This window comes from Ptychodera flava, chromosome 9, assembly GCF_041260155.1.
Source record: "Ptychodera flava strain L36383 chromosome 9, AS_Pfla_20210202, whole genome shotgun sequence".
NCBI lineage: Eukaryota > Metazoa > Hemichordata > Enteropneusta > Ptychoderidae > Ptychodera > Ptychodera flava.
Window position 1 is genome coordinate 13,854,136 of NC_091936.1, and position 72,089 is coordinate 13,926,224.

The following is a 72,089-nucleotide window of genomic DNA, read 5'->3' on the forward strand; positions in this document are numbered from 1 at the left end:
TCTCTCTCTCTTTATCTCTCTGTCTGTCTGTCTGTCTCTCTCATTTGCCACAAAGTCTACAAAAGTTTGAAACTAGCTTCCATGTTCGCCAGAGACTCTAGTACCAATGACCTCACGTGCATCTGGAATAACTAAGCAAAATAAATGATCACACAAGCCTTTCTGCTCATAAAGCCTGTTCCAAAAGTGTAAAAAATAATTATGAGTTTATGGTCGGAATGAATGACCCTTAAAAGTGTCTTCCGACTTGTTTTATGTGTATAGACATTTCCCGATGTTAACTCCCGCATCTTGGCATCATCAACCAATGAACGTTGGTATTTTAGGTAACCTGACTAGTCAGATGACGACTGCAGTCCATCTGTTTCTTGAACTCTTTCTGTTTTAAAGCTCCCATGGACTCCTTGTTGTGTCTGTCGACCCAAGGCTGTGTCTGTCGACAGTTGTTAGTGATATATTCTGGTTTAAATGTACTACCCTACGTGAAAACTATTAAACAGCTTACATTCACATTAGATATTGGTGAACAAAAGTGAAAAAATGCATGTGACTAGGCCTGTTCTTTCTCAAATCTTGGAAAGTTGAAATATCTACATATCATTAAAATTCCAAGATCCCAGGCCTAATGGTATAAAATACAGTTCTCACAGATTCGCTGTCACTATACCGGGAGATATTATAACATTTACCGACGCACTGTGACATGAATTGGTGACGCAGTATGGCTGGACAAAGTTCGGCATAGTAATCAGTTAGTGTTTGATTTAGTGCACACTAAAATTGGTCATTGGCTGAAATAATAGCAGGTCACTTCCCTTAATTGTGTTCCTTGCACGTACGGTGACAGATAAACGCTGCTTTAGTCGCTATTATCAACAGGGCAAAGTCCGCCATTTTCTAAAACGCTCACATCGAATCCACAGAGGAAGCCTGGTGTTATATCGGGTAGGTAAAATTCAATCAAATTCAGTAACATCATTCAATCGAACCTTTTTTGATGTAGTATAATCTAAAACTGCATGCGCTTACAAACCTTCTTATGGCTATATTACACTCTAGCTCTGCTCATGTCGCATCTACCGAACTTCACATTTCGACGTCATGAAATCATTGATTTTCTAATGAATCTACATCAATTCATGTGACTAACCAACATTTCTTGAACAGCATGACACCACTGTTACAAACTCGCGCAAAGTGAACTGGCGATTTTCTTTCAGCCACCTTTACATTTGGCGTATGGAGAACTATGGCGGTGCGCAGTGATTTACAAAGAAATATGGCAGTGCGCAGTGAGTTGCAAAGAAAGACATTCTATGAAATGACAAAGGTGTTAGGTGCACGATCATCGAATTGGCCTAAGTTTTGTTTGGCTTTAGGTCCTTAAAGGGACATAAGCTGTAACTTGTGACAAGTTTTTCAGTATTCTGCTTCTGTATATCAACTACCGTGTCTGACCCTAATCCGTTTGTCATGCTGAAATTTCGAGTATTCTTTTTGTCAACACAGCTTGTATGTGTGTAGTGATCATTGTTTATTGTTTACAAATGAATTCTAGTCCGGACTTGAATACAATTTTCAACAATAACAATGGAGATTATACTCATATCAGTTGTGTTAATATGCAAAATACTTGGCATTAAATTACACTTTTGGGATTCAATGCAAAAACAGCGAACGACACCACAAAACAAAAGTTCTGAAAAAATAGCCAAAAGATACAGCTTATGGAGCTTTAAATGTTAAGCGACTCTCTACTATTGACTTGTCTCGGCCGTCTACTATTGACTTACCTAGGCCGTCACTCTTGCATCAGGGCATTGTTAATGACATGAAAATAAGACGGTTGAGCAAACTGGCAGGCTCAGTTATAGTTACATCCCTAGTGAACAGGTGTGCTAAGTAACAATGACGGGCATTCTTACTCCTTATAGCAAAGGAAGCATCTGCTTTATTACATATGTGGGATTACACTCGAAATTTTATTGAGTACTATTTGTTACACTTGAAAATGAAAATTAATTTGAAAATAAACAAAAACACCGCTTCTTATTGACAAAGAAACATGACAGAAATACGACTCTTTATTGATTCTTTATTGCGTATATTGAACAAATTATATGTAACGAATACAGGTAACCCAAATACATCGCTATTATACAAAAAACAGTCGCGATTACCCTACTACATCACAGTCACTAAATAAGGTTTTACACACAGAATTGGACAAGGCTTACGTCTAATCGTAACCAAATGTGAACTGAATGTGCTCATGTAGTTTACAACAGGTTCATTACAGATCACTACGCTTCACACTCACAGAACAGATATTTGTCAAATCATTATGTGTAGCAGGTTTTATCAACTTTCGCACAGTACTTTCGGAGTTAAATCACTAATTACAAAAAAAACTTAGGCCTAATCTAATATGCAAATGAATTGTTTATTAACTTGACACTGCTCAATGCTTCATGGGACAATTAAACACCTATCAGATCAACAAGTGTAGCACGTTTCATAAAATAAAATGCTGTAATTTCGGAGTAATATCACTAATTACAAAATTTATTAAATATGGAATGAACCCTTAATTAACAGATATCTGCCGGATCAGCATCTGCAGCAGATTTCATCAGATTAGGTACAGCTATTTCGGAGTTATACGACTAATTACAAAACTTCGTTGAATATGCAAATGAGCTATTTAGTAACTTGATACTGCCCAAAGCTTCTAAGTACAATTAGATATCTATCAGATCAATATTTGTAGCAGGTATCATCAAATTTGATGTAGGAATTCCTCAGTTATATCACTAATTACAAAAAGTTTATTAAATATGCAATGAGCAGATAATTGACCTGGATAGCCACACTAAGCAAAATCTAATGAGTTATTGCCATGAGCATATGTTACCTGTCTATCAAATCTGTCTTGATTCCCTTCGGGCGTTCTTGAGTTATCGAGTAAACAGACAGACAAACACATACACAGACACACACACTGACAGAGAAGACATCGGTACGACATTAGCTAACGTGTATGAACACGTGAGCTAAAATCGTCGTGTAGCCTATACCTGCCAGACCTACGTGTGGAAGCATCGTGGATTGTGAGTCCGAGACTCGCACATGACGCTGTGCCTTTAAGCAAGGCACTTAATTCCTCTTTGCTTCACTGGTAGTGGTATCTCAGCCTGTAAAGAGGCCTTAGCCTTCTGAAAGCTAGAAATAAACGGGAATTCATATATAACAAATACATGTAAACATTCAGAGCTGTCACAGCGAGGGACATTAGTGGTATGTATTACACTTGTAATGACAACTTGGGGACTTAAAAAATTACAGATAATATCATATTTGCCAGGTTTTGTGCCATGTTAACCATGTTTCGGTACCAGTTATTTACAACAATGTATCTATGTTTAAAAAACATAGTTGTTTCAGAGTACTTAACCTGAGAACAAAAGAGCGACGAGTAAAACACTCGCTCTAGCCCATGGAACAATTTCACTTGTGTCTCGTTGCTGTTGATCAACCAAAGAAACCGTTTTTGGCTACCCCAGCCAACCAGGTAAGCCCTTTCAGAGTTAGAGTATTTTCGTTGCCGACAAACAATGTTTACTTAGCGTCTGGTCTCATAAAACAAGAATATAACCATCCGGTCTTAAAACCCCTTGGAGTGTCAATTCATGTAACAAACAAGTACAAAGGTCATCTCATTCCGCTATTGGCAATAACAGGTGCAAATGCATCAAAGTATAGGCGACTTGGAATGCGAGCTACATTTATAGAATCAGAAGTCAGTGCATCTCCAGAATGGGAACATTAGATTGACCCTAGTTAGACTTGGACTGTGTCCAATTTGTCTTTTATAATTCATTATTTTGTCAGGGATTGAACCATAGGAATCAAAACTCGGGGAGGACCACAGGCGCTTGGAGTGTTCATTGTCACGTTACATTGGGCACTCCTAACATCCGCTGGTTAACGACATGGTCTATTTTGATTGAATTGGACAAATCGCCGTTTCTTTAATTTATCTGAAACATTCTTTTCATTGTCAAACTACCTCGGATTCAGTGATTTATCCTCTGTCTAGTCACTTGAAACTGAGCACAAAAGAAATATGGCCACCACTTTTTGCAAGCGTTTTCAGAATTTTGTGTAGAAATAACTATAAGATATAAAGACACAACTTTTTCACCCTATTCTTATTTGTTTTCATGTAAAATATGGCCGATTATGTATATCATCACAACAATAGAGCTTTTCCTTTGTTGGATAGAAGTCGTACACGGATTGGAAATATTTTTATGACAAAGTCATTGAAAACCACAATCAAAGACAGAAAAGCTCCAGTAGTGATAATTAAAATCGATATAAAATTATGTAGTCCAAGAGCAAAGTCCGTGCAAGTGCACTCACTGAAGTCTTCCGTGAAAGATATGAGCAAACAAAAACATGACAAAAATAGTATAGGATAAAACTATTCTCGGCCAGATGGTCTTTTTTACATCTGGTTTAAATTTAATAGATAAAAACACTAAAACCATCATAAGCAATAAACCAATTCGTAGGTGAAAACTAAGTAAAGCCCTACACAACTTCAGTCATGTCGCGTATGTGGCCTTTGTAAAATGTTTCCTCGACACACAACAGAGACACAAACAGAAACATTTTTGCCATCGCTGAATACGGTAACATGCCTTGACTAGTCTTAATCGCAAAGAATTTTCATTCCTTCACGTTTTGTATCATTTGCACGGCGTTTTCTCCCTATTCTAAATGTTACCTAGGGGGCTTTATAGTTCTACATGCTCTATTAAAAAATAAGAAATGAGTTCCTATCTTATTCTCTAGACAACGTCAGCTCTTGAAAAGCCACCTCTTCACCAAAATCACTTTTAATTTTCAATTTCTTTTTTTGAATTAATTCTTTCTCATATAACATCTGATTCTACTTGTATTACCCTGTATCATTCGTGTTTCTCGTTTTATATCAGACTCTTATTTAACTATGGTATTTTTGAAGTTTACAAGTTTTTACCAGTAATTTTCTTCTAACGTATTGCATCCAATATCCTTTCCTTATCGCTTTACCTATTCTGTTGTTTTCATTTGTGTCATCCATTGTGGTAACCCTGAAGAAGGTAGTTTGTGCACAGCCGAAATGTACCATTTGACAACATAAGACCTTCCATTTTGCATGTTACATCACTTCGCGTTCGACAAGAAAAGAAACTTTAATTTCAAACTAGAGGTCGCATTTGACAACTTTCCTACCTACATATAAAAATTCGCATTTGACAACTGCAGCAGCCTCACATTTTTAAACATTCATATGCTCACGTGACTAGCCATTGAACATATACCTAAAATGAGAACAGGGCAAACCAGTTATGTGCACTCAAATACAGAGCTGCTTAATTTTCAGACTGGCTACGCATAGTCTGAAACAAATTTAAATAAAAACCCTTGAGCGTGTACGCTTTTTAACATCTTCGCTGTTCACGCGTTTCCAACAACACTTCATCTGCCTTTGACGACCCTTCCGCTTTTGAATGCTTGGGTGTACTGCATGGTAGGTATACTGTTACGCCTGCAGACAAATCTTCAAATTACATCATTTATATTACCGTGACGTCATCACCGTATTGTCTGCAAGCAGATTTAATTCAGATTTGAGTAACACAAAATACTCTTTTTCGACCTTATCTAGGGAGCAAACATTTAATAATGCTTATCACTTTTTAATGTTTTGGACATCCAATACCAGATATTATCCCAACTACACTCAATTCCTAACATCCATGCGAGTAAGTATACAACCAAACGCTTGTCAAAGCTATTTGGTCATAATTTTATCAAAGTTTCGATCTGAACTGGTTCGCTATTGAGACAAAGTTTATTTTTGCAAACGAACAAAGGCTTTGGCATTTCAATCTGCAAATTCGATTTTTCGACATTATATACAACCGTCCCACATCACAAATGCAAAGGCAAACTCTCATCTCTTTTGAAGCAAGCCTCCTTTAGTGAGGATGATAGTTGTAGGTATAGTCACCAAGGGCATTTCAGGATATTTTGTGCACAACTTTAGGATGATATAAATGTCAGATTACGGGAATTTTTTTAGAGTAACTACATAATGGTGCAATCAGCGATTGAAGGGGGTCGTTTATGACATCAGTAGATTTTCTTTATGGTAGAGAGGTCGACCATAAGCTACAGATGAACTTTGAAAAAAATTCAAAAATCAAGTAGAATATTTTTACAACCAGATTTGAACCGAATGTGCTCACCAGGTTTGCAACAGGTTCATTACATAGTATAGTATGCTTAACAGAACAATCAGATATCTGTTATATCATTATATGTAGCAGGTTTCATCAACTTTAGCACAGTACCTTCGGAGTTAAATCACTAATTACAAAACTTCATTTAAAATGAAAACGAGCTGTCTACTAACTTGACTCTGCTCAATCCTTCATTGTACAATTAGATATCTATCAGATAAATACCTGTACCGCGTTTCATCAAATTTAATGCTGCAATTTCGGAAGAATATCACCAATTACAAAGTTCATTAAATATGCAAATGAACTCTTAAGTAACTTCAGACTACTTAGTGCTTCACAACACAGTCAGATAGTATCTGCAGCAGATATCATCAAATATGGTGCAGATATTTTGGAGTTATATGACTAATAACAAAAATTCATTAAATATGCAAATGATATATTTATTAACTTGACACTGCCCAACGCTTCTCAGCACAATGAGATATACAAGATAAATATTTGTTGCAGGTATCATAATATTTGGCATAGGAATCTTCACAGTTATATCACTAATTACAAAAGTTCATTAAATATGAAAATGAGCAGATAATTGACATGACACCCACAGTATCATCATAATGTTCTGAGATTGTCATCTGTGTGTGAAAAGTTTTATGAAATTTTGTGCCATATTTCTTGATATATGTCGACACTCTCAATGATGTCTCCATAGGAAACCATTATATGAACACAAATAATGTTTCATAACTTTATTAATATGCAAGCCACAGTAATCAGTTCTTGCAATTAGTATACTACCTGTCTACCAAATCTGACTTGAATCCGTTCACGCGATTTTGAGTTATCGTGTTAACAGACAGACAGATAGACAGACACGGACAGACAGACATTAGCTCACGTGCGTAAACACGTGAGCTAATAATTTGTAGAAATGTTTAAAGTATCCTCAGCGTCAAAAACGTACCAGAGTACATTATTTTACGCATCACTTTGTATCATCGCAGATAACTACAATGTAAGTTTCACTGTGAGAATCCATCGATTATACCTATTGTTCTAAAAGCATGTCATCCCGATACTCGGGAGAGCAGTAGTATGAAATCGTTTTCTTCTTCTTGCCCTACACTGCTACAGGTAAAAATCACTTCATTGGTCTTCCTAATCTAGCTACCTTCATCAAATGAAGATTTTGCTGGTTGTTGGCAACCGAATTTGTAAACTTGTTGAAAGTAGATGTTAAAGCAATTTATTCAAGGAAGTTAAATTTACCTTTTGAGATCTCGCAACATATATATTCAAAGGTAATTTGTAATCCTTCTCTCACAGAATTCGAGTTCCAATTGGGTGCAAGAAGTTCCCCTACTGTCGTTTTCGCAAATCCACGACAATGCCAAAAAAGGTAGGTCGCCTGAAAACATTTTGCAATTGTACTAAAAGGCATTGCTTCCATTGGAATAAGCCCACATTTGTATAACGATATCAAACCAAAAATTTAATCCTTGACTTGATTCTTGAACAGAAACGGTTACACTATTTCACTTCTGATTTCGTGGCATTTTTATGTGCTACATGCATTCTTTTCATGTGTTCGTACAGTATCCAGCGGGCTTTACCTCTGTAAACACTATTGGAACTAATTAGGGATAATTTGATAGTGTATTTATTTGGTTAATTAGCAAATGTATGGTCATCTACTTTTCTGATTTTTGCAATGCACTTGTTTTTATGGATAATTTGAAATATTGCAACTTTTAGCTATAGGGCACCTGGACGTTTTTAAAAAGTTTGAACTATTACAATCATCCCAAATTAGTTCCAATCGTGTCCATGATACTTGATGTTCCATTGTAAGGGGATATCCATTTCTATTAGTACTTCATTGTTAAGTTTGGAAGATCAACATAACATCATATACAATGAGGAAGTAAGAATTCTAATTACTCATATTTTTACGAGTAGATTAGTGAAAAGAGAAAAACAACGCCATAGTCTTTGATGACCCTGTTTTTTCCAAAACGTTTGAAGTGATCACCAAACTCCTCTCCAGTGCCGAAAGGCGAAAGGATCTCAGCAAATATCGAAATTGTTCCTTCTCAACCCATGACGCTTATTATAATTTTATTACATTTATGGTTGACAAGTATTACAATTGTATGAAACATGGACACACATACAGACAGACTGACATACACAGAGTGGCACAGAGTGATGACATTAGCCCCCTTGTGTGTCTTGGCCCAAGGAGAGTGATAAAGATATAACAAAGAGCTGAATGTGATGATAAAATAGTTAAGTATACTGTAGACTAGGTCTACAGGCACTGAGGGTGAATATGTTACAGCAATTTGATTAGTTTCTTTTCCTTTTCTACTTCTGTGATAATTTTTAAGACAATCAATCTGCATGTCAGTTTATGTATTGACAAACATGTTACCTTTTACAAGCACACAGCAAACTGTTCTTGATTTTTCATTTACAATATTTGACATAGACTGAAATATATAACATGCAACCAATGTTTACATTCTGCCCATACACCAGATACATGGCGAGATTTCAACATACAATCATTACACTCAGAAACCCTACAGGGAAAAGTAAACATTGTTTTCTTCCGGAACAGCTGGTGCATCTTACAAACTTAACCAATTACACAAGGATGATGACACAAGAGATAAAGTTAAGAAATTTAACCTGTGGTGACCTTGACTTTTCCTTTCAAATCCTAACTTGACATCTTAAACTAAAATACACTGCATGGTCAATTGCGAGCACAAATACATAGGGGGACCATTTGATAAAGAATAGGTGTCTGGAAGATTGATGAGGTACATTATCTTTTTTATCCGATCCATTGTACATTCTTTTTTTCCCCACTCTCCAACCTTTTCTTTTTGTCAAACCTTCTCTGACTGATTTTTTTATTGACATTTGTTTGGAATTTTTTTCAAAATCTGCCAGGAACCCCCACCTCTCCCTCACTCTTAAACATCGAAAAAATTTTTGAATATATTTGTTGGAAACCAAACTTGCTAATATCACCTCAGCTATGTTTTAACACCAAATAAAATACAAGAAACACAGTTTACCATATCAAATGCTTACTAAATCACCACATTATATACTCTTAGTTCCAGTAGGTATAAAATTACCCCAAAAAATCTTAAAAATACAAAATGAAAGATATCCCAGTAAAATTGACAGTTTCGCAAAGTTGCCCCAAAAATTCTGAATTCCGGATTTCAACCTAATTTCAATATATCAAAAACCCTAAGAAACAGTTTACTAAATATCAAAGCAATAAGACTGGTAAATTTTGAGAAACAAATTTTTTGACCAAAAATGAGAAATATTGCCCCCAAAATAAAAAATTGCATATTTCATCCTACTTCCAATATATCTTATTGACATAAACCCTAGGAACCTGTACACTAGACATAAAAGCTACCAGATCAGTAGTTTCAGGAGAAAAATTTTTTGACCAAAAAAAGGCAAATATTGCCCCCAAAATAAAAAAATTCCAGTTTCAACATAACTTCACTACATTATATCGTCATTAATCTTAGATACCTGTTTACCAAATATTAAAGCTATCAAATCAGTAGTTTTTGGATACATTTTTTCTTCATCAGAAATTGGAAAAATTGTCCCAGAATTACAAATATGACAATATCAATACAATTTGTACAAGCATGACTGAGGTCATCCAGAGGAACATGAATATTAACTTTCAGAGCAATCAGACGAGTGATTTCAGAGAACAAGATTTTTTTACTAACAACGGAAAAATACCCTAAAATACAAACATGCAAATTTCACCCCAATTTTTGCACACATAATTAAGAATACCTAAAAAAATCTGCATACTAAGTTTCAGCTAGATCTGACCAATGCTTACTGAGTTTTAGCCATTTACAGGATTTTTTCCTTTTCCTCCTCATTTCCATATTTTTGGCACTGACATGTTCATTTGAATAAATTCATATCTCCACCCCTAGGTGCACCTGTACACCAAATACGAAGACAGTAGGTGCTACGGTTTAGGAGTTTTTGATGTGGACGGACATACCTACATACATACATACATACATACATACATACATACATACATACATACATACATACATACATACATACATACATACATACATACATACATACATACATACATACATACATACATACATACATACATACATACATACATACATACATACATACATACATACATACATACATACATACATACATACAGACAACGATTTTCCTATCTTATACGAATACCTCCCATTTGCATATATACATTATGCATATATGGGACCAAAAAACCAATGTCACTGATGCCATCAACGATCATTTGTCGAAGAGAGACGTTATACTTAGCTACCAACTTGTGATACCTGCCAAAAAAGCGTTTGAATGTAAACTTAGAGACAAGTGTTTCTCTGGTGTAACCTTGATTTAAAGTTTATGTCTCTCTACAAAATCAATCATATTGAACTGCATGCTCTTGCATATCGGATAAGCTGGGAAATGTATACCCCATAAGCTGGTTAGAATGGAATATTACTGATGAGGTGTGGGAAATTTATGATAGTAAAGTTGAAATCATCTCTCTTGTCATATGGCCATGGAACCATTGGAGTCAAATTCAAGGAAAATATCGAGATATAAAGCAGAAGAGACCGTTTCTGTAGTTTCTTTAATCATAGACAGTCGAAAAAACTTTCTCGAATTCTGCAGGATAAATCATAGCGAGATAGTTACTGAACCTTGAGTTATTCATTAAAATCACATCCTCTATTTATCTGAACGTAAGGTTAAACGTTCTAGCTGCAGAGACCTTCTGCTATGTATAAGTTCTGCCGTTCGTAAGAGTACAGAAACAAGTCAGGAAGCAAGGGAGCACAGTTAGCACCCATAGGAATTCCTATACACTGTTGGAAAATGTGTCCTCCAAATTTAACAAAGTATGTTGTCGATGAGGAAATCAAGCATACTGATAATGTCTTCCTCTGTATAATGAAACCCTTTAGGCTGCCTGAGACAAACATACTTGCAGTTCCTCCTGGTCGCATTCAATTTAGAAAAGAATAATTGAATTTTGGTAAAATGCGGTTGTTTGTTGGGTGGATGGCCACAATGTGCCATCGTCACAGCGATGGTCACCAATTGTCCATTTTGTATAAGTGACCAACAATTTCCCCATTTAAAAATTGGCCCACATACGTATTAACAAGACCATCTCAACAATGCAAACTCAAAAAATAGCCTGATTTCAATTGTCTTCATTCAAAATTCAATTTGGTTTGTTCGTTGACTGAAGCGTGACATGAGTTTGGTAATCATGCAATGTTTCCGGCGTGTTCCCATGCAGGTCGGCTAATATCGTTTACTGCATCAAATACAACCTCTGCAGCATGTTATATATTAGCGAAACAAAGCGTCACTTAGGCGATCGCTTTGCTGAACACCTTCGCACCTAGCTCTGCGTGGCAGGGCTGTGTGTTACCGGCGTTATACGGCCTTCCACTGGTGGGAGACCGTGTAATGTTATCATACAACAGAACGATCAAACGCAATAAACACAGATTTAAATAATAACACATGAGAGCGAGGGCAATATCACGATTTATTGCCTGCCCAAGGGATGGTGGTCATGATCGAAATATTGATTATGCCCGAGCCCACAGAGTAACATTGAACATGCCTTTTGTTCCGTGGTCGTCTCGTTAGAGTATTGGCTTTTCATATTAAAATGAGCTCCAAAGGTGTTAAACTTTTGGAGGCTTTGTTTGTGGTTGATGACTACACGAGATTATGCGAAAAATACGACGAGATGGCATCGTACTGCCAGTCGCGTAGCAACCATAGTTACTTTGTGAGCTCTCAGGCCAGAAACACTGCTTCACGCCAATCAAAACATAACACGCCAGCAGTTTCATAAACATGTCCTTCCTTTACGCACGTGTCAAAAAGGGTACGACTGACCGTAAACCATTGAGTAAAACCAGACAGTATCGATAAAAGACTTTCAAATTTGGTTTAAACACACTCATTATCTATTCATAAATATATTAGAGGAATTTTTAAAACGGTAAAACTCATTTTCCTGAAGCTCAAAACACTCCCGTTTTCGCCAGCATGTCAATTCTGCTCAGCACCACACGACAACAACAACACAAACTTTGCCGAACATACTTTCGCTTAACAATTGGCGAAAATCCGAAAACTACCGAAGGATTCATGGTCGCATGAAGGCGCGACATAGGCTTTTTCTTTATTATCGGATAATATCGTCTAAATTTTCTAAGTCAGAGAGTTCCAGGAATATGAGACCAAAGTGATCTAACAGGGATAATATTATCGATTTTATCCGATACAACAGCATTTTTAGAATTTTCAACCCATCTGCTTCTAATATTAGACTCTAACTTAGATTTTAGACGATATTATCGATTTTATCGGATATTATCCGATAAAACAGCATGTCGGGCATCTGCCCCTTTGTCTAATATTAGACTCTAACTTAGATTTTAGACGATATTATCGATTTTATCGGATATTATCCGATAAAACAGCATGTCGGGCATCTGCCCCTTCGTCTAATATAGACTTTAACTTAGATTTTAGACGATACTATCGATTTTATCGGATATTATCCGATAAAACAGCATCTGGGGCACCTGCTCCTTCCCCACTAGTCTATTATTAGACTCTAACTTAGATTTTAGACGATATTATCGATTTTATCGGATATTATCCGATAAAACAGCATGTCGGGCATCTGCCCCTTCCCCACTAGTCTAATATTAGACTCTAACTTAGATTTTAGACGATATTATCGATTTTATCGGATATTATCGGATAAAATCGATAATATCGTCTAAAATCTAAGTTAGAGTCTAATGTTAGACAGGTAGTGAAGTGGCCAATATATTATCCAATAAAAGAGCATGTCTGGCATCTGCCCCTTCCCCACTCGTCTAATATTAGACTCTAACTTAGATTTTAGACGATATTATCGATTTTATCGGATATTATCCGATAAAACAGCATGTCGGGCATCTGCCTCTTCCTCACTCGTCTAATATTAGACTCTAACTTAGATTTTAGACGATATTATCGATTTTATCGGATATTATCCGATAAAACAGCATGTCGGGCATCTGCCCCTTCCCCACTCGTCTAATATTAGACTCTAACTTAGATAACTTAGATAATATTATCCGATAATGCCTATAGTGCCAATGTCGCGGTATCCTCCATGGTCGGCACTCTTCGGAAAAGAGAGGCGAGAGCAACCTGAGCGAGGCGAACATGGATGGGTTACGTAACCGCTTCACGCCTTAAACAATACCCGTTGCGACTCTATCTATGTTTCTCTATGCCGAGCCGTAGGCGAGGGCATCATCAGTATTTCGATCATGACCACCAGCCCGAGGCAGGCAAAAAATCGTGATATTGCCCTAGCTCTCATGTGTTATTATTTTTATTACACCGAACAAGCAAACATGCAAAGACACAAAAAAACAATACAAAGACTTCTTCGAGTACAGTTCACATCATCGGCATCATCACGGACGCAGAGGGCATCATCACGTTCTTTTACATGTCACGTGAGTCGTGTTTAACCAATAATAGTGCGCGCTGAATGAGTGAGGTGTAATAAATTTTTATTTCACCGAACAAGCAACATGCAAAGACACAAAAACACAAAGACTTCTTCGAGTACAGTTCGCCTTTCTCTTTCTAAGTCCGGACCTCAGCGTAACTTGTCAGTGCCGAGTCCACAGGTGCAGCCAACGAACAATGCACTTTAAAGGGGTCCTTACTATGATAAGATATATTGTACATGACAAGTAATATGAACTGACTAATTTTAGTCAAGAGGGTAATTAATTAGCTGTTCATAATTTGCCCTCCCACTGAAAATTTTTCGACTTACCCTGCCGCACTCAAACTTCATTTTTCCCCGCTCCCCACATATTTTTGCCTGTTTCCCCTCCCCACTGTGAATGTTTGGAGCTCCCCTGCCCTGTGGCGAAAAAAACTTGCTGATTTCCCCTGCCGTGGAAATAATTCCCCTCAAAATTTTGTAATTCCATTTCCCCTGCAGACATGAAGCTACCCTACCCTGTGATGAAAAAAAAACTGTCGATTTTCCCCTGCCCTGAGAAAAAATTTCCCCTGAAAATTAACATTCCCATGCAGACACATACTGCAGTGGCCTTGTATTTGGTTTCCATCTCGCAGTACATAGAGTGATATGTGGGATCAATCGATAGTCTAAGTAGTCTGGGTAACCTTTAAAAGGTATAAGTACTTGCACTGTGTCCCCATCCCCGGAAACACCATGGCTGAAATTCCCCTGTCCCCGTTTTAAAAGTAGCTTCCCCTCTCCTCGTTTTTCGCTAAGCCCTGTCCCCAAGACAATCAACCAATATCTGCCCTGCCCGACAAAAAAACTAAAATTTGCTCCCCTGCCACCTAAAAATATGTCCCCTGCCCTAGCAAAATTAAAATTTCCCCTTCCCTAAAAAATTGCTTCCGGAATAGCTTTTTCGATGAATAGCTCTGTTGGCTGCACCTGAGTCCAGGGTTGCCGCTGAAAGTTTGCCGATCTCCTCGGAGGCGTATCCAAATTTGTTGCTTGCATAGTCGCTGAACACAGAAATTGCATTCCTTGTTGCCATTTTCGTTCGTTTGCTGTTTACTTGCATCAAAATATCGTCAAACTGTGCCGGTGACAGCTCTGCATGACGTTTCGCAGCGATAGTAGCAAGTACAAGCGAACGACAATTTGTTAAGCGCGGGAAGGATGCGCAGTAAGTAAAATGACGTCATCCATGTAATATCGAATGCAGAGGGCATCATCAAGTTCGCAGAGGGCATAATCCCGTTCTTTTTACATGTCACGTGAGTCGTGTTTAAACCAATGGCAGTGCACGCTGAATGAGTGAGGTGTAATTAAACGATATACGGCCTCCCACTTGTGGGAGGTCGTATACTACAACCCCGGTAACACACAGCCCTGTCAGGCAGAGCTACTTCCACACCGTGACCGACAACAAGCTTGCACACCCTGTGGCTAAACATTTCTGTACACCACCCAACCGCGGTCGGTTTGACATGGTAGTGGCTGCTATTATTTCCACCACCGACTTTACCCGCCATAAACTCGAACAGGCCACACATTTTAAACTTGGCACTCTGGCACCAGCGGGAATGGATACATATTTTAATGCGTTTGATCGTTCTTTTGTATGATTAGCTGTTTTAATTTCTTGTGTCTCCACGTTTCTCTAGCGAGTTTTCGTACTGACGAAGGGTTGCACCCGAAACGTCTGTGTGTTTTTAGTCTCTGCGATTTGCAAGTGTTTCATTTCCCGCTGGTCGGTCAGTATTTTACTGTATTTGTTTTAAATTGTTGCAGTTTTTATCTTCTGCCTTTTAACAAGTATTGTATCTCCCGCTGGTCGGCGAATATTTTACTCTACGGTAGATATGGAGATCTATATCAAAATATGACAAAATCTGTCATTCAGATGATGAGAGTCGGTATTCCTGGCTATGACTTACAACAGTAATTTGGCAACTAGCTGAATTATCGCTCAATTACTTTGCATCTTTAGTTCAACCTTGACGTGTGTAGTATCCTAGCAGTGGACGCTTTATACCAATTCTGGACACCTGGTACCAACACTTAACTAGTAGTTAGATATAGAACTATTGATTTTGTCAGTCTTATTTGTTTTGTTTCGGGTTTTGTTCGTATTGTTTCTTGGACCTGGTGATTGACTTGCCTTGAATGATAATGATTGCTGGAATTGATTTGATGTCATATTTCCCTCTAGTCTCCTATTTATAGCGAAGTGACACCGTTGGGTAAAATTCAAAGATCAAATATCTTGTACTCATGTGCACTTTAAATCATTAAATCACCTTACTCTTTTCAAGAATATATATATTGAAAATTAGTGACTAATGCCACACACACACTTATATATATGTTAGCTAGCTAGCCAGATAGATAGATAGATAGATAGATAGATAGATAGATAGATAGATAGATAGATAGATAGATAGATAGATAGATAGATAGATAGATAGATAGATAGATAGATAGATAGATAGATAGATAGACACACATACACTATGCCAGAAGGGGCTCATGTGATAGGTTGTGCCTGTCATCTCTTGGACTCCAACTTGCCAGCAGAGGAGCTCTGAATATCTCAGCTGATGTTGTTTGGGCGGCAACGAAAACTGACCAACTGCTTTCTCTTCCGCTCCCGCTCCCAATTAATTATGCTCCTTACCTCACACAGAATTTACCGATGATTACAAATCAAAATGGCCGCTATCCTTATTCTTTGGGGGAAATTTAATTTTTGATTTACACGAAAAAAACTTCAAATACTTCACATGTTAATTGCTTAAAAAACAAACGACTTGCCAGCGAAGTATTGTACAAAGTAGAAGGTTCGTAAATCTGTGCCCTAGGTGCATTCTACCATGTCTAGAGATTTATATTTTATCAGGTGCAGCCTTTGCATGCAGCAAACGACCGATGTCCGTCGGTTCTGATTGTCAACGATAAGTGGAGATACCCTCTCCAAGGCAATGCTTCTGCAATTATTCGACTGCTGCTGTTTCTGACAGAGGGTATCAGGAAGAATGTTTATAGCACGGTTTTATATGCCGACGATCGAGCATATGAGGAAGCTGGAAGGCTTGGCGTTGAATTAATATTACCCACTCCACCGGGAGTATTGCAATTTGACAAACCTACTATAGGATGGTTGATGGGCCATAAGGCGTACTACGAAAGCTTATCAGATCTTCATGATGTTAAGATCGTAATAGGTTTTGAAATGACAACTTCGGATGCTGCTTTGGACATACGAAATAAAATTTTCCGTCAAGCAGCGTTCTACCTTATTAATACCGTGGACCCAGAGATGGTTGACTGCCGTTTAATGCAGACCGATGAAAATGTAGTCTCCCATCGTCGAACGCAATTGAAAGAGGAAGTAAAGCAGGCGGAAGTTATCGTTTCAGCCGAACCGACCACTTATTGCTGTGTTGATGCTCATGCAACCACTCAAATCCAGTTCCACTTACCGCCGTTACCAAAAGGAGTTGTGAAACATTCAGGGGTACGTAAACCATATAAAGACAACAAGGGAGAGTTTCGTATAGTATCCCCAGTTGAACCGCATCAACTGGCAGATAACTTTCATCTTCTGAAAGACATTGCCGCTGCGATGGAAACGGCAGCAGAGGAACTCTGTAAAGTATTCCACAACCCACCGAGGTGGATTATCTTTGGTGTGTCTTCAGATAATAATGAATCATTTAAGGCGAAATTTGCTCCAAATTGCAGTCATTTTAAAATCGTCACGTACGACTATGATTACGGGTTAGAGGATGCACTTCGGGAATCAAACCTCGTACTCTTTCCTTCTCATTCGCTCGATTCTCTCGGAGTGTCACGTACTGCAATGGCATTGGCCATTCCAGTGCTCTTTGTAGGCAAAAGCCAACGTCAATTTATCAAAGAAGAAGACAACCTTGAATTCACGCCCGACATTAACTGCAAACTGACAGAATTGCCCGAAAAACTAATATATGCCATAAAGAAACACACTAAATGCATAAACAAGGCGAAGAAAGTCAGAAAAACCCTGTTGAAAGAAGTTGAAGTCCAGAAAAAGACGAATGACGATTTTATATCAATGGTAAAGGCGGACATTGTGGCACTCAATCCACGAACTCGCACACGAACACTCTCAGACAAACCCCACATGGAGGAAGGTAAGGTACCTTTGCTTCTCCCGCTTTCGCCGCCTGCTTGCTAGGAGATAATACAGCCTTTCGATTTGTGGCCTTTCAGCTAGGCGACTGATGCCGTATGTTGTGGGTTCGAATCCGATTGAAAACTAGCCGTATCTGTTAGGCCACTTTACCTAGAGAAAGAAAAAAACTAAATCAGGTGGCTTTCGATCGTGTCAAAACTGGCAGTACTGTCAATTGGAGATGAAGGTCATTTGATTTAACTTTCATCCAATCGTTTTCATGGCCGTCGATTGCTCACATATATATCCTACTAGTTCCTTCGTTTACATACGGCATTCAGCTAAAATATACAGCTGTTTAACATGTTAAAATATCGAGTTATATGACATGCAGAATGGACGGGAGGAGAGGTCCACCTTATAAAACTTTGCTTTGTACGGTATAATCCAATAATTGTAAATTTTTCATTCTTTGTCCTAGTCGAAGATGGGACGTTGAGCGTTGAAGAACGACATACGCAGTGTCCGAGTGTTTTTTCGTCATCATTTAAAAGCCTCGATGATTGGTTGTTCTTGAAAGACCCCTCGGATGTTCGACGGGAATCAGGTATCGACCATGTTAACTGACGCACGTTAAATAAGGCATGCTGTGCAAGCAAAGGTCAACCCGTTCAGAAAAATGATGCAGAAACCAAATTAAATAGTGAGGTGTAGCATCTTGCCCGCCTTCTAGATAATTTCACTACTGTAACAGCAGAATGCCAAGATGCAATGTCACGCCCTACGTGTCCACTTAAAAAAATCGAGTCGATGATACTGTAAATCCCATATAGTTTACAAGCTTAAACATCAGACGAATAGTTTGAAGATGTGATATCTGGGCTGAAAATCACAAAAAATTCGTAAAATATTACATGACAGATTTCACCATAATTTGCACACATCTCAAGTAGGTTATGGAACCAGTGTACCAAATTTCGAAGCTGTTAAAGGGGGCGCTGCATGAAAACACGACGTAGATTGTCCAAAATCACTTTTTTTGCAAATATTGTTTCAATGTTAAGTAATTCATTAACCCAAGATCAAAATATTGGTTTAGTTCACCTTTTAGTTGATTGAGCAGTCATTAGTTACGTGACAAATAAGTTTTTAAATTTATGCAAATTTATGCACCCCTGCAATTTTAGAATGAGGATAGATTATGCAAAATAAAATATTCGTTTTTGTTTAACGTATACTCTTGTTTTAAGTGAAATATTACATTTCAGAAAATAGTATCAAGTTTTTTTGGGTTAAATTAATTTTAATTATAAATACCAAAATCGAGGTTTTTTACCCCAAATACATACCCCTTCATTCTTCGAGTAAACTATTGCTACCATTCTAAACTTTAGATTCTCTGCCTTTTGAAAATATCTTGTAGAGAGGGGGAACGTTCGTTGTCTTCTTTGATGAGAATATTCCTTTAAAAAAACTGTGTTAGTACCGTTAGCTCCACCTTAAGTGAGTTGTTTTGAAGCACATTTTTTGATCAAAAATCATAAAAAGTAGAGTGTAAAACATGATCTGTTGCAGTCATTTTGTTGCCTACTTATCTCTTTGTATTTAAAATTATATGTACAATTAGTTGATCAACATTTTATTCCTCCTTTTATAACTCTCCCATGAACTAGTTGCAAGTCAACAATGTTTGTTCCAGTGTATGCATATTTACTGCTGAGTTTCGTGAATTCCTTATCATCAGTTTTCAGACATTAAAACAGACTCTTGTTGAGGTGAACGCCAAGGCATACAGCAAACTGCTCAGTGTACATGAATACCAAAGTTGGTGCGCCAAATATATCCACTTCAGCTGCAACACGATGGCAGATAATATCACAGACACACAGGAGACACATTTTATCTTATATCACCTCAGAACACTTGTATATTTTAGCTTGTCTTTTTGTTCATATCACAGATGAATCGTTGAGTGTTGAAGAACGGAGTTCGCAGTATCTGGCAGATGGCTCTTTGTCGCCTTGCATAAATCTCGAAGATTGGGTGTTTGTGAAAGAGTTCCCAGATGTTCAACGCGAACAAGGTATTCCAATTTTACTCCCATATCCTAGATGTAACTTTCAATCGAAGCCTGAGCTCGAAAATATCTCGGAAATGTATCATTTTGTATTCAAGAACATTTCTAAAACCAATTTGTTTGTCATAATACCATAACCTCACTGCACAGTACATACACCGACGACTATTCTCTCATCTGGACACATTTTCATCACATCACATTGCTCAGATGCTATATAATTAGGTAATTAATGCAGTAATACAATCACACGTTAAGTTTTGCAGAGGTGACGCATACCTTGCACTTGTATTTCTCATAATTATTTGACAGTTGTTTGCTAGGTACATATTTTTGAAATGAAGAATTGGGGAATTGCATTGACTCAGTGATTGTGAACGGTGAACAGTCCTCTACAGCATATGAGAAGCTGCCGCTTATAGTGCCTTTCCCATATGCCGCCGATAGCATGGAATAATAAATTTACTGATATTAGCCGCATTTATGATGCATACCCAAGCATCATTTATAATCGTTTGTAGTAGGCGAACGGCCCAAAATCTGCTGTTGTGCGATGATGTTCGTGTGACTTTTTGACCTTTGAATCAGAAGCAATGGCATTAATATAACCAGGTATGAGATAAAATCTATTGAGTGTGGCAAAACACCAGGCTTGCCCGGCCTTCGACCATTTTGAGTTAGAAACATAATCTCCTAGCTGTCCGACTAATCTAACTCCAGTTTATAAGTTGTGTGATATTTTTGGCATTTTTCAGGTTCATTGGAAGTCAAAGTGTTGATCGGCAATTGCATTCCCGCGGCTGGCAGAACGTTGACTCGCGTTGCACTTGCATTCTACAATTTGCCTTCATGGAAGACAACTCTCCTGGAAAAGCTGCTTGGAAGTCTTCCGGGTATATACATATTGACAATACGGCCAGGTTCTATCACTTACATCATGGCCTTCAGGACACTCAAAGCATTGGAGCATCTTTGGTCAGAATATCAAAGCAAACGCCTCGGACAATTGGTGGAAAGGAGCATCCTGACAGATGACGTGCTAGCCGAAGTCGGTGCTCGATACTTGACAGTGAAAACCATCATTGACCCAGAAGAGTATCTTCAGTGCAAAGAAGAGTTACGCTTGAAAGAAGGTATATCGGCTAATCTATTTGTTGATCATTTCGTAAACATGAAGGCTTCGATTATCTAAGTTTGTTTTCCTATTGTTATGGCCTACCAGTCCAAAGTGACCCATGTAATTTTTTTCTACTAAATAATAAAAATTCTTTGTCTTTGACAACATGAATTAGGATATATTGATTTTCTTGCAATTTGCCCTCCAAGGAAACAGATTTGATGATCACCACCGTCGACATAGCATGCATGATGAGCTGACAGACACTCTATTCGATGGGGTCGACGAAACAATGTCACGTGATCCAGTTGACGACCTTGCAGTCATACGACCACCATACAAGAAGAAGAAAGCAGCCATGCCGAGAGTAGGAGTCTGTGCAACATTAATAGGGGCAGAATGTGTCGAAACAGCATCACCAAACACGATAGGGGAGACATATGTACTCAGAACAGAAAACAGGATCCTGAAATCACGAATTAACACCCTTGAAAGGAAACTTGTCATCCTCGAAAGAGAAAAGCAAGCGGCGACAGCAGCTCCCCGGTTGACATTACGATATGACACCTATGCTTTCAATGAACCTCAAGCTGTTCCCCAGTCTTCATCCTCAGGTAACAGTTAACTATGAAAACGTAATATGTAGTGTTTTGCATGTTGTTGTCCATTAAAGGCACAAAGTCGGCCATTTTTCATGAATTTCTTTTGATACGAGATACTAATATTGTTTGACATGAATGGGTGACCATGCATATATTCCACCTCAGTTTTAGACACGATAAATGAAACCATCGCAAATATGAATTAATGGTCATGACCATTAATTCATTTTGGCGATGGTTTCATATAATTTGTCTGAAACCAGAGTCGAATGTATGCATGGTCACCCATTCATTCAGTAACTTGCAACATGTCAAACAATATTAGTATCTCATATCAAACATAATTCATGAAAAATGGCCGACTTTGTCCCTTTAAGACTTAGCATAATACAATACCACAAACTTAAAAATATGACCCAGATTTGATAAATAACAAAGCAACCTACGCCGTGACGTTTGATTTCTGTAGCTAATGAATGACCTGTAATAAAATGAAACGACCGAAATTGAAAAGTCAACACGTTTTTCAGAAAATATCCCTGACGATCTTTTTCTGATTTCCATAGAAGTTAATGACACACGTTTTACATATACAGCAGCAACATCATTAGGAGCTGTGCCAAACATCACCGAATCCTCTGAGAATGTGAAGGATGCAGAGGAAGAGATAACACCTGTCCCCAATCGTAAGTAACAAATTCAATTACAGTTTAGACTGGTTTAATAATCCAAAAACATGTGTGACAATAGTACCATCGAGCGATAATTTGAAAATTTATATTTATATAACTCCTCTAAAATATTTCCTTTCCAAACTTTGTAAAATCAACATTCGACGTGCTGCATATGAAAAAGTTTTTGTCTTTCTTTATTCAATGCTCAGATCTTTGTGAATAAAAAGGCGATTAGTTGAAGTTTTTACTGGATAATGTTTAACGAAAGAATTGGCGTGGCTCAAACGATAGCTCTGTAATATGGTAGATACAGATGCTGCTTTCTCTTCGAAAGAGGTTATGTTTGAAAAAACTGCTGACAACGAACTGAGCGATACGTACTGAGTTAGCTTTAAAGAGAAGTATTTTTATACCAGAAAGAAATATGAGAACCTTTTTTCTATAATTTTGTCACTGCATTGTACATGTACATGAAAACACAAAAACTAAATGTCGAAAAAGCAAATCCACAAAATGACCCCTTTGAAATAATTTCAAATGCAAAGTCAGGCGTACACCATTACCATTTGTCACTTATAACACGATTGGAACTAATTTGGGATAATAGGATGCTGATGTAATGTGTTTAAAATCTGCAAATGTAAATTATCTTCTTTTCTTTTTGCGTTAAACACTTTTTTTATAAGTAATTTGTGATATTGAGACATTCAGCTATAGGGCACCCGACATTTTGAGAAATTTGAAAAAGATGAAGATCCAATTATCCCAAAATAGTTCCAATCGTGTCACATTTCTTTGATTGTTACTTTGTATATATGCCTTGCCAACTTCTCTCTTTAATGTTTTATCTCTGTAATTTCAAAAATATCAGACAGTTGCTTAGTTTGTGTCACACAAATGGAGATCACGTAGAAGCACGAAACCACTATGGTAAATGCTCATGAAATAATTAAGTAGAAGTTTAAAAAACAAATACATTTTATGATTCTGTAAATTTAACAACCTTGACAGAAGGAGATGCTCCAATCGAAGCAAGTGGAGACACGAAAGTAACTCATCAAGAAGATTATGAACCACAGGGGTATCTAGTAGAGGAAGGTGAGTTGAAATAGTTGATTGGTATTCTTAAAATTCTTCTTCACTCAAAGTTTGTGACTATAGGAGATAGATTTTTCAATCAAAGTTGTTCTTATCTGTCATTGAACCAGTATTGGGTTATTTAAAGGACGATGCACTGTTTCATACAAGTTAAGCATACGGAAATTAGCTGAGTGAGTCTTTGGCTTCTAACGCAACACTGTCAGCTTTTAACTGTCAGTTGAGAATGACACCTTCAAATTTATTTTCTCAGTGAAAATCCAAAAGCCCTATTGACTATACAATAAGTGCTGCAGAGTTTAATTACATATTACTTTCTCCGTTTTGATTTTATTTCTTAAAGATGGCATTAATTTCTGGAATGTAAGCTGGTCAAAACCATGGATTCTTAAATTCTCTCCCGGCCTCTCTCTCAACCACGAGAATTCACTGATAATTGTCCATCGAGACGAAAACACATTGGTAATAGACCCATGGGACGAGCGTGAAGGACTTGGAATTTTCACATTCGATGAATTTCCGAGACCAACCATACCATGGGATGTCGCGGTGTCTCCTGGTGGTAATTATTACGTCACAGATATTGCAAACAGACGAGTAGTAGTTTGCGATAAAGAAAACAAAGTCATCAACACATTTGGTCAAAATGAAGAAATCAATCCGCGAGGCATAGCCTTCACCTTAGATGGCAATGTAGTTCTTACAGATTTTAACGGAGATTTTCTCAGGAAATATTCATTAAATGGAGAACACAAGGCAGTCTTTGGAGGGACCGGGTCTGAGCCAGGACAGTTCTCAAAACCATACTCCTTGGCCGTAAACAGCAGAAATGAAATGATTGTGTCAGACAATCAAAATCACCGAATCCAAGTCCTAAATTCAGACGGTGACTTTGTCACACAATTTGGAAATGAAAAGGCTAGGCCTGGCGAGCTCTGGTTTCCAAAGGGTGTCAGCGTAGACGTAGAAGATAATGTCTACGTATGTGATTTTGGCAATAATCGGGTTGCTAAGTACAATTCAGATTATGAATATCTGTACAACATAGCGAGAATCCTGTGCCCCATAGATATTGCAGTGAATTCGACTGATGAATTTGTCTTCGTTACTGATTTGCCAAATCAGTGTATTAAACGCTGTGGTATGGGTGAGGCAGGGGATTTAATTGGCTTATTTCTTGAATTCTTGTTACGTCGATTTGGACTCCAACCTTAGGTAAAACACAAATGCACTCTGGACACACTTCACGAAAATACCCTTAAGTTTCAAAGAATCCTGACCACTTAAGTTACTAAACGTCGGTAGGATAGCATTTTTCTACACTTTTACTGTTCGTTGAGAATTTAGCAGGAATGCTTAAGTCCCTGTTTTAATCACGATATTGTTGCTGCCTTGTCATTGTTTACACTAATCATTTCTTACAATTGTAAGATAAGATGTGTCACTTTCTAGTGCCTGACTGTAGAGATTAACAAACCTGTCCAAAGGGCCTTGTTTTGACCTAACCCTCAAAGATGATGAGTCTACAAATGGATAGAACAGTGATGTTGACGATTGCGTTATAATAAAAAGTGCGAGTCACCGGTTATACTTTCGTCACGTCACATTACGTCACATTTATTCACATTATGTGTTCGTATATTATTCAACTTCTGAACATTTACCCCTAACTATCGCTTTTTTAAAGAATATGTCTTGTAGAATTTCATTTAGCTAGATGACACGATTCCCAAAATAGTTAAATTTAAGAAAGTTATTTTCGATATTTACACATTAATATATATATTTGTAGTGATTTTAAGGTGTAGTGTTTGTGTTTTAGAGTTAAGTATTCTTTGCTCTTTGTGTCCCCTTGGCTTATTTTTGTCTGTGAGCCTTGACAATTCACACCAGATTAGCAAGAACAGTCCATCTGTGATCCCGACTTTAGGAGGCATGAAATATTGAGGCTTTGTATTCTTTCGTCATGCCCACGAGCAGTCAGTCAAGACACACGTAGCAATAATTAAGTGATTTATTGACTAATGCACGTTATTATTTCTAACTTTTTTAGAGTGCATTAAAAGATTATTCATTTAATCGTCACGGATCTCACTTTTCAATTTCTTGTCAAATATCCACTCAAGTGTCTAAAAGAATATTTGTGCACTGATTCATTCAACATATAGGCTAAAGTTTTCTTAATTTTGGAACTTCCTTTGTGTTTTCCATGTATTCCCAAATGAATTAAATACACTTTTCGTCATTGAGTTACATACCGAATCGGATTTCATTACATGTTGAAAATAAAGCCACGATACTTCTCTTTTCAAAAGATAGAATAGTGTACAATGTTGTATTTAATATGATTTCAGTGTTTCTTCGTTTGTCTTTTTAAAGTCATTACATAGCATTGCAAGTAAATTTTTCGCGGAGAATTTATCAAAGTCGTTTGCGACAACATTCATAAATGTACGGCTTTCTTGCTGGTCATAACGTATCTCGTCGACGTAAGGTTTTGCTTGTCACTTTTACTTATTTGATTTCACTCCTTCCCTTTTTTGTCTTTTATGTGTAAAGGATGACTGATTACTATCTATGCAGAATCCGTAAAATATTCTTTGCAATTGCAACAATTAGGAATCCATAGCTGAACTTGCTCGCTCGGCTTTACACAATTTCTAAAATTGTAAGGTTTTGAGAGTCTGTTACCTTGCACATGATAAAACGTCAGTTAATATTTGAAGGATAACCTTTATACCTTTCAACTTGTATTTGAAATTCTACAAAACAATTGGTTTTACATTGTTTAGCAAAGAAGGTGTAAAGATTTTACTTTAGATTTAGATTTGATGTACATTATATATTAAGATTTCGAACTTTGTGTGGGTCAGTTAACTAATGATGAGAAGACTCCTGCGTTGAGTCAAACTGCATCGAAACAGAAGCGAGTGAATCAGTTCTATGTCAAAACCGCAAGTTGGTACATTACGATACGAATCCTGATAATGAACGGTTGAGATAACATCAGACTCAAGTAGTGAAGTAATTTGAGTTGGAAACATGCAGAACGCTGATTGAATAAAATCAAATGATTTTGATTGGCTAAAAGGACCCCAGTGTCTGTAATGAGTAAATTTTGAATTGCATTCTAACTTCTCCAAACTTTGCAAATTGTTGAAGTTGAATATTTTGATTTAATGAAAGACTTTATCTAAACCATTTAAATCCTACTATGACAAGGAACGAAACGTTATGCCTTAATATTGTTAGTTATGTAGTTTTTAATGCAGATTATGTACAAAATGTGCTGGAATCAACATCTAGCTAGTTTTGTCAATATTACCATATGGCATCACTACAAAAGCCTCTGAATTTTACGTAACTAAAACCCTTGATTTGCAGTCTTTCTGCATTCTGTTGGCTGTTTGAGAGTACTTTATCAATTCACAATACTTACGCTGTTTAATATGCAAGACATGTAGTTCTTGAAATACTAATGCGTTTTAAACGTTTATACCATTCTTTTTGAAACTTGTTTTGCGCATTCATCGTCAGCGCATCTTCATTGGTAGCCCAATGATGATCAATGTCAGTTCCAAATTGATATCTGGTTTTGCGTGTTGGTACAAGTGCAGCTCTGTCCAAGCAAATATCACGACCGTAACAAGTTCAGTGGTACTGATGACAGTGTTACTGTTCCACTTTTATGTGGCAATCATTTATTTGATTCTGATTACATTAACATTACCTTTGTAAACGTTTTCATCTAATTATAGCCTTGAAAAACTCTGCGTCTCTGTCTCTCCCTGTCTCTTCCACCATAGTTATCGCTTTAAGATGGTGTACATAATCGATATCTTGGATTTAACCACAATCAACATGTACGCAAAACAAAAGTCTTGTCGCTTTATATACACTAATAGATGAACCAAGTTTGCACGTTTTCACAATTGTATCCAATAATAGGAATCAGGTCTGTAAGTTGTGTTGACTTCGAATTCGTTGATTCAGAAAAAGGGACACAAAACGTCTTCTACTTTTTGCGTTTTTTTGATAGAATATTGTATTGTATGGAGAACACGTTTTGAGCTAATTTGGTAAAGTAGGATATTGTAGTAATATTCATTTAGTCAATTTAAGCTCATCTACTGTTCGTATTTGCAATTCGCTTGTTTTATGGGTAATGCTGAAAATACGGCTAGTTTTCAATCGGGTTCGAACCCACAACATACGGCATCAGTGTGGACTCGGCATCATACCTAGACGTATTGTTTGAAATTAGACATAATGCACTATATACTTAGCTGTAACAAAAGAGACAATTTCAATTTTGAAATCATAAACTTTCCCTTTTTGTCAAGCAATATACCATCATCTCCAGCTTATAGTGCGTATATTTCACAACTCCTTAGATACAGTAGAGCATGCAATTCATATGAAGACTTTCGAGTTAGACACAGCCTATTAGCTCAAAAGTTAGTGAGGCAAGAATTCTCAGAAAGTAGATTAGTGAAATCATTTAAGAAGTTCTATGGTAGATACGGAGATGTTGTATCAAAATATGACCTGTCTGTTTCTCGAATGATGAGTGACAGCATACCAAATATTGATTCACAAAAGTAATTTGGTGAATTCACCAAATAACAATGGATTTGTCGCTTTGAGTCAATCTTGACGGGTGCAGCTAGCTGGCAGGGTACCCTTACCCATTCCGGACACCTGGCACCACCACTATTTCGTGGTTCAAGATGACCCTATTGCCTTTGTCATCATCTATATGTTCCTTGACCTGGTAAATTTCATAGTTACCCTTGAATGATAACGATTATTGGACCTGATTTGATGTCTATTGTAACTTTCAGCTATCAGGCACCAAACACTTTTGATAAATTTGAACGATATAAAAGATACTATTCTCCCAAATTAGTTCCAGTCGTGTTGAAGTTTCACTCTGCCTGTAAGCTTGCTCCGTGTAATTTAATTTGTATGTATGTATGTATGTATGCCACATTTTAGGGCTTTGTACCTTCACAAAGAATAATACAATGTTTCGTGTTTTGGTCTCATTCTTTCCACTTCGATATTTTTTTCAATAATAGCTTGATAGAACACATCTATGGGTAATTCGTAATATTGCATCTTTCAGCTATAAGCCACCTATCTCTTTTGACATGTTTTAAAGATTAAAAACTCCTACTCTCCCTAATTTGCTTCAGTGGTGTTTACATTTTTTCAGAAACATTTAAAAAGTTACTGCGATATCTCAAGGCGACTATCACAATTGTGGTAGTCGCCTGAGATGATATGGAGAAACAACAGTATACAAACTCGTACCCGTATGCTCGGTCTGAGACTCACTCCCTGTAACTTGATGTGTGTAATTTAATTTGAAACACACACACACACACACACACACACACACACACACACACACACACATACACACACAACCACACACACATATATATATATATATATATATATATATATATATATATATAATAATAAATAAAAAGATTACTTCAAGTACAAAGTAATGAAATCTATTACTTAAGTTTCATGCATCTTGCAATCCTCAGATAGAGTGAAAGGATTACAAGCTCGACACTCTTACATAATATGATTGGGACGAACCATTCTATTTGTAGGTAGTGTTAAAATGCGATAAATAATTTTGTTTTGATGGCGACATTTTGAAACCAACTCAGAGCGTTTGTTTAACAGTGTAGATTTGTCAGCATTGATAATGTGCACTTTTCTGATATACAAAGATTACATCGCTTGTTCATGTTACAGTAGTCCAATGCTTTATCAATAGAGTGTTCTAAAAAGAGTCAGTCCAACTACAACCATAGAAGCAACACGCAGAGTGCGGGAACACACCAGGATCATGGCATAGATAATTTTATAAAGGAGGCAGTTCAACCAGTACTCCTTGTCTTCTAATGATCTTTATTTAAAAAGTACCGACGTTTCGGCAACACACAAGTTGCCTTCTTCAGGGCAAAAGCTGACAAATAAAAATGAGCACAAACAGAAGTAAAAATCGGGCTGATAAAAAGTAAACTGAGAGTAAAAACGAAATAAATTGAGAATTACAATACTTGTGAAAACTGGGATTACAGTGAGTGAAAACAGCACAACTACAGTTGTAAGGAACGAAATTAAAATCAGTAGCGATAAAAAAACAGTGAAAAGCGCTATGACTAAAAATTAAAGATCAATAAGCCTTTTGAAACAAGAATGGTGGTTGAAACAAAGGTACAATGGAATGAAACTGACCTGGGTGCGGAGAGTGGAACTGTACCAGCTGAAGTGGAGGGTCGAAATGAGCAAGTTCATGGTGAAGGGACTCCTAAGACGGAAAAAAAGGTCTGAACTAAGGGGTCCCCTAAGTGGTTGGAAAAGGGGAAGTTGAAACACGGGAAAGTACTTTATCCTTCTCTTTGGTTAATGCCCTTGGGTGTGAGTGTGTCAATTTCTACAATGTATTTTTGTTCACATATTCTTCTTTTTCGGGTGTTTGTGGTGTGAACTTTGTGTAACCAGTAGCTTGGAAGTGTGATGGACTGTGGTCGAGTTGATTGAAATGTTCTGAGACTGGGGTGGGTTTATGACCGCGTTTCAACTTCCCCTTTTCCAACCACTTAGGGGACCCCTTAGTTCAGACTTTTTTTTTCCGTCTTAGGAGTCCCTTCACCATGAACTTGCTCATTCCGACCCTCCACTTCAGCTGGTACAGTTCCACTCTCCGCACCCAGGTCAGTTTCATTCCATTGTACCTTTGTTTCAACCACCATTCTTGTTTCAAAAGGCTTATTGATCTTTAATTTTTAGTCATAGCGCTTTTCACTGTTTTTTATCACTACTGATTTTTAATTTCGTTCCTTACAACTGTAGTTGTGCTGTTTTCACTCACTGTAATTCCAGTTTTCACAAGTATTGTAATTCTCAATTTATTTCGTTTTTACTCTCAGTTTACTTTTTATCAGCCCGATTTTTACTTCTGTTTGTGCTCATTTTTATTTGTCAGCTTTTGCCCTGAAGAAGGCAACTTGTGTGTTGCCGAAACGTCGGTATTTTTAAATAAAGATCATTAGAAGACAAGGAGTACTGGTTGAACTGCCTTCTTTATTAATTTATCAATGATTGACCATGAAATGTCAAAGTCTTGTCCCTTATTTCTTAAGTTCCATACATATTTTGATAACTCGGTGTCGTTTTTGTATCTCTCGTTGCGGAACGATTTCATGTGATTAGTGTAGCGCGTCTTGAAGGTGTTATCAGTGAGGCCGATATAAACCCTCTCTCCGTTGTCCTCCGTTGATACGTTGGCCTTGTACACCACGCCTTTGACTTGACAGTTACCCTTCAAGGGGCATGCCGACTTAACCCTGCAATTGCAATCAGCTGGTTGGTCCTTACGCTGTTCTCCGGAGATTACCCTCTTGTTGTGCGATTTGATTATACTTGCCATATTCCTCATACAGCTATAACTCACTTTAATCGTGTTTCTGTTGAAGATCTTGTGAAGTTTAGATCCCTTTGGAAATATTTATCGACAAGTTGGAGAAATTTCCTGCCGATGTTAGTTTCCACGTTCTTGCTGAAAGGGGGGTTGAACCACGTGATATAACGCTTCTTGTTATTGTTTCTCCTCGCTGATTGGTTGGTCTTGGTGAATTCAATTTGTTCGGTGTAACCGCTTGCCTTTAGCATTTGTTTAGCGCTGTATTGTATCCCCCTTTATATTTATCAAAGATTATCACTAGATATTATTGAGATGCGTTTGCTTATTGCGTCAGGTGTGTGATTAATAATGGTTGGCGGGTGATTAGACTGCTTATGGACATACATTGTGTGTTATATATATATATATATATATATATATATATATATATATATATTATATATATATATATATATATATATATATATATACAATGTTACGTATTTTGGTCTAATTATTTCCACTTCTCTGATATCTTTTCAATAATAGCTTCATAAAATACATCTGTAAAGAGGAAAAGTGTCATGAGTTTTTGACCTAGTGTTTTATTCGGACGAAGTCAATCACCCGGGGAAGTAATAATGTTAGCAAAAAAGGTCAAGCATGGCTTTGTAGGCAACAGCCACGTTAACATTAAGTAGTTTCTCCGTTGTCTCCCACGCGTGAACAGAAGGTCATAAGGCGTTATTTGCCATAGCAACAGTGCAAAATAAATTAATAAATTTATGATTATGAAAACTGTTGATAAAACTTTTTTTCTGTCATTATTGTATATATACAAAGTTACCATAATACACTCGAATCCTGAATAACGATCACTACATTTATTCCAAATTCACGCAGTTTAGTACAAACCCTGTTATTGATCAGTTTATGATTATGAATATTGTTGATAACATTTAGTATTTCACTCATGGTATACTTGCAAAAGTACCCAACAGCACTGGAATCCTGAATGATGGTCTGTATTTATGCCGAATCCACGCAGTTGTAGCAGGGCCCCCAGAAATATGTCGATATACTTACAGCTATAGCATTGAAGAACATCTTGATGCGCGGTCACGGTACTGCCTCTGCAACCTCTATAGATTAACTGTTCAGATAGACTACTGAGGTAGTACTGTGATTGCGCATCAAGTCACTGTGCAATGCTATGAGGACAGGCTTTTGAATATTTACCATCAGGGAAAATCAAGTGTTGTTATTACTTCGTCTGTAACGTCACACATAGCGTGATTGTCGTCCACAGAAAGTAAACATAGCGATTAAAACGCTCAAGAAAAAAAATCTGAGTCACGAGATCTAACTGAACTTGATTGCAAAAATTCAGACCGGGTGAAAAGATAACTCATTTAATAACACAAGTAATAATATGAACTGGTTTCGTTTCCCTCCATTGCTGTCACCTTCCCAAACAGTTAGCTTCACAGAAAATTGCTTGATCCTAACCCCACCCCACCCCAAAAAAGGAGGTTAAAATCAATTCCTTCCATTCCTCTATCGTCCTTGCTTTTCCACTGTTCGTAAACTAATCCTGGATTTCAACTGTTGAGACTCCCCGGTGATTTTATATCCAAAGGAAACAAGGTAAAACGTAGAGCAGGTAACGCCACGACCAGCACTGTGTCAGTAATCAAAAGAAAACCTATGACGACATATGTGTTCATTATGCAAGTCAAAGGTCACCAGGTGTGAAGCCGTATTCAATCGGTCGATTTCAAGAAACACATTTCCACTTATTATTAAAGCAAGAGACTGTGACATATCATTCCTCAATGATACAAACATGGATAAATGGAAAAAAAATCATTGCTTGAATGAAATAAAAGCAAATTAGAGACTACAATATTCAAGCACAGTCGACAGTAAATAAAACGATAATCTGAAATGCGCAGTTGAAAATTGCAGCTGCAACTGATGATTATTTGTACTTGATGTGAGACATAAAGACGCTCAATTTACATCTTTTGGCTTCCGAATGGCAAGTTTGATTCAACATATGAGATAATTACACGGTTCCCAACAAAAAGGGGCAATAAAAAGGTCTTTCAACTGACAGGTAACTTGAATGCCAGGAAGCCTGGCTTGGAAAGATGGAAGTGGATGAGTTATGATAATCTCCACACTTAACACTTAAACGTCTTAAAGGACTGCATGGAACGGGATGTCATACTTATCAGTTTTCATAAAGAATTTTATAACGCTGGTCTCTTTTAATTGGTCAACTGTTTAATAGAGCTGAGAATGTCCAGAACTTGAAGCTTGTTTAAAATTTACTCCACAATGTACACTCTTAAGGTGATTGGCCACAATTCATGCATTAAAGTAGCCAAAAGTTATGAAGCGAAATATCAATATGGCAAAATGTGATGCTGAAAATGAGTGTGAAAGTTTGTGTATTATTGGTCCGATGTCTCTTTGAATTTGACTCAATGTAATAAAAAAACACCCCAATATCGGTCCAAAGTATTTTACCATTCCTCCTCTAAAGTTATATTTTGACAATCTTTTCAACATAGGTGTTACAAACTTTCAAAAAGAAGTTAAATCATAATATTCTAATGATAAATATACAGCTTGCATAAAAAATTCCTTCAAAGGTTTCTGCCATCGGGAGGTTGAAACCGCATGTCATACACCTGTCGTATGAATGTAAAGTGTTAAGAGAATTTAGTATAATAGTATTTGTAAGACCCGTGTCAAATATTTTCAAAATATTGTATCGGCAAAGCAGATTTTGTTGGGAGATCTCAGTCTGCCTGAATTCTTAAATGTTTTATTGTGGTCACCAAGAGATTTATTCATGAAAGTCAGTGTGAAAAGAAAGTCTCAACTTTACTTTCTTTCAAGAGTTTTAATTGTAACACAGTGTAGAATGCTTTATAGTCAACCGAAAAAAAAACGTACTTGGAGAATATATACTTACGAGATAAATTTAAAGTTTGATATATTACAATAATATTCGGTACATTTATCAATGTTTTCCTATTTGTAAACTTTCTTTTGACTGAAATATGAATATTTATTTAAAACACACAATAGAGGGGTAGAAGAAGTGAACAATCGCTTGCGGTCGTCGTGATCTGTATAAGGCTGTTGTGCATTTAATATTAAGCTGTCGTCACTTCATGCGATTTTTAAGAACGTTTGGCTACAGTTGCTTTTACATACAAGCCGACTGACTTCCAAACTACGGCTAACGGCATCGCCTCCGCTGTCGTCTTATCAGTTTATCCTAGGTGTCACTGACTGTCCCTGTACTGTTCAGAAGAATCATAATAGCCATACTCCGTGACGATCCAAACTGTTCTGAACCTATACAACCATATGTGTGACATTCTTCCAAGGGTATTGATATTGGTCTTTATTCTTTATTATAAGACCATCGGTCCAGTACACTTAAAGATAACTTGTGAAATGTAATAATTGACAGAAAATTAAAATAACACTTTTCACATACATGAGGGATCATGCAATTCCTTTTTAATCCCGTTGCATGGGATCCGTAAGCAGCCAAAGGCTGCAAAATATTAGCATTGATTATCAATAGTCATTAGTTGAATAAAACGTCTTTCAGTTTGTGGATTATAATACATTATTGGAATATACTTCTTTATTGACTGTCAACACATGAACAAACCACATACAACAAAGTGGTATTCGTGTTCTATTTCATTCCTAATTACAGAAAGTTTCGAGAACTATTTTAAAAACACTGTTGGACATAGTGACTTGCAGACTCTACCTACACATGAAATACAAATCTATATCGAAAGTTTACTTAAATGCAATTTCTCTTTATACACTCGATCCTGTGTCAAAGCAATAATTGTTATACTACCTTCAGAGCGTGACATGGGACCGCGGCGCTGTCTTCGGAATTTGTCACAAGATATAAGTAATACATATTATTTATGATAAGAAAGAGAAAGCTAACATTACTACATGGTCACATCATGAGCTAAATATGTATACATAGTTAAAAAAAACTTGCTAAAATTCTTGATACTGAACATTTGAAATGATGCCGTACTGATCAAACGGGTCAAACTTTACCATGTCCGTGGTATGGAATACATTACTTAGGTAGATTGAATACGGCTACTTGATACATTTTGCCAAATTAAATATGTGCTGATGAACAAATATATCAATATCGTCTCTTGATTTCGAATATTACCGATAGCGTGATACCATCAGGTCAATGAGAAAATATTGAAAGCCGTATTACGCATAATCACTGATGTGACACCATATTTTTCGATTATTTCTTTTTAAAGATAAAATTAGAGGTTGTATAGAAACTATACGCAATATGCGACATGCTTTCATAAATTTTGATATAAAATCGACCATTCCAGAGTTGTACAACTTGGTGAATATCTCTTTATGCTGGTGTAAGAACGCCAATGCGATATGGTTTCCATACATTGACCAATAGCGGGTTCTACAACTTGATGAATCTCTTTATTCTAGTGCAAAGACGCCAATGTAATGTGTTTTCATAAATTTTGACTCAAAATTGACCAATCCCGGGTTGTACAACTTGATGAGTTCATATGTTAGTTTATCGCAGGGTCGGTGAGATGTGAACGCTCTGCAGCAATGGCTTTCCCATCGAGTCGCCAGCGATACGTGCCACGTGATCCCAGGTGCCAGGGGAACTCGCTCGAATCACGTTGTTTGTCGGGTTTGCAGGGTCCAACAGAATAGGCCTGGAAAAGGATACACATACTTGGTAAAAAATGACAAGGTCGGCATAGTTTAAGACAATATTGCGTGTCGTGCGTAATTATTGACTTTCACCATTTTTTGTCGTTAATTTAGAAAAATAGTTATCATCTTGTTGACTCAGCGAGCAGTAGATGTGTAGACTCAATTGTTATTGTTAAAGTGAACTAGGATTCAAATATAAACAATAACAGTGAGTTTAATAAGTACAGACGCTGTGTTGACAAGCCACTGGAAATATTGTGTGTGCTAATATGCCAGACTGGAATAAGGTTCAGTAAAGATCTATTCTATTCTATTCTATTCTATTCTATTCTATTCTATTCTATTCTATTCTATTCTATTCTATTCTATTCTATTTGGTGTTACAACATGTTTTGGAGAGCAGAACAAGAACTTTGCAGTTGACAGGTATAAGAAAAAATAGTGAAGATATCAACAAAAGTGAACAGCTGCTTGCCCTTTAATGCTAGTCTAGTAAGAAACGGATTGCCAGATCTGCTCCCAAAGCTGTATAAAAAACAAAAATCCATTTCATATAAAGTCATTTATATATTACAATCATCGTTCATTAAGACTAAACCATTGGGTAGCAGAGCGTTGTTTGAAAAGACGGACTCGAGTACTTTTGACCACAGATGACCGTTTTCCAGTTGTATGACACATTTAGGCACTGCACATTTTGTTAATCTTACAGTATGTAGGGTAGCTGATATTGTCTTCTTTTCTTCTTCTCAAAATTTTCAATGAGATCAACATGAATGAAAATGAAAACAAAAAAAACAGTTCATCGTGGTAGTACATCATGTCTTTCAAATTACTGGTGTGTTTTGTATTAACTTTTTTCATTACCTTTCCATATATCTCATTGCTTGATCGGCGATGGGTTTGGTGTAATGTTCATACCAGACTGCGTTCAGGTCGCGGTACTTGGCCATCTGGTTGAGCACAGCTTTGAAGGCAACAGCCATGTTAAAGTCATGTGGCCTCCCTGATTTCTCCCACACGTGAATCGTCACAAGCTCCATCGGATATGACGTTGGATACATCCCATCCCTCGCCTGTGGCATGACGACAAACTTCCGCCAGTGTTTCACCAGTCGAATCAGGTTCTTCAGTTTCGCTGGTTGTTTCCGGATGAATTCGACCTGAAGCTCGCTTGCTGCTGCCGAGTAGTATTGTGGGTCATCCCCTTTGACTGACGTCATCATGCGGCTGAAGACGTGCTCTTTCATTCCTTTAAAAAGTTAAGTTAAGTTAGATAGAACTGCATCGTTGGCATTGACATATTAGGGCAGAGAACTTTAAGTGAAAGTATTTTTGCTTTCAAACTTATGATATCATATGTATTAAAATGATCTCTGATGTCACAGTAAATTGTGCTAATTTTCTTTATGGACCAATAGTCGTTTTATCTCACCTGCCTATCTCTTATTCCCTGAGGGTACTACACATTTAATTTGTTTTCTAAATTTCACCGAAATAAATGTCATTGAAATCAGATGTGGAGATTGTGGAGTAGTGTCTATACATTTGTAGCCGATTTTGACTTTTAACACGAAGAAAAGGAGCTTTCGGGATAAACACAAAGTTTCAAAGTGCTAATAGACTTGCATCAACAATCTTCCGTTATTTCAGCACCCTCCCTCCGTGTTAGTGTTTGGATCAGTTAATTATTTTATGTGTGCAAAATGTGTATGTTTGTGTGATGTATACTCGCTGAAAAACGGAGATGGATTGTATCAATTCGTGCAGGGTAACGATTGCAAATATTGTGTTGAGATGTCTTTGGTGTCATTGCGACGGTGAAACTCACCTAGGGATGGAGTTTGGCCGAACAAGTCAAAGGTTGGCAACAGGTCAACTGACAACTTTTCATACCCTGTCACAGTGACATCGAACTGCACAGCAAAACGGGTAGTTTTCTCAATATCAATCGTGGTGGCCCAGTTCGACTGTCTAAGTAGTCTTGCCAGGTCTTGTAGAATCCCCCTAAGACGTCGTTTAACATCTTCCACGTTACGCAAGTCGTTGAGTATCATCACACAGTCCAGATCTGCATGTCCTTTTATCTGGGTGCCTTTTCCAAACGAACCAGACTGCGATAAAAGTGTAACATATTAATTAATCAGTTCTACCCTTCCGTGACTTCCAGCAACCTTAATGTAGTTAAAACTCTATTACCTGTGTACGTGTTGATGCAATTCTATTGTAAATCGTTTATGTTGTGTTCAGAGAATACAGTAACTTGTCACTGCAAAAACATGTTCAAATACCTGGTTCTCGACTTTTGCAGTGTACAATATAATAGTTGGTTAAAGGTATACTGTCACCTGTTTCAATTTTGTCACAGTTACCATGGAAAGAGAAAATCTAACGAATCATAGATTTTAAGCGGGTGGCCGCTTTTTAAAAACAGTGCCCTCACATGGGCATTTTGCATACCAAGGAACGCCCCTTTGACCATATATGGGCATATTTAGATTACTGGTGAATGTATACCTGAATTCCAGTCCGCACTACATTCAATTGGTGGACACTAACACTGCATATTGTTCCCAAGGCGTTGTGTCTGTTAGTCTAGTACTTAGTATTCTAACACGCTTTATAGAGAAAAAAAGAAATGTAATAGTTTCCCAGAACTAAACGTTACAGCGATTGTCCTTTTAACCCACTGTTTTAAAACTTTAACATGTTACAAGTGACTTGTGCGCATGGATGTATTTACCTTGATCACTCGATTGACGCTGTATGGCGTATTGTGTTGCAGAAAGTTTATGAGCCTGTCCACCACATCTTTGGAACATTGGTTAAACGCCTCCGTCGGTTGAAGGTTGCTTACCACCCATTGTTCAAGGGTATACGGTGACTGGTGCAGAAAATCTGTGGATTCAGTCGGTAATTGCCTTGTAGTCACTTATTGATAATCAAGCTAAAATTCCACCAAATATCCTCATTTACCGTACAAACTTTTGTTGGAGCAGTCTCGATTTGATCAGGGTTTACATTAAATACTTGGGACTAGTATCGCATCTTCATGAAACTACACCCGTTGAAGTTTCAATACTGACTAAGCAGGCTTTTTGAACTTTGGTCAGTAGCGTTTTTATCGACGTGTGACTTAACCTATATTTGACGCGAGTCAGTACACGCAAAGGCAAGACTCGGTTCAAACGGAAAATCTTTATCAACAACAAATGACTTCATGTAATTTCATTTATACTGGGTCCATTTTGTTCAACTACATTTGGTACGTGTTTATTACCTTGATGGCCAGTTATTTGGCAATGGAATGTTTCTTCAGTATTGATATAAGAATAATGATAAGACCAACTGTGTTATGCACGCGTCTGTGCCAGAATCTTTGAATAACAACAACATTTCCAAGCAATAGTTTTTCACACGTTGTGTCAAACAAAGCAGGGACTGCAAGTTTCTTATTCTTTGGACATTTTTCGTATACCTTCTTTTAAATACCCATGTGCAAACTGCAAGCGGTCTATGGTCTATACTATAGCTGAATTTGCATCGCCGATTAGGGCTAACTGCAGGCTCTTGTGGCAATACAGGGGTTTATCACACTGCTACGCACCTGACTTCACCAGCGCCTGTGACACAAACCAGCTAACAAAAATTATTTTGGCGCTCTTACCTTGTTCTCTTTGCCGCTGCCAGGCCATGTTAAGACAAAAAGGTTATGTAACTATCGCCGACCTTCTGTTTCCTTCCAAACTCTTCTATTCGATTAGAAAAAACGCACGTTACTTCCGCTTTGAGTTTAATGACATCGTTAAACTATAAATAGTGCTTTCGTTAAATATCAACTGTGGGTGTGACAATGTGTATCAACTACCCACAATTCCGAAGAAAAGACCGTAGTTCAATAGAAGACAAAACGAAAGCTAGTGCAACCTTACTCGGCGATTACATTCAGCTCCCTCACAATGTTGACTAAACCTCACAGAACATAGAGCATAAATTTACCCTCAAAATTGAAAATGACGTAATAAAAAGCGACGGTACTGTCCCATGTCGCAATGCTTTTGTAACGATAAAATGAGTGTAGCACACCGGCACGACTGTAATTACACTATTCAACACATATGCAGGCTCATATAAAAACGAAAATAGTTTTTCTAAATGGCCATACTGTACTCGGTTAAAGATTCGTGACATCAATATGTATTTTCCTCAGTTTTACTACAGCTGATAGTTGATCGGCCACAAATGATGGATTATACCTAATATGATGACGTGTTTAGCGTTGATGTAGGTTTCAAAGTGATATCTGTTTTTTCTAAATGACATCGACTGTTCATATCAAACCAACAAGTAGCTCATTGGCGGGAATTTGGCAAAATTCAACGCTTTCTAGCACATCGTCATGTGCCTGTATGTGTATGCTGATAATAAACGCAGTAAAGAGAGACAGCATGAAATCCTTTGAAATTGAAGACATTGGGATTCATGTCCCGTGCACAAGTAATATGAACTAGTACTGGTTTCGTTTTCTCCCACCGTTGTCACCTTCCCAAACAGTTATCTTCACATAAACTTGCATGAAATCTCAACCTCCTTTCCCCAGAAAAAAACTGGAAATTATCACTTCCTTTAAACATATTACCATTACCTCTATCGCCCTGGAATTCCAACAGCTCGCAAACTAATCCTGGATTTCAACTGTTGTGCTTTTCCACGGTGATTTTATATCCGATTAAAACGTAGAGCAGGTAACGCCACGACCAACACTGTGCCAGTAATCTCGAAAAGAAACCTATGACGACATATGCACTCATTATGCGTGTCAAACGTCACCAAATGTGAAGCCATGTTAAATCGGTAATCTGATTAAAATCAAATGTTGAGTACGGCCACAGGGGCTCATAAGTGCCTATTTAAGTCAATATTACAGCGTTTTTCTTTCTTTTTCAATGTTACAAATAAAGCTGAAGAGCACAACATTTGTGTAGCTGTCTTTTGTGTAGCTTGTATTGGCATATATAGTGCGCCCTCAATGGGGAATGTGATCATATGTAAATACGACCTTTAGTTCCGTGACCTCTAGCCAATTCCTCTGGCCATGCCTTCTGGCCACGTGTACAGACGTCGCTGTGTTTACTGTATAGTACAGTAAGCATAGCGAGGGCAGGGCAGGAAGTAGGCACGGCTAGAGCCGGGCCTAGAGGTCACGGAACTAAAGGTCACATTTACGAGGACGCACTATACATGCCAATACACGCTACACAAAAGACAGCTACACAAGTGTTGTGCTCTTCAGCTGGATTATTTGTAACATTGAAAAAGAAAAAAAAAACGCTGTAATATTGACTTAAATAGGCACTTATGAGGCCCTGTGGTACGGCGACGTCTACTTAGCGTACGCGGTATTCTCTTGCTGTCGGCTCATCTCACTACACCGCGTACGCTAAGTGGACGTCGTCCTTCTCTACATCTGATTTTAATCAGATTGATTAAATCGGGTGACTTCCGAGAAACATGTTTCCGTTTGTTATTAAAGTGAACAACAGTGATATATCGTTCCTCAGTGATGCAAAAGAGAACAAAATGGACTAAATCATTGCTTGAACTGTGTTTCATCTAGAGAGGGCAATGGGGATTCCCCTTCTATTGACATGTTGACAACCCCTGGTAATTTATCAAGGGGGACACCCCCTCCCCCGAAATGGTGCCAGTCACACCTTAGAGATACAAGTAGACTATATGAACTGGTGAAATCCACCCTTAATTTTCTGATAAAGGGAGAAATTCCCCTGTTGATGCCAACATATATTGAACTTGAATGAAATAAAGGCAAATTAGAAACTGCAATATTGTACAGTCAACAGTCAGACGATAATCTGAAATGCGCAATTGAAAATTGCAGGTCACTGCAACTGATGATTATTTGTGCTTGCGGTGACACATAAAGACGCTCAATTTAAATCTTCCGACCTACCAAAAGTTTTATCTAAAATATGGGATAATTCGTCTTGCTTGGTTCGGACTAAAGACAGAGCATTAAAATGGTCTTTAGACTGTAAAGCACAGTCTTGTGCCCCGAACGGAGCGCCCGCACACGACTACGCTTTACAGTCTCGATGGTCTTTTTTTCACTCGAATATCGGTTCAAAGTATTTTGCAGTACCTCCTCTGCAGTTAAATTTTGACCATCTTTAAAAATCAGATGTTAGAACTTCGAAAGAAAATCTATCAGTTGCCCTTTTGAATCGCTTTTGAGACAAAGCGTAGAAACTTTCAAAGAAGTTAAATTACAATATTCTGATGATAAATGTAAAGATTGCATTTAATAATTCATTCAAAGGTTTCGGACGCATATTTTACCTTTTGTCATCGGAATGTTGAAACTGCATGTCGTACACCTGTCGTATGATGTAAAATGGTAAAGAAAATTTTAGTAGATATTCGCAACTTGAAGACTTGTGTAGGATATTTTCAATTAAAAAATGTTGTATCATCGCAGCAATTTTTTTAAGGAGATCTCAGTGTACCTGAATTATCAAATTGTTCATTGCTGGTCGTCAATTTATTCATGAAAGTCAGTATGAAAAGAAAGTCTCAACTTTGCTTGCTTTCAAGATTTTTATTTGTAACACAGAGAAAGTAGATAGATTTATTGTCATCTGAAAGAAACGAACTTGGTGAATATGTAAGGAGAGGAAAAACTTTTCACGATGTATTCCAGTAATATCCGGCCCAACGATAGTTGCGCTGTTGATAGGCATTACCAAACAAAGACAATCTAGAATTCAAAACTATATTAAACAAAATTGGAACGTGAGTTTCCATGACATTGTGCTAAATATACCGCAGGTTGATGTAGACAGGCGATGAAACAGCCTCTCTTCACCAAACTTATAAATTTAAGTAACTCTACTTTGAGGGCGCTATATATTGCTCTCAGCCTGCCTTTGTTTCAGTTCATCCTTAACTAACAAACTTCATTTTCCTTTTAAATGAAGTTTAACCGTCTTGTTTTTATGAAATTTGAAAGCATTTTTCTCCAATTGGTAATTGCAGGGTATACTTGCCATTTTAATCGTAAAGCACCAAAGATTAGGTACTTTGTTCTTTTATCCAAAACATCGCGAAATGAGCCTCGACGTTTATTCTTGATCATGAAGTATAATGTCTTCAAGTTTGAGTAAAGTTTGAAAAAATTAAACTGCCTTCTTCTTGTTACTCATCACATACAGACAAAAACCAGCCTGAAATGATAGGCTTTAGACAACCTGAAACAGAAACAAGCTAAATTTATATTTTTGACTGATTTCTAAACTTTCCATTGCAGACGATTGGTTACAATGATGACATTTTTTATTGGAGTTATCAAAAAGTGTTAATACATGCCTTATTACATCTGAGAAAAGAATTTTTTACATTACAGAAGCCAATAAAATATTAAACATTCACCATTCATTATAATTATCATGTGTCATGCCTGTTGTGCATGGGTCTCGGTGGATATTAAAACTGTAAATTCCCCACTTCTTATGTGCAGACACTTTCTCTTTTCGAAAGGCAATGGGAAACTCAGTTTTTTTGTACAGAGTTAACAAATCTTTTATATGCTATGTAGCTGGGTAGTTCCTTTTTACTACGACAGATATAAATGTACCTTTTAACAATAAGAAGTAGGAAATTCACAATAACAGAAAGTTTGGGATCACCTAGTATGATCTGCCATATTGTTGGTCTTTTCTCAATTTTAATTTTTGTCTCCATAACATTTAAAAAAGACTCCCAAAATAATTGCACATGTTGACAGTCATGTAAAGTATGGAGTAAAGTTTCCTTGTTTTTTTAGAAAAACATAGAGCGTTATCAACCGTTGGGCAGATTCATTTTACTCAGTCTAGCATTTGTATATAGGATATTGTGTAATATTTTAAACTGATTTAGAGTCTATAGTTATTTGGAATGGAAGTTGATAAATTTGGTTCCAGTTGTCAATATTTATTTTAAATTCATGTTCAAAGTACAGTTCTGATTTTGGTTGTATAAAATTAATGTCATTAATTATCTGTGTGATTACTTTTGTATTACACAGTTCCACACTAATTGACCTGTTATTTTCCAATACAATGTTTACTTCATCGTCATCATCAGCTGTACTTTGCTGATTTACTTGTATGTTGGCTGGGATAACACTTTTTAGTCCAAACCATTTCAATATGGATGATTGAGGAATACCTTTACTATGTAAAGAATCCCAGCTTTTGACCATTTTTATTATACAGTTGTTCTTAATATAGAATTCCTGCTTCCACAAATTCCTGGTAAAACACAGAACGTTTGCCAAACAAAATGTCCTTATTGTTCCATAGAAGAGTTTTTCTGGAATTCAACAATTCAACGTCACTGTTTAGACCGCCATGGGTTGACATTTTGTGAAGGGTCCACAGAAATTAAAAACAAAAATTGAATTCCCAAGATAATTTAACATCATCATCCGATGGGTACAGTAAACATACATATTTTTCCTTGATCTGAAAAGCTGTATGACCAGTGAAAGAAGTTATACACCTTCAATGTTGGGGTGGAGTAGGTGTGACAAATGAGCAACAAAGAACTGCAAAATTTTCGGTCGGCCAAGATTAATTAATTTCTTTGTTTTGCATTAACTCATACTTTGAAAGGTAATTGTGGTAAGCGGTTCAAAACCACACACAGAAAGTTCTACACAAGCAGTGTGTATAGTTACTTGATTGTTTTCACGTTGTATCAGTGCCAGTTTGAGAATACAAGCAGAAACTTCTTTTTCTCTTTTTCACATCCATAATTGCCTCTACAATTTGGTTTTCTAGACGAGTTTTAAATACATTTTACACAAATTGTAAAACAGTGACCTGCAGGTAGAAAAGCTACGATGTAAAGTCCTATATAAATAAACAGTTTGTCTGTTTTTCCCTAAGAAAAAAACTCCAAAACCCCACACGACAGGGGACGCAAAACAAATAACTGAATTACTCCAGCCTTGTTATCAGGTCTTTTGCTTATCACTTTTTGTTACCTTACTCATCGATATGCCTTGATCATTTTCATCTGCATTTATAGACAAACCACTATTTAAATTAAAACGCCTTGTAACTTTAATTGGCAACACATATGACAGTTTTGCAGGTTTTGTTGCATCTGTGTAAGCATTAATTGTATTGTCTATGATGTCAGCACCACTCTCTAAGTCTACATCCAACTGTGTGTTGCAATACTCTATACTCAGCTTGAACTAAGCTTGTGTTCAACCATAACAGTAAAGCGAGGGAGGGACAAGGAGGAAGACAACAATGTTGTCCCGTTCAAAGTTCCAAAACAGCACTGATTAAACAAAACCGAAACTGGGTTTCTTATTGACATTGATAAGATAAAATCTGTCTGTTCTCTGTTCGATCAGATCAAATCGGTTGACGATAAGCCTTAAATTGTGTCATGAACAGTAGGAATTACTGTACGTGATAAGTAGATATGGGATGTCAAAAGAATATTTAGTTCACTCTATTTTTTGTCATTGCGAGAAACGTATTATTAAATTACGATAAAATAAATGGCGAGGCAATCAGCACTTAGCTCATCGAGCTGTCACATTCATGCACTGAACGAGTTTCTCAACTTTGTATACGCAGATTTTTCCACGTTTTCCCATAAATGGTTTAAAACCCGTTTATGCCAGTTTCGACGACCTATAGAAATTAGAATAGGATTTGACACGAAATTAAAAACAGCTTGTAGATATGCACACAACTAGTGGAGAAAACGAATGTTTTATGACATTTTTTGCTCACGTGTTCACACACGTGAGCATATGTCGCAGCGATGTCTGTCTGTCTGTCTGTCTGTCTGTCTGTCTGTCTGTTGGTCCGATATCTCAAAAACGGCTGATCAGATCAAAATCAAATCTAGTAAATAGATTCAGTTAGCAAATGGCAAGAACTGATTAGTTTTTGGTGGGTTTGGCTTGCATACTTTTTGCTCATTTGCATAATTAATGATTTTAGAAAAAACGGATATACATTAAAAACGACTGCACACAATTTGACGAGATTTGCTACAAATGTTGATCACACCAAAATATATCAGTAGTGGGAACCATTAAGGGGTGACATGAAAGATAGTTGCTAGTTTGCATATTTAATGAACTTTCCTAATTAGGGATATATATCTGATTTGACTCGATCAAAATTTACCAAACTTGGTATGTACATTGAAGATACTATAACAATTCTTGAAAGTCATCAAGCATTTTAACTTCACCCAATTCCTAATTTGCATATTTAATGAACTTTGCTAATAAGGGATATATATTTGAATTGACTGGACTAAAGTTGATGAAACTTGCTACATGTATTGAAGCTACTATGATACAACATTCTTGAAAGTCATTAAGCATTTTTACTTCAGCCAATTCCGAATTTGCATATTTAATGAACTTTCGTAATTAGGGATATATATCTGAATTGACTTGACCAAAGTTGACAAAACTTGCTACATATATTGAAGATACTATGATACAACATTATTGAAAGTCATTAAGCATTTTTACTTCAGCCAATTCCTAATTTACATATTTAATGAACTTTGCTAATTAGGGATATATATCTGAATTGACCGGACCAAAGTTGATGAACCTTGCTATCCCGGTATACATTAAAAATACAATGATACAACCTTATTGAAAGTCATTGAGCATTTTTTCTTCAGCCAATTCCTAATTTGCATATTCAATGATCTTTTCTAATTACGGATATATACTGGGATTTACTTGATCAAAGTTGGTAAAACATGCTATGTACATTAATGATTATACCAGGTTAATTTAATTTATTTATTTATTTATTTATTTCGAGAGCCAGCTCATACACCAAAAAATGTACAGAAAAAAGGGGGACACAAACTATAAAAAACTAATTCATGATGGAAATTAAAACTATCAGACAAAGAAAACTTCAAAAGCATCGATCAGAAAAACAGTCTTTTCCAGAACAGGCTACCACACATAATATATGTATTGATAGCAGCACTAATAAGAGAATTTTCACTATTCATCAACCTCATATAAAATTTCGAGCGTAAAGTGCGCTGTTTACTTTCAAAAGTCAAAATGTTGCTCTGAACAAAGTGTTCGAGAAACTAATCTTCTGTCAATACCAAACAAGATTCTAAACAGTTATTATAAGCAACGCGAACATTATTGATACACTGATTTGTGAACTTACTCCAAAGATGTGAGCAATACATAGAAGTACAATATGTTATAAAAAGTCTCGTTAAAACAATATCGAAAGTCATTACACATTTTCATGTCAGCTTATTTATAATTTGCTTATCTAATGAGCTTTCACAGTTCGGCATATATGGCTTGAAGGACTTGGCCAAAGGTAACTACACTTGTTATATAAAGTGGTGATACAATGCCTGAAGTCAAATAACTTTAATATATTATTATTTCAGCTAATTACATATTTGTATACTTCATGACCATTTAGAATTAATCGGCGGTGAATATTGTTCATTATACTGATTATATTACTTGCAATGAAGTTGCAAACATGTGGCAAAGGTTCAAATTTATATATAATGCAATATATAATGAAACACGTGAGAATTTTCAGTTCATATCTGGTTATTTCACGTAGGCAGGACAGGTATGTATGTATGTATGTATGTATGTATGTATGTATGTATGTGTGTGTGTGTGTGTGTATGTATGTATGTATGTATGTATGTATGTATGTATGTATGTATGTATGTATGTGGGTAAAGGTGAATTTGTGTTACCTGAATGACTTAATGGCGCAGTCCCCAATCCATGGTTCTCGCATTAGTCCTTGTTGACATTTGTAGTTTACATGGGGTTAACCTATTGTTTTCCACTGATATTCTATCAAGTTGGTCAATTTACTTGTAGATGAAGCCGATAAATGAGCTGCCGCTTAAACATAAAATCATTATTTCCTCCGCATGAGAACTACGAGTTTTACATTCACATGACCTGGCAAGAAATTAGGGAAGGGGCTACTCACAGAGAGCTTGCCGGTACTTGGTTTATGCACAGTCCCGCGGTGGAGGAGCTGTGGCTCAAGAAGACATAGAGAACGTATCCATAATCCAATATTTATTGACAGTTATACAGGCCAGAAACTGCAACAAGTTGCCCGAGGATCTAAGACACATACGCCACGCGCAAGGAAACTTTGACGATAGTAAACCGCTCACCTGCGTAACAATACTTATGTGTGTTTTTTGTAAAACAACATCTCTTTCGCACTACTTTGTTTTGCGTAATGGTGATTTGTCAAGAAAATAATAACTGAATTTGAAATTTTAAGCATGACTATACTATAAAATTGAAACCATGAAGCGATAAATACTTCGGTAGGATTATACGTGATTTAAAAATGAGAGATTGTCTTTACTCTCAAATGTGGCCGCTGGCTCGATTATAAGGTGAGGAAAATTATTCGCGAACATTAGTTGGTTATATTTATGCAGCTCTACAGGTTGGCGTGCAGCCGCAGAGTAAGGGAAACAGTGGATTGTAATTGAGGCGAAATGGTATGGGGACAAAGTGATTTTTGGGGCGAAGTGACTCTTGGGACGAGGTGGTTTTGGGTGAAGTGACTCCTGGGACAAAGTGGTTTTGGTACGAAACGTTTTTGGTGCGAACTGATTTTGGTGCGAAGCGTCTTGAAACGCTGCAAGGACACTATCATTTAATTGACCCGATGCAACTCTGTGCCAACGTACACTCTCTATGATTTAGGTTGAAATCATTGCTGTTTCCCGTAGAGTTCTGAAACATTCCTTTACAAAGGAATTTCAGATTGTGTGGGGAAAATTGTGTGGATGATCATGCGATAATGGTTCTATTAACCTCTCTGAGAAAAACTGCCAAGTATAAGCATTTCTTTCATAAGTTCTTAATTTTACAAGTAGGCCTATTATTGCCACGTCTGAAATTAAGCACTTTGACCCTAATTTTCAATAATTTTTCAAAGTGACTCCACATTGTAAATCGTTTTTTGAAGTTTAGAGACAATGGCGATTACAAAGATGCTTGAGTATGACAGGAATCCCTGTGACTGTGCTTGACCTACTAATGAGCATGACTTCCAATGACCTGAACGGTCAAGAGTTTATTTTGATTGACAGCAGTGTGTAGAACTATGCATATGAATTTCACACTGTTCCTTGTGCGAGCTGGTGGATTTTGTCTGACATGACGTCGCGCGCTCGGCTGAAAGGAAGGATAACGTATGAGCAGCTTTTAAAATATCACTTGTGATCAAATGCATTTTTAAAATCGTTACAATGAGTTCACTGACGAGGTATTTGGTTGTCGGAAAATAAATAAATTCCTTTCAGGGGGAAAGTTTTCTATTTAGCGACTGGGTTTTTCCTCAGCTTCCTAAACGGGTGGTAAGGTAAAACAAGGTTCTTTTTACAAGGTAAAGCTAAAAAAATCTTGTAGATTATATTGGCAATGTATACTTCGCATGCGCAATGAACTATGCAAATTTTCCGACCTGCTCCTCCACTGACAGGACGGAGATAATGTCTGAGCTCGGAGGGAAGGTGGCGGATACTGATGGTGGGTATGAGCAGTACTTCGTCAGTTATACGCTATTTCTTAAGTTATACAGAGCGCATTTAGGATACATATAAGGTGCTACATCAATAGGAGACCTAAACATGTGGAATCAGGATAATATCTGTGACCCTTAGAAGTTGGCTGGTCCCCGCCTCAGTGACAAGCACAAAGAGGCGTCTTACTATAGGGGGATTCAATCTCCGATGATGACGATGATGATGATTACATATTTAAAAATGAAGATAAATAAACATATATTTGGACTCAGTAAATTTGTTGTTTTTGTTGTTGTTATTGTTGTTGTCGTTGTTGATACTATTTGCAGAAAAGAACAAAGTATGCGCTGCAAATTTCAACACAGTCTAACTATACATGTGCGTCGCAAATTCAATACAGCCTAACTATACATGTGCGTTGCAAATTCAATACAGCCTAACTATACATGTGCGTTGCTGCCTAACTAACATGTGCTTTGCAAATTCAATACAGCCTAACATTACCCAAGGGGTGTCACTTCATTGCCACACACTTTTTTTCGATCGCCAAAAATGCACCTAGCATGCATTGAAATCGGTAAAATTCGACGTAGGGTCAAAGCACATTAGTCCTTCTCAATAATACTCCAACATTTTTACCTCTTACCGATGAAAAGTCGAAAATCAGCAAGTTTTTCAGCGTATCTGGACGTCTCTAAAAGGCATGGCGGTGTATTGAGTCACGTGGGCGCTTTTCAAATCGAACCAATAGCAGAGCTGAATGGACCAGCGTGAAAACCCGGAGGCAACGTAAGTTTCTCACATCTTTGGAAAGAACGATCTCTTGCTTGGTGAACTGGAACTGTTAAAGTTACCAGAATTTCGTATGCAGACGCACGCAGACAGTGTCACCCATAGTCTTCCAAAGACGTGAGAAACTTACGTTACTGCCGGGTTTTCACGCTGGGCCCATTCGTTCAGTACGGGCTCTGACCCTACATCGAATTTTACCGCTCTCGATGCTTGCTGGGTGCATTTTGGCGAGCTCTGCTATTGGTTCGATTTGAAAAGCGCCCACGTGACTCAATACACTGCCGCGCCTTTTAAATCTGAAATGTAAGAGACGTCCAGATACGCTGAAAAACTTGCTGATTTCTCGACTTTTCATCGGTCAGAGCACAGTCGTTTGGAGAGCTATTCAGCGCTGGGACTATTCGCCCCATAGACGAGTGTACAGAAGCGAGAAATACCCCAAGTCTGGAAACAGAATGGCTATAAAAACCACGCCATGTCACATTCCGTGTCCGATTTCACTGTGAAAATTAGCAAGTTCATCTATCATGCAACCGTCGATCGTTCCCTATCATTCTAAAATTTCATACCTGATACTTTATCTGATTCAAAAACGCTCGTTTCGTGTGATTTTCGGCCGAATTCGACGGACACCTCGCCAAAACCTGGGGGTGAGCAACATTCCGGTCACCTCTTGGGTACCTCCACTTTACTGACGTTGGCGCCGCCTACCCATGAGGGATGACTGGAATGTTGCTCACGCTTATGTTTTGGCCAGGTGTCTCTCGAACTCGGCCGAAAATCACAGGAAATGAGCATTTTGTAAGCAGATGAAGTATCAGGTATGAATTTTCGTGTGATTTTCGGCCGATTTCAGAAGACACGTCGCCAAAACATAAGGCATGAACAACCTTCCAGTCACCCCTCATAGGTACGCGGCGCTAATGTCAGTAAAGTGGAGGTGCCCAACGTCCACTGTGAGGTGACCGGAATGTTGCTCACGCCCCAGGTTTTGGCGAGGTGTCCGTCGAATTCGCCGAAAATCACACGAAACGAGCGTTTTTGAATCAGATAAAGTATCAGGTATGAAATTTTAGAATGATAGGGAACGATCGACGGTTGCATGATAGATGAACTTGCTAATTTTCACAGTGAAATCGGACACGGAATGTGACATGGCGTGGTTTTTATAGCCATTCTGTTTCCAGACTTGGGGTATTTCTCGCTTCTGTACACGTACACTCGTCTATGGGGCGAATAGTCCCAGCGCTGAATAGCTCTCCAAACGACTGTGGTAAGAGGTAAAAAATGTTGGAGTATTATTGAGAAGGACTAATGTGCTTTGACCTATGTCGAATTTTACCGATTTCGATGCATGCTAGGTGCATTTTTGGCGATCGAAAAAAAGTGTGTGGCAATGAAGTGACACCCCTTGGGTAATGTTAGGCTGTATTGAATTTGCAACGCACATGTATAGTTAGGCAGCAACGCACATGTATAGTTAGGCTGTATTGAATTTGCAACGCACATGTATAGTTAGGCTGTATTGAATTTGCGACGCACATGTATAGTTAGGCTGTGTTGAAATTTGCAGCGCATACTTTGTTCTTTTCTGCAAATAGTATCAACAACGACAACAACAATAACAACAACAGCAATAACAACAAATTTACTGAGTCCAAATATATGTTTATTTATCTTCATTTTTAAATATTTAATCATCATCATCGTCATCATCGGAGAATGAATCCCCTATGGTCTTACTACGCGTCGTGCTGCGTCTAGTCAAGTCACGTGAGACGCAGTGATCAGCGAACCTTAGGTGTTTTCGTGTGTTTCGATCGTATGCTTGTATTCGACGTCTGTACTGCCCTCACTCACTGTCCGTCGGGAAATTATTATTATTACGTTTGATGCATCTCTGAGACAGAAATCAGGTACTGGTGAGTAAAAGATCTCTTATTTTGTACGTTTATGTAAATAGTAGCAGAGCTTCCGTTAGGATTTTCAAACCTGCGTAAGGCTGTACGCAAATGATTTTTTATTTGCATACATTGACAACTAGTCAATGTATGCATTTTTGAGACACTTTACGCAAATAAAAAATCATTTAGATATCTTAGAAACTACAAAGGCAAGGATTTTAGGATTTTGTAAGATATTGTCAAGTGTTATACGGCACAAGTTTTGGATGACCTAGATTGACCTGTTACCGATTTTCTGTAGCAAAAATGCAGCTGGTTTGGGTTGTTTTGGTTATATTGACCAGTATGGCACAACAATTTTCATCCAATTAGATAACCTTGACCTACATTTAGATATTTCAGAACTTACAAAGGCAACAGATCTGGATCTTGTAAGATATTGACCAGTGTTATACTACAATATCTCCGCATGCTGTTGGATGACCTAGGTTGACCTTTTCCATAATTTTATGGCGCAAAAACGCAACAGTTTTTAATTGTTTTGATATCAACCAGCATATGGCACAAAAATTTCCCCCCATTTTTTGATACAGTTGACCTGCTTTTAGATATCTCATGAAGTGAAAGGTGAACTTCTGACTGTAGATGGCATCAGAGACTTAAATCATGTGCATATATGTAATTGTAAAATTAAAAATAGGTGAATATTGGAAGAGCTTCACCTATTATATGATTCTTTAACTATTATCGTTGTTGTTCTTGTTATTATTTGATTTATGTTCCGCACGTGCACCCCTTCCTGTCAAATTTTGAAATCTTGATTATCACCACCATTGGTCAAGCAGATGTAAGCTCAGTGTTTCACAAACATGTAATGTTTATATGTGGCACATGATACTGTCATAATGACTACACTGGATATTAATTTAAAGAAAAATATCAAAGACAATCCAGAAAATGCTTTCTTTTAAATACATTATTTGTATAAGTTTGTGTGATCAAATCGGTGGCAGAATAGAATTTTCCTTCTCTTTCAGAAAAAATTGAAGTGTGGCCTACTGAGTTATGGTCAACAAGTTAACAGCTCACATAAGAGAGTGTTGTGTTAAAGGTACGCTTTTTGCTGAGAATAAGAACAAAGGGGTAGTTTCTAGACTATGTTAAAGGAGGAAGATTGCCAAGAGTGATTTTTGCATAAATGTCTCCTGGGTGGGGATCAGTTACCCAGTACAAGTGATTTCCACTAACCCTTAAATCATTTGGTTTCAATAAAATCCAAGACAACATAAGGTCTTCCTCGACTCACTTTGGCATTCATTAGCACATATTTGGGACTAAAACTGTTACTCTACAGGTACAAGCAGTGCTGATCATTGTAAATTCAGGTATATCCTTTGTTTGTTCTGATTATGCCTAATCAAGATAAAACAAAATAAGTTTTTGAAAAAAGTTTTGCATTTGACATGCAACTCCCCTTAACCGTCTTTCCCCCCAAGTAGGAATTATACTTACAAACGACCCCTCTGAGAAAAAGGATTAGTCTAATCACTGAAAGTATTATATTATCATTTACCTTGATTCACATCCTTGTGAAATTCTGTGGAGGAAATTAAGCTTCTTTACATTTGTGCAATTAATTGCTGTCAAATGCCCAACACAGATTGTCTAAATACCGTTATGTGCACACATATATAATTGAACTATTTTTGTTGTTCTCATTAAAAACGCACTAATCAGCAAAATTTTGAAAAGGGCGACACACTTCAAAACCCCTGATTACTGAAAGATACTGCAATGAGTGTAACATTAACAATATTGAAGATAAAATGCACTTTTTAATAGTCTGTCAAGAATACAAAGTACACAGAAAAATCTTTTTCAGTAAAATTAATGACACAACTGAAAATCAGCTTATTTTTATACTGACTAAACAAGAATTGTCTTGTAATGAACAACTTGTAGATTATATTTTCACTTTATATAAACAAAGAAATACCTAACAAAATTTTTAACTGAGTTTTGTATTACACTTTTATCGCAGCAAAGGTGATGTAAATCCCATGTTTACAAGCAAGCAATAAATTATTACTATTATATTAATTTACTTAGTGCTTTCCATTCAAAAAATCATCAGTATGAGATTAAAACCTGTCTCACTGTTCTGATTGTAAATAAGTGGAAAGAAGGTGACAAGTTCAGTCTTTTTCCTGCATTATCATATACCTACATTCACGTGCCTGTGTAAAGCTATGGGAGAAAGCGCCCTCAGATCCGTGCATTTTTTTACGTATCACGCCCGGCCCGGTGCCCAAATATGGGCAATCGCGTGCATTTCTGAACTATCTCGATTCTGTTACTACGCGCGTTGCTATCCGCAAACGTTCCATTCGTACACAAAGCCAGCGCGAGATTTGGAAAACGTCTGCTCGCTCAGATCGTAGTTGCGCGTGGCGACAGTGGAGCCGCGCCGGTAACATCGGTTTTTATTTCTAAATTCTAGTGAAATCCTGTGTATACTAAGTGCGTGCATGTTCAGTATAAATTACCAGAAACTGACATCACGCTTTTGTCCTTCTTGCACCTCAATTTCAGCCTTGATCTCTGTTGGTCACGTAGTAGTACGAATATTGCTTTGCGCGTTCTAGAATTCTGCAGGCAAACAAATGACGTCATTATGTATGTCAATCCGTGACGGGAAGCGGCCATTGTATTTATGAAAACTTACACAAATGGCGATGAATTTTTGATATCGCACGCATTTTTATCTCCTAAATAATGTTGAATATTATTTTAACTTCATATTTATCATTCCATAAGGTATATGATAAAACCTTTACGGCCCTGATACGGCTTTTGCGGCCCTTGGTCGTACGGCGTACGGGCCCTCGCATGCTCGGGCCCTTCCGCCGTACGACCTCGGCCGCAAAGCTGTATCAGGGCCGTAAAGATAAAAACTGTTTTATAATAAGCCAACTGCAGTAATCTCTCATATTTTTGTTGATAAAGTGAATTTTCAATGAAAGGAGACGCAAGTAGTTTAGTACCAATGTTGATGCTCCCATAGAACACATATTACAGGTGAACCAATGATGTCATAGTAAATATCAATTAGCAAAGGGATACAACTCCTGTTTTTCTTGTTTTTTATTCATAATTTAGCTTAATATTTCAGTAAATCAGTCTTACCAGTCAATAAGGTAGATGATAAAACCTTTACTGCCTGAAATGTATTTTAGCATCCTCGGTCATATGGCAAATGAGGTCTCCCTGCGGTTGGGACCCATCTACTTCGAAACCTTGGGTGCCAAAATACATATGAGGGTCGTATAATGATAAGTATTTTGAATGTGAGACAAAAAAAATAATTTTTTGTTGATGAATATTGTTCAATATTTAGGCTCCTGAGCCAAAAGAGAGGAGTCAAAAAATTCAAATCAAGAGGCAGTTGCCTCAACTAGTTCACAAGGTTTGTTACAGTCTTATTAGTTGTGTTTAACCAAGTTAGAGGGACAAAACCACTCATTTTTGGCATTATTTAGGTCATTTTTAGTTAACATTTGATATTTTGGTATACCAATGTGAGCTCATCATATATAGGTCGGAAAATTGCCTGTTTGTATGTATGTATAGTATGTATGTATGTATGTATGTATGTATGTATGTATGTATGTATGTATGTGTATGTGTGTGTGTGTGTGTGTGTGTGTGTGTGTGTGTGTGTGTGTGTGTCAAAAGAAAAAACTTGAAAACCGCTGCACATTTCACCTTGGTTTTTGGTGTGTAAATGCATTCTGGACTGTAGATGGGACATTGTTCAAATGAAGTTGTCATCCCCAAAAGTATGCAAGGAGCTGAAAAAATGTAAAATTGGTCAAAAATGAAAAACTTAGATCCACTTGTCAGATTGCTTTGAAAATTGGTATGCAAGTATCCTAGGTTGACCTCATATAGTTTTAACCATCTCGTTGGGATATCTGTAATTTACTATTTGTAATGAAGTTTTTGTGATTTTCTTCATTTTTTCATAAAAATTTCCTCCTCTAAAGCACTTACCCGATTGCTTTTAAATTTTAGTTTGAAGTGTGCAGGTTTGTTATCCATCTAATGTAATTAAATTATGACGTTATCAGTTTCAACATTATTAGATTTTTGGGGAAATGTTTATCATTTTTGGTCAAAAATTTGTTTCTCCAAAATTACTGGTCAGAATGCTTTGAAATTTGGTTTGTAGGGTCCTATTGGTATCCTTTTGGTCCAAAAATCTTTCTGTGAAACTGTTTAACATTTCATTGATATTTGAATTGCAAGTTTCTTGGGTGTCTTTGGGAAATATTAGGAACTCCAATTATTGTGAAATAAGCATTCTTGTATGTTGGACAATATTTTGTCTGTCTTCAAAAATGTTTTTCTACTCAAAAACATCTTTATGCTTGCCAACTTCCAGAATTTTGAAACAAGAGTTAATTAGATTCTTTATTTTTGGATCTCTGTTTACTTAATTGAAGCTAGCTATGAAGTTGACACCAGTTTTTTACACCAGTTTTTTTTGCCTGCACGAAGTAACATTTTACATAACTTATGGATACTTTACATGTCTATCTTTTTAAGCACTGACCATATTTATAGCAGACTTTTTGTCTGTACAAGAAGTTTGCATGGTACAGATTTAGTATGTACTAATTCTGATCAAATGTTCAACTCGCACCCATACATGGCTATAACACATGAAAACTGCTATAATCCAATATTTGGTACATACCAAAAATTAAATGACGGAAGTAATCATGTATTATGTCCATGTAAAGGGTGTGAGTTTAGCTGTGTGTGTCAACCAGAGAGTGAGCCTATATTTCTGTGACCCAAACAAAATGCGTAATTTTTCAAATCAAACTAAAGCAATCACAATGATGGCAAAAATGAGTGACATTGTCCCTTGTCATTGTACTTGGCTTATATGTGCATGTCACCTTATATAGTTTTATATTCAACTCTTATTAAATTCTTTCAATTTTGATTATAACTGCCAATACTGTTATATGGAGACTGGGCAGCAACGACTGATGTCTTGATACCTGTTATAAACTACATACATGTATTAATGTGTGCACAACTTAATATGTCTAATTGTCTTTTTTATCATTTCAGACAAAGAAATGGCTTTCTTTGTTGAAAATTTTGTGAGCCCATCACTGGTCATTTTGTAGTGGAATGGCCAACAAATAGAATGGACTGGTAAGTAATAATTATTAACTTACGGACATGACTTACACAATTAGACTCTTTCAGAATCGTAATATTCTGTCAATTGTCAAAGTCTTAAAGTTAAACCCCTAATGTATATTTATTTTTCTAAATGCCCTGATACAGGGGAATCCTCTCGTGTACAGTGAACAGTCATTATTTAAACATCCTTTAAATATTTGTCTGTGATTTTTTCTCCATTTTCATTAGACTTTAATGGTGCAAAATATTCCTATACTATGGAAAGCCGTTCGGGACCCCCGGCGACAACTGTCAAACCAATGCAAAATTACATAGGAATGCAGCGGCGACAACTGTTACACAAATCTGGCTGTACAACTGGCGACAACAACAAAATTTTGACCGGCACCGACAACTCCAGAGCCGACAACTGTAGATTATCACCCGACACCTACAACTTATCACCCGACACCTACAACTTAAAAGCCGACACCTACAACTACAGCTGGCTAACTGGCCTGGCAGCGGCAGCGCTGTTCATTTGGAAGCGCCTGCGCACTTTGATTGTACTCGATGCCGCTGGCGACAACTCCAGTCAATTCAAGCGGCGCCTACAACAGTGGTTTGTTCATTAGTAAACGCATGCGCACTAAGTTGTACCAAAATCCGCTGGCGACAACTCTGGGCACTGCTTGCAGCGGCGGCGACGGTGGTGCTCACTACCAAACGCATGCGCATTTAGATTATACACAAGACCTACCAGTCTGACAATGCTGTTAATTTTTAATTGTCAGTAATGCAGTTTTAAGGTCTATCGGGAATATAAGGAACTGTCACATGTATACTTCTCTCTCTCTCTCTCTCTCTCTCTCTCTCTCTCTCTCTCTCTCTCTGTGGTCCTTTTGATCTATAGTAAGATTGGTTATTGTAATTTATATATCATGATCCCATAAGGGGATACGATTTCAATAAATGCAATGATCCTTTCATTCACCATATCGTAATATTAAACAATCTTGGTAGAGCCGATGTGTGGAGTTGCCCTCATTTTCCTTTATATTCATTTACATAATATAGATACGAACTTTATTTTAGAGAAATGGTTGGGGTGTGCGACATGTAATTAATACACCCGTCCTGATTTTAGACCTAACATCTCGCTATTTTAGGACCCCATTTCAGATGCATTTCACCGTAGAGCCAGTTTACAAAATCCATAGCGTCGAAATTTGCACAGTATTGTTGGATGAATACTTTAAAGCACTTGCCTGGCAAGGTCGACGTGACCACATCCGTTGGTGGGTGGTCTGGGCCAAGCGTACGGGAGTCATCTGATGTTAGGGGAGAACCATTTGATTTTTTTTGGGGGGGGGGGGGGGTATGGAGGAAATGGGTATGGGAGCAATTTTTTTTCCTGTCACAGTGACAGCAATTTTTCTTTCTACTGTCAGAGCTGCATCAATTTTTTTTTCAAATGGAGTAGCAGTGCAATTTTTTTTTATTTGTCATCAAGTTTGTAATGCGTTGTATATAAGGGAGCCGTCATTATTTAAGCCTGAAACTCAGAAATTTCGAGTGACACCCCCCCCCCCCCGTCAACCATGATGAATTTGAGTAACTCCCCTCTCTAACTCTGAAATTTTGACTGATCCCCCCACTTAGAAAAGTTAAATACATGTATTTGTAAAAATTTACAAAATACTGAGTGAAGACCTTTGAAATCATGATATACTCTGCTAGACTATCATCAGTTATCTTATGATGGTTCAAAAAAGGTGAACCCATCAAAATGAAATTGAAAGTCACATAAAATAAAGATATTAAAGCTCACGCAGTATCTAACCATATAGTATATAAATTGTTTAATTATGACAGGGTTTTCACTAGCATATCTGACAGGGCAGAATTTGAAAGTACACTGAGGGGGAGAACGCGCGAGAGGCTTAGGGGGAAGTGTGACAGGGGCTTTCCCCTATCTTGCATGAAAATTTTTAAGATATTGATGTGTGCAATGGTGCAGTCTGGTGCAATCTGAGAGATTTTTTAATTTTTTTACTAAGTGAAAGTGTTAGAATACTCCCAAGGGGGAGAGCACGAGAGGGGGTTTCCCCCTCTCGTATTGGAAATTTTGAGAAATTGATGTGTTTAATGGTGCAATCTGAGAGGAGTTTCAGGTTATTTTGCGCTCGGTAAAACTGTTTGAAAATGACATTGAACACTGCAATATTTTTTTTTACATTATTTGCCTGATCAGTGTTTGTGTCACAATATTCAACAACCAAACAATGACAAGACAATTTGTGAAAAACAGTTCTGTTTGCCAGAGACTGAAGATAAATAAATATACAGGAACGGAAAATCTGTGACCTTCTTGTGTCATTTCTACAGCTGCCAGCTTCTAATGAAAAGCATGAATATGTATGTTTAACTGTCAAAATGGTCATAGAACTGAGGTAAATTAAAACATGTTTCTGTGATAATAAAGGTGAATTCACAACAGTTCAGTTTTGTCCTAGATCCTGTGAAAATTTTGATGTGCGCCACGGTGCAGTGTAGTGCAATCCGATAGATATTTTAAATTTGTCTTTTACCAGTAAAACTGTTAGAAGACCCAAGGGGGAGAGCACGAGAGGGGTGCCCCCCTCTCGCACGAGAGGGGGTGCCCCCCTCTCGCATTGAAAATTTTGAGAAATGGATGTATGCAATGGTGCAATCTGAGATGTGTTTCAATTTATTTCGCGCAAAAAAATTGAGTAACCCCGCCCCCTTTCTTCCTCTCCACATTTTGAGTAACGGCCCCCTGAAGTTTTCAATTTTTTAGTGACCCCCTCGTATTTCATTATATTTGTTGTTCCTCAATTTTTCATTGTCAACTTGTACATCTTTCTAATATATTTATATTGAGAGAATAATATATTGGTTTTAACACTAGTTTATTGACTCCTGTCTTGTGTTTTAAAATTTTCACAATTTACAGAAGTCAAAAAGTCCCCTTTAGATAGTGCCTATGCCATTGAGATATTGCAACAGAAATCCTGAAATATGATTTCTTGAGTCAGAAAAGGGAAGGAAAACATTGAGTGTACTGAGGTGTAAAGTAGACCTATGTAGTGCATGCTTATATCATAAGTGCTGGGAAAAAAACATAAGCATTGCTTGTGGTAAAAACATTTGCGCGCCGGCAAAGAATACATGAGAATAGGGTTTCCAAATTTTGCTAATTTTTGGTGCATTGTGACAATTTTTTTTTCACTTCTGTCTGTTATGACAATTTTTTTTCTCAGGCCATGACAGGGTCAATTTTTTTTTCTTCTATCTCACCTGGCGACAATTCTTTTTTTTCTCGAAATCCTCCATATCCCCCCAAGAATCAAATGGTGTTCCCCTTATCGCTCGCTAGCTATGCAGCATGATTTTTCGAAAATATTTGGTGGAGACAAACTACTAAAAATTTAGGTGTTAGAGCCTTTGTATAATATTGCTAGGTAAATTTGGGATACGAAATCATACCTGAGAAAGACATTCAGATGCGCAACATATATATTGTGAGTACACAGCCCTATCATTGCCCATGGGGATTCAAATTTCACCCAACTCATTCGTTAAGAATGTTTAACTTCGTTTTCAGCTATTGCGTCCAGACTGCAACGATAGTTTATAAAGTAAAATCTTTATTGAAATAGTATCCCCTTATGGGATCATGATATATAAATTACACTAAAGGTTAAACAACCAATCTTACTATAGATCAAAAGGACCACAGAGAGAGAGAGAGAGAGAGAGAGAGAGAGAGAGAGAGAGAAGTATACATGTGACAGTTCCTAATATTCCCAATAGACCTTAAAACTGCATTACTGACAATTAATCATTAACAGCACTGTCAGAGTGGTAGGTCTTGTGTATAATCTAAATGCGCATGCGTTTGGTAGTGAGCACCACCGTCGCCGCCGCTGCAAGCAGTGCCCAGAGTTGCCGCCAGCGGCATTTGGTATCATGTAAATGCGCATGCGCCTACCAATGAGCAGCACTGTCGCCGCCGCTGCAAGCAGTGCCAAGAGTTGTCGCCAGCGGATTTTGGTACAACTTAGTGCGCATGCGTTTACTAATGAACAAACCACTGTTGTAGGCGCCGCTTGAATTGACTGGAGTTGTCGCCAGCGGCATCGAGTACAATCAAAGTGCGCAGGCGCTTCCAAATGAACAGCGCTGCCGCTGCCGGGCCAGTGAGCCAGCTGTAGTTGTAGGTGTCGGCTTTTAAGTTGTAGGTGTCGGGTGATATTCTACAGTTGTCGGCTCTGGAGTTGTCGGTGCCGGTCAAAATTTTGTTGTTGTCGCCAGTTGAACAGCCAGATTTGTGTAACAGTTGTCGCCGCTGCATTCCTATGTAATTTTGCATTGGTTTGACTGTTTTCGCCGGGGGTCCTGAATGGCTTTCCATACTATACCCTTATTACGCCATGGTCTAAAACCTTCAACATCGCATAAAATAAAAACAAAAGCTCAAATAGAAAATCGCAGACACGGATTTGAAGGATGTTGCTAGGGCTTGTCAGTGTACAAATTTTAAGTGGAAATCTTCAGCGTTTTAAGCAGAAATGGGTAAAAACTGATTTTTTGAAGGTTCACCAAAATGGTTTGTCATGGGACCACAGTGTACCATACACAATCGGGTTCACCTCTATCAGGCCTTTTAGAATATGTATACTTTTGGGGTTTACGACTTCGATAATTGACAAATATTACGACAATTGACACAATATTATATTATTTCATATCATGCATCCTTAAGCCTAATACTTGTCATATCATTCTGTAATAGCTTTGAGGTTCAAAGAAAACTTATCGGCCCATTGGCACTAATAATTCTCCAGTAATTACTTAGCCCATTATGCACTTTCTGAAAGCTTAAATATAGGGAACATTTTGGTTACCTCATTGTCACCATTGTTTACATAAAGGTCACATGACAGGCAATTTAAATAACAATTAACAGGTTTTGCTTTCGTCTTGGGTTGTGTGGTGTCTGTGAGATATCTGGCTCAAATTTGCATGAATGAAAGCTGTTATAACAACTTTTTCAAAGTGTCTCTGATTTTTTTTATCTTGCTAAGGTGTTTTTTGAAAAAAATTCTAAGACACACTTGGGAGATTGAAATACATATGCTTTATCATTGTTTTGACAAAAATAACATGAAGGCTACAAGTATTAATTCATATACCAAAAAATCACAAATACAGCTTTAAATTTGGCATTTCGATTATGATTTTTGCCTACAAGGAGTAAAAAGTCTTCTCAGTACGTCGAGACTACACATACTGTGGCAGTGCTAAACTAGACCATGGGCTTTCTGTAGGGAGGAGGCATATTGTCAATGATTGATACATTATGATCAAAATACAATAAAAATGCATTATCATTGGCCATCATTTTCTGTGCCTGTCATCCAAGTACATCAGTAGAGATGCTGAAACTTTGTTGCAAAGTTCCGACGCACGATTGTCTTTGTAATTTGCATAACAAAGTCATAGTCTGGCCTTAAAGTGTCAACTGGATTTGACTGCAATTTAGCTTGTCCAAAGTGACAGACAAGACATGGCACGCCAAGTACTGACTGAATTTTATGTCCCGGTCTAAGTGGTCCATGTGGGCTACAATTTCATTGATTTTGGTAGCCCAAGGAAAAGTTGGTTAGTCTGTGGACGAGGGACTACCGCCAATTTCGAGCCCTGTAAACAATGATAATCTTAAGGGGGTGGGTCCTTCATCCAACAGCCTATTTTTGCTCAAAAATAACTTTTAGCTCCACTGATAGCGACGTGGAGCTTATCAAATAGGTTGATTTTCAGTCGTCGTCCGACGTCCGTCAACAATTGCCTTCTCCTCTGAATCTAAGTCCGATTGCTGTGAAATTTCATATGCAGTTCACTTGGGGTGACCTCACATAAGTTTCTTCAAATCGTGATGAAATTTGCATATTTGTATATTTGGGGCATTTTTAACTTTTTTGTACAAAATATCTTCTTCTCTAAAACCGCTTGTTCGATTGCTTTGAAATTTGATATGCAGTTTACTTAGGGTGGCGTCAGTTAGATTTGTTCAAATCGTTGTGAAATTAGCATATTTGTATTTGTGAGGCAATTTTTGTCGTTTTTGGTCAAAAAATCTTTAAAAATCCTCTTCAAAACTACTGGTCTGATGGCATTGAAATTCAGTATACAGGTTTCTACAAATGATCTAAATAGTATATAATGAATTTCAGATGAAATCTGTAATTTTGTATTTTCTGGGCAATTTTTGCCATTTTTGGTCACAAAATGTGGATTTCCAAAACTGCTCATCTGATAGCTTTGCAATTTGGTATACATGTTCCTACAGATGAACTAAATTATATTTATTGAAATTATGATGAAATCTGGTATTTTGTATTTTGGGGGCAATTTTTTCCATGTTTGGTCAAAAAATGTATTTTTCCAACACCACTCGTCTGATAGCTTTGAAATTTGATATGCAGGTTCGGTGGGGAATTTATGTGAAATCAGCAATTTTTATTTTGGGGGGCAATTTTTGCCACTTCTGGTCAGAAAATTTCATTCTAAAAAAACTACTCGTCAGATAGCTTTGGTTGACATGTTCTTAGGGATGGTCCAATGTGATATATTGAAATTATGATGAACTCTTCAATTGTGTATTTTTGCAGCTATTTTAGCAACTTTTTTCTGGCTACTGAAATGAGCTATCAAAGATTTCCACCTTCTTCATCAACATGTGTCAATAATTCTCTAAATAACACAACAGAGCTATATCGGCAGTAAGGTCGCTTGTTTGCAAATATTAATTCAATTTTAAGTGATAATTTATGCAAATGTATGCAAATCACCCGTTTCCTGGCTTCTTTCTTCTATTTCCAGATTTCCAAAGAATTTAACTCTAAATGGGTCAAATTTTCTGTAATTTTCACAATATATTCATTCACATTATGTTCTTATGTATACATGCATGCATGCATGCACTCATTCTGTAACACTGTAAATGATTTGTTCCTTTGGATAACTGCCAACTGTCTCATGCAGATGTAAACAGTGGTAGAGCACTTCACCGCAGGTGCTGAACATATGCCCGAATTATGACCATAAAGGCGTGTTAGATAGTCGAAGGATTTTCTGAATTGCTACAAAAGTAAGATGTATATTAAATTACATAATTAGGGACTGGTCAGTTTCTTCAGGGGGGCGGTGGATTATTTTTTGACGATGTCAAAAAGTGGCTGACCCCCCTATTCCAACTTTCGAAAACAGGCTGACCCCCCACTCCAGCTTTCGAAAACAGGTTGAACCACCCATCCCCCCCCCCTGGCGACAAAGGTAAAACAAAAAGTGGAATATAAATTGAATAATTCAGTGTATATCTATCTATCTATCTGTCAGGATATATATATATATATATATATATATATATATATATATATATATATATATATATATATATATATTGCTTGAAAAAGGTGTGCTAGTCATACCGAAACGTCGCTGTCATCAAACGTTGGATTGGAAATTAGGTAGACTTTGAACATCTCATCAGTTCGTAAGTCACTACAAGTATAATACGGTATAGGTATATATATATATATAATATATATATATATATATATATATATATATATATATATATATATATATATATATATATATATATATATATATATGCTTTTGTTTTGCAAATTAGCACCTATGAATTCTGCTTGAACAATTTACCAGCATAAAAAGCCCCTACCCTTGTGTAACTCCAATATAGAAACGTTAGGAGAGTGTATTTGGCCGTTAAACTTGGTTAAATTCATTTAAGATAATAAGGAAACTATTAAAAGATGTTAAAACAATGGGAAACTGGAGTTCCCTTGACAGCATCGCAAGGAAAATGACACGTTTTTCCAGTACTTTCTTAATTCTCTGACCCTGCACAACCCCGTCCCCTAAAAGAATAGTCTCACTAAGGTCGACCATGTTGACCAGCAGCATGCGTGATGTCTTTGTCTCAAGTTTAGGGTTTTTGGACGCTGAAATTTCACAAAAATGTCACTTCTGTATTCAGAGATTGTACAATCAATTTCTTTGGACGTGTAAGTCGATTTTGAAAGCAATAGAAGATCGAATGGTGTTGAAAAAAATCGTGCATAAAATTAGCATAAATTAAGCGTCAATGGCAGATGGGTCCCCTTGATTTACAGCGTCTTGTGTTGCCAAACCGGTGGCTCATACTCGGATAGTGCAATAAAGGCAAGTGAATGACCTTTGGTAACTTTACTGGCATGTTTTTGTGAACTGTTTTGCGGTCAAATTTTATTTTCTCATGATCAAAAACTGACCGTGTACAAGCTTATACGCACCCACCATGGTCATTCAGCAGCCACAGTACAATATAGGCAGTTCATTATGTCAATATGATGCAGGTGGTGTTGTTGTACGTCAGGCATTGGTAAGGGTACGTGGGTATTTAATGAAAACTACGTATTTGAAACATTGTATCTCAATCTCTCAACTATTTTAACTTGTAGACAAACACCTTTGCTTCAAAATTGTTGCATCAGGTAATTGACTATGGCGGTGTTTACCACACTGACAAAAACTTCGGCCGTGTTCAAACATACACACAAACGTACCGATACATGCGGCATTGTTTGTACTTTTGTTACTATCAATGACAAAATGCACAATGGTAGTAGTGTTAAAAAGGAACTTTTTATTGTGTATTTTTCCTGTAAGAAAGACACCTGTCAATCATTAGCACAAGTCAATGACGCGCCGCAAGCCAGCTGGTGTGAATTTCAGCACACATTGTTTCATGATGGGGCTCAGAGAAGGGGTGCGGCTTCTATTATGGTACAATTCAAAAACCCAAAATGGACAAACTATGAGCCAAGACAATGTTTCAAAGTTAGGGTGCAGCTTCAATTAGAGATGCGGCCTCAATTGGGAATTTTAAGGTATATATATATATATATATATATATATATATATATATATATATATATATATATATATATATATAAAATTTAAACATTCAGTCATTCTGTGTTTTAATGAAATTGTTGTCATGTCGGTTGTAAGATAAGAACTTAACAGTGTCAATTCTAAAGTTTGAATACAGTATTTTGAATGAGCTGTGAATGTACTCCACTCTTTTATGCATAAAGCAGATGTCCAGAACTGTTGTAAGAAAAATGTGATTGTGAAATATTAGTGCATGTTGCTTTCTAATACTGAATTCTCATAGAGGAAACAGAAAAGGATCAGGAACTTGTCATGCTTTTCATATGAACTGCAGATTTCATAATGATCACTACACTTTGCAAAACAGACTTTCAATTTACAGACATCAAGATATATCTGACATAATATCTCTGATATATATATATATATATTATATATATATATATATATATATATATATATATAAAATCGGAAGTGAGGATGGTCTCAACAAGACACAACAAAAAGGCTTTCACGGTGACTAGCTTGCGCCCTGCTTACAGGGCATCATCAGGTCAACTGGAGAACTCAAGTACATGTGGCACTAATAAGGTTTGAATAAGGTTTGAAAGTGCCAAGTATGCAAAATCAATTATGCAAATTGATTATCACAACAGTCAACGCAAAGACAGGTGTAAATGCAACAATGGAAAGGAACTTATGAATGAAGGATAATAGTTAAAAGGACAGAGGGGTTTCGGTGTTCAAGCCATCTGGATACAATGTTTTCAACTTCTTTATCCAAAATGTCTCTTAAGAATCCAACATGACAGCGTCTTTGTTAGTGATTTGTTCGATGACGACAATCGCGAGATCACTGTCCGAATGTCCAGATTCATTGAAGTGTGGTGCTACAAGTGGGCTAGTGTTATACTGTCGTCTACGGATACAGCTTCGGTGGCCGGAAAATCTTTGTTTGACCATATTCCGTCCTGCAGACGATCGCGTAAATTACCCATGATGACGTACACGATAGGTTGCCTCTCACTTTGAATCGTTCTCCTGTTACTCTGCTAGTAAAGGTATCAGTGGTTAGCATATATTTACAATTAACGCAACGGGTAGCATTGCAAGGGTGAGATAAAGTTTGGTGTTCGAAGTTCTGTGATTTATTGTGGACAAGGATGTCTCCCAAATTCCTGCAGCGACGATATGCTAATAGCGGAGGTGAAGGCATAACTCTTTTCATTGTAGCCGATTTCATTAGTATCTTGTGATGTTGTGTCACCATTTTTTTCACATCGGGGCCCAATGGGTTGTAGTCAGTGACGTATGTCAATCGGGATTCCGCTATTTTTGTTTTGTATTGCAGTAAACGCTCACGATCTAGTTTATTGACTTTGTTTATAATCGGTTGAATGTCCTCTTGTTTGTATCCGGATGAAATTAATTTGATCTTGAGAGAATGTAGTTGATGTTCAGACCACATCATCTACCGAGCAAATACGGCGGAATGCGTATTGCCTGACTATTATGGGTGATTATGGCTTGCTATAATCATTGTTAACGTCTGGAGCGACACGGGGGAAGGGTTTAGACCTTGACATGTATGGGTCACCATGCGTCACCTACCTTACACTTCTAGGTGCATTTGAGACGTAACCTAATCTACCAACCGCCCCGATTACCGTTATCTCAACAAATTACATCACCCTTTCCACGTCATTATCCATGCGCACATCAGTGTGTTCAAAGCTATATTTCGTCCATTTCAATCTCTGCCACGCTCAAGTTCACATCGCAAAATTCGCCCATGCCAAAATCGAAGAAAACCAAGGGCCACGCCTACGCCCGGGCGGCCACCCGTACATCGACGAGGACAAAGAGACGCCCAGCGCACCTCGACAAATTCCTACTCCAGCCAGTACCGACGGAAACCACACCAACCAACCCTGCCGTCGACATGCCGACAACAGCCGCAGCGGCAGCCGACCCAAGTATATCAGACCACATCGCCAAACTGATAGAAACCGGCATTGCAAGCGCCATCGACTCAATCCGACGTGAACTACGGCAGCCAGATACCAGCAACGCCACAGCAACGGCGCCATCCCGACGTCCAACTTGCAAGTCCAGCCAACTGATACAGCCGTTGGTGCACTATCACCTGCCTCAGTCGTCGTCGCTGGGCCGGCGACGCTCGCCGCTCCGTCCAGCTCGCTACCTACCCAAGGCCACCCAAGTAATCATCCCGCTAATCACGTTAATGAATACCAACCCACCATCACAGCTACCCACCAGCCCTTGACCACCAGCGGTGGCGCTGCGCACATCCGGGATAACTCCACCGCTAGCGGCGCACCTCATAACAACAACACGAGCAATATGGCCGCGCCCTACAGCCCTACAGTCAACCCGCCCAGCCAGCTGGTCACAACGCAACGCCATGGCGCCCACCGCCTAGAGCCGGACCAACGGGCAATACTTCAGCAGCAATACCCCCAGCCGACCTGCTCCTGCCGTACGTCGACCAGTCAACACTCAACGCCTTGGCTAACCTCGGTAATTCATCGAATTTGGTGACTTGCACCCTGATGCCCTAGCCCCCAACTCATCCCAGGCTACCAAGACACAAGTAGCTTTTGACCCAGACAACCGTGGCGTCGCCACGTTCACAACCGAGGGAAGCGGAAAGCCATCGACGACTTTGACACCTGGTTACAGTGCTTCCTCGTCTTCTCCTCCTATCGTACATTCTACTACCACATTTGGCGATCCCCATGGCCAACTACCTTCGTTTCCTCGCCTCCAAAGCTGCTGCCTACAAGCCGGAGGCCTGGCTAGCCTATGACAAACACTTCCGCCTGAACGCTTCCCGCTACCCAGATAGGGCCAACTGGAGCCAGCCAAACCAAGACCTCAACTTCCAGTACTTCCAAAACCAGCCACACCTCCTGCGTCCTACCTGCTTCGGCTGTGGCCAACATGGTCATTTGAAGACTGATTGCCCAAACCGACGCAGCAGCACCACCAACCCGTTCTACTGGGAGAGCCCAGCGAACAAGAACAGTCTGACCAACCTCCGGTTTGTCGTTCTTTCAACCGAGGCACATGCAAGACACCCTGCAACTATGGCAGACTACACAAGTGCTCCGTGTGTAACTCGACCGAACACGGTGCTCAGCAACACCACCAACGCATCAAATCAGAGACCCCCCAGCCCTTTCGAGGGAGCGACCGTCCACCCAGCGACAATCGCCACGCTACAGCCGACAACGCCAATCAACCTAACTAAGCTCTCAGCTGCCCTGCACGACCACCCGCACAAACAATTCACAGCCAGCCTCATCCACGACCTCACTCATGGTGCCGACATCGGCTTCGGTGGGAACCGCGCACCACGCTACACTCGCAACGCCCAGTCCGCAATGACCGATCCGGATGCCGTCACCACCGCCATAACAAAAGAACTGCGCCTCGGCCACACAATTGGCCCGTTCGCCGTGCCACCTCTGCCAAACTTCGTTTGTAAACTCGCTTGGACTTCGGCCTAAAAAATCAGGCGGCCACCGCATAATAATGGACCTATCCCAACCACGAAACGATAGTGTCAACCACTACATCAACAAGGAAGACTACACCCTCACCTACTCCCCGCGTTGACGATGCCGTCGCGATATTACAGAGACTTGGCCAAGGTGCACTCATCACAAAAGTGGACATTAAGCACGCGTTCCGACTGTGCCCGGTACGGAAGGCGGACTGGCACCTCCTCGGCTTTAAATGGCAAGGGCTGTTCTTCTTCGATCGCGTGCTCCCCTTTGGCCTTCGCTCTGCACCGTTCTTATTCAACCGCCTGGCCGAAGCACTCCTCTGGATCGTCAAAAACAGAGCAAACACTCAGGACTTACTGCACTACCTGGACGACTACTTTGGCGCTGGCCCCCCCAACTCCCCGCATGCCAGTACCTCCTCGACACCACCATGCTCAACACATGCCGCGCGACCTCGCGATACCCATCGCCCCAGAAAAGTCGAAGGCCCATCACCCACCATGACGTTCCTTGGCATCACGTTGGACACACTTACAATGACACTATGCTTACCCGACGACAAGCTACAGGACCTGCTTCAAACACTTCCCACTTGGCTCCACCGACACTCATGCACTAAACGGGAGTTGCTATCCCTCATCGGCACCCTCAGTTTTGCATGCAAGTGCATTCCCGCAGGTCGCATCTTCCTCCGCCGCATGATTGACTTAAGCACAACCGTACGCAAGTTGCGCGACACGATCACACTATCTGACGCTTTCCGCCTTGACGCGAAATGGTGGTGCGACTTCCTACCGACATGGAACGGCACGGCCTCATTCCTCGAAACAAAGTGGACCCTCTCTCGCGACCTTGACCTCTACAACCGACGCCTCGGGCACTGTAGGCTCCGGTGGCTACCACGCTGGGCATTGGTTCACCGTTGCATGGCCTGACTCTCTCCAGCCTCAATCGAATGGAAGGAGATGTACCCAATACCAGTCTCTTGTTCAATTTGGGGGCATCGTTGGCATGGCCGCCGAGTGCTGTTTCATTGTGACAATCAACCGTCGTGCACATCTGGAAAAAAGGCACTACGAGATGCCCTGACATCATGCAACTAGTAAGGAGCATCTTTTATGAGGCAGCCAAAGGAAATTTCCATGTCATGATCGCCCACGTCAGTGGAATTGATAACTCAATTGCTGATGCACTTTCTCGTTTACAGATGGAGAGGTTCCGAGCATTGGTGCCCTAAGCGGATGCCGGCCACACACCTGTACCAACGCGACTATGTCTATCCCGCCTGCTACACAACAACTGACGGAACTAGCAACTGCCTACATCCATAACAGTGTGGCCGGGAACACGCGACGCACATACCAGGTAGGACAAAAGTGTTACATGGATTTCTGCTCGTCACACGGACTAGCAACCTTACCTGTCACGATCAGGACAGCCATACTCTTCGTTACGAACCTGGCAAATCGAGGACTAGCATATCGAACCATTAAGGTGTACCTAGCCGGGGTGATGCATCACCACGTTGAGCGCGGGTATGCCGACGACGTAACAACGCACGCTCTCCTGCAACGAACACTGCAAGGGATCAGGAGAAGCATTGGAGAAGTGCGCCAGCCACGACTACCAATCACTATTGACCTGCTCCGTCGCCTCAAGGAATGCCTGCGTCAGCGTGCTGACATGTGCAGCAACGACAAGCTCATGGTATGGGCAAGCTTCACGCTGGCATTCTACGGCTTTCTGAGGGTAAGCGAGTTCACCGCTCAATCACCTACGGAATTCGACGTAAACGCCACACTACTCGCCCGGGACATTGTGTTAACGGACGTGATCGAAATCAGGATAAAGTCATCGAAGACTGACCCGTACGCGCGTGGGCACACCATCCGTATTGCTCCGACCGGGACCTCTGTGTGTGCGGTCCGCTCCTATTGGAAATATACCGGGAACCGCGGATACATGTGCCCTGAAGAACCGGCGTTCCAATTCGCGGATGGCACATGGCTTACGCGACAAAGACTGAACCTATGCCTGCGGGAACTGCTTACCCAGGCAGGGATTTCCGATGCTAAAATGTACGCGACACATAGTTTCCGCAGTGGTGCAGCCACAACTGCTGCCGAAGCCGGCTTGCCTGACTGGCTCATAAAGACACTGGGCAGATGGCGGAG

At 38.3% G+C, this 72,089-nt stretch overlaps 3 protein-coding genes across 4 annotated transcripts in view; 2 read left to right on the forward strand and 1 right to left on the reverse strand.

Moving 5' to 3' along the window:
• The first annotated feature begins 7,633 nt into the window (after positions 1 to 7,633).
• Positions 7,634 to 24,919, forward strand: LOC139139595 (uncharacterized). Its single transcript, XM_070708481.1, has 9 exons — positions 7,634 to 7,701; positions 16,847 to 18,122; positions 18,585 to 18,710; positions 20,064 to 20,186; positions 20,936 to 21,313; positions 21,507 to 21,911; positions 22,496 to 22,585; positions 23,585 to 23,671; positions 24,015 to 24,919. Exons 1-9 carry the CDS (start codon positions 7,690 to 7,692, stop codon positions 24,884 to 24,886), a joined length of 3,369 nt encoding a protein of 1,122 aa, XP_070564582.1. The 5' UTR covers positions 7,634 to 7,689; the 3' UTR covers positions 24,887 to 24,919.
• Positions 24,920 to 34,239: 9,320 nt separating this feature from the next.
• On the reverse strand, positions 34,240 to 40,728 carry LOC139140065 (2'-5'-oligoadenylate synthase 1-like). Of its 2 annotated transcripts, none has more exons than XM_070709072.1 (6): positions 40,525 to 40,728; positions 39,547 to 39,631; positions 38,623 to 38,777; positions 37,711 to 37,993; positions 36,747 to 37,131; positions 34,240 to 35,878 (listed from the first exon to the last, which is right to left on the reverse strand). In XM_070709072.1, the coding sequence occupies exons 2-6, from the start codon at positions 39,572 to 39,574 to the stop codon at positions 35,731 to 35,733; spliced, it is 999 nt and encodes a 332-aa protein (XP_070565173.1). In that variant the 5' UTR covers positions 39,575 to 39,631; positions 40,525 to 40,728; the 3' UTR covers positions 34,240 to 35,730. The 2 variants fall into 2 exon arrangements, with proteins under 2 accessions (XP_070565173.1, XP_070565174.1); XM_070709073.1 differs by having other exon boundaries at positions 39,547 to 39,628; positions 40,525 to 40,635.
• A 30,459-nt stretch (positions 40,729 to 71,187) lies between these two features.
• Positions 71,188 to 72,089, forward strand: part of LOC139141174 (integrase/recombinase xerD homolog) — a 1,026-nt gene continuing 124 nt past the window's right edge. Inside the window, exon 1 of the mRNA XM_070710798.1 lies at positions 71,188 to 72,089. This exon is cut by the window's right edge and continues 124 nt beyond it. Within this exon, the coding sequence (XP_070566899.1) occupies positions 71,188 to 72,089 (902 nt within the window).

What these genes read in the sequence shown, in the direction of transcription:
- LOC139140065 (XM_070709072.1), bottom strand. Translation starts at nt 39,574, where the DNA reads ATGGCCTGGCAGCGGCAAAGAGAACAAG. An exon ending in GCAGCGGCAAAGAGAACAAG is followed by an intron (nt 38,778 to 39,546) that starts GTAAGAGCGCCA and finishes CTGAATCCACAG; the next exon opens with ATTTTCTGCACCAGTCACCG. An exon ending in GCAATGAGATATATGGAAAG is followed by an intron (nt 35,879 to 36,746) that starts GTAATGAAAAAA and finishes ATCCTTTTCCAG; the next exon opens with GCCTATTCTGTTGGACCCTG.
- LOC139139595 (XM_070708481.1), top strand. An exon ending in GGATGTTCGACGGGAATCAG is followed by an intron (nt 18,711 to 20,063) that starts GTATCGACCATG and finishes TTCATATCACAG; the next exon opens with ATGAATCGTTGAGTGTTGAA. An exon ending in AGAGTTACGCTTGAAAGAAG is followed by an intron (nt 21,314 to 21,506) that starts GTATATCGGCTA and finishes TTGCCCTCCAAG; the next exon opens with GAAACAGATTTGATGATCAC.